The sequence below is a fragment of the Triticum aestivum genome, chromosome 4B (genome assembly GCF_018294505.1).
Source record: "Triticum aestivum cultivar Chinese Spring chromosome 4B, IWGSC CS RefSeq v2.1, whole genome shotgun sequence".
NCBI lineage: Eukaryota > Viridiplantae > Streptophyta > Magnoliopsida > Poales > Poaceae > Triticum > Triticum aestivum.
The window spans coordinates 405456144-405528232 of NC_057804.1; the positions used below are offsets into that span (position 1 = coordinate 405456144).

At 43.9% G+C, this 72089-nt stretch overlaps 1 protein-coding gene, 1 long non-coding RNA gene and 1 pseudogene across 10 annotated transcripts; 2 read left to right on the top strand and 1 right to left on the bottom strand.

The window, feature by feature from the left end:
- The first annotated feature begins 23712 nt into the window (after positions 1-23712).
- Positions 23713-28026, top strand: LOC123090140 (uncharacterized; annotated as a pseudogene).
- Positions 28027-38805: 10779 nt separating this feature from the next.
- LOC123092382 (uncharacterized) lies at positions 38806-43345 on the top strand. Of its 9 annotated transcripts, XR_006444523.1 has the most exons (9): positions 38806-39739; positions 39815-39979; positions 40274-40382; positions 40808-40855; positions 40936-41062; positions 41255-41304; positions 41666-41817; positions 42401-42461; positions 42709-43345. It is a non-coding gene; the product is annotated as an uncharacterized lncRNA (long non-coding RNA). The 9 variants fall into 9 exon arrangements; XR_006444518.1 differs by having other exon boundaries at positions 41666-42772; positions 42981-43345; XR_006444524.1 differs by having other exon boundaries at positions 41666-42772; positions 42992-43345.
- A 15006-nt stretch (positions 43346-58351) lies between these two features.
- Positions 58352-59155, bottom strand: LOC123094894 (uncharacterized). Its single transcript, XM_044516762.1, has one exon. It carries the CDS (start codon positions 59083-59085, stop codon positions 58489-58491), a length of 597 nt encoding a protein of 198 aa, XP_044372697.1. The 5' UTR covers positions 59086-59155; the 3' UTR covers positions 58352-58488.
- Between the last annotated feature and the right edge of the window lie 12934 nt (positions 59156-72089).

Sequence of the window (72089 nt, forward strand, 5' to 3'; positions counted from 1 at the left end):
TTATTTTGGAATGGAGGGGGTACATTTGAATATACATTGTACACGAGTATATATTAAAAAATATGCAACTTACCTCAGTTCATGCATGGTTCCAGATATAATCTCCTTGGTTGCAAAAAAATAGTTAGACATGCGTATGAATATATAGCATGTTCAAACGCACAACAAAGTTTGATGCCCTGGCGTGCCCTGGTGGGTGCTGCTCCCCTCGAGGCACCCCAAGGTGCTTCCTTGGCCCACTGGATGTCTTCTGGCCCAAAAAAATCCTCAAGAAGTTTTGCTGCGTTTGGACTCCGTTTGATATTGATTTCCTGCGATGTAAAAAACATGCAGAAAATAGCAACTGGCACTGGGCACTGTGTAAATAGGTTAGTACTAAAAAATGATATAAAATGACTATAAAATGATTGTAAAACATCGAAGAATCATAATATAACAGCATGGAACAATCAAAAATTATAGATACGTTGGAGACGTATCAGCATCCCAAGCTTAATTCCTGGTCGTCCTCGAGTAGGTAAATGATAAAAACAGAATTTTTGATGTGGAATGCTGCCTAACATGTTCATCACATTTCTTTTCTTTATAGCATGGACATATGGACTTTTATAAGATTCAAAGCAATAGTCTAGTTTTGACATGAAGACTTTAATACTCAAGCATACCAACAAGTAACCATGTCTTTCAAAATATCAACACTAAAGCAAGTTATCCCTAGCCCATTATGCTCAATCATTGATCCATTCATGAAAGACACTCGAATATTAGCTACACCCAATGCTCAAATATGATCATAGTGCCCTTTAGTTGGTGCTTTATAAGAGAAGGTGGAGACTCAAATTCAAAATAAAAATTGCATAAGTAAAAGAAAGGCCCTTCGCGGAGGGAAGTAGGGATTTGTAGAGGTGCCGGATCTCAGAGCTTAAATTGAGAGATAAAAAATATTTTTGATAGGCATACTTTTCCCACTAACGAAAACGACTTAGAGATCTCAACACTTTCCATGCTAGATACATCATAGGCGGTTCCCAAACAGAAAATAAAGTTTATTCCTTTTTCCACCATTACTTTCACTTTCCATGGCTAACCGTATCCACGGGTGCCCTCCATACCAACACTTTCCAAGGAATTTATTATTTGTCAACATAAAGTAAATTCATTTTTCATTTCGGGACTAGGCATCCCTAATACCTTTGCTATACTCTCGCTCAATGACAAGTGAATAAACACTCATCGTGAGAATAACACATCTAGCATGGAAAATATTGGTCACCCTTCACCATCTCGCGAGAAGTAGAGCACACAAAAGAGATTTTTTTTTGAAAATTAGAGATGGCACATGCAAATTTGCTTAGAACGGCATGGAAATATCGCATATAGGTAGGTATAGTGGACTCATAAGGCAAAACTGGTTTAAAGGGTTTTGGATGCACAAGTAGTGATCACACTTAGTGCAAAATGAAGGCTAGCAAAAAGATTGAGAAGCGACCAACCAAAAAGCGAAAAATCTCGTACCCAAGCATTAAGCATAGGTAACACCGAATAAATGCACCATAAGTAGGATATAAATTTCATTGCATAACTATTGACTTTCGTGCTTGCATAGGGAATCACAAACCTTAACATCAATATTCTTACTAAAGCACAATTACTCATCAACATGACTCACATATCATATTGTCATATCTCAAAACCATTACTAAGATTCAAGTTTATTTTTCCAATGATCTTCATCAAAGTTTTTATTATATCCTCCTTGGATATCTATCACTTTGGGACTATTTTCATATGTTGCTTTTGATAAGCTCAAACAAATATAAGTGAAGAACATGAGCATATTTTTTTTCTTTCTCTCGAAACAATCTAAGTGAAGCAAGAGATAATTTCTTAAAATTTTACTAACTCCCAAATAAATCTAAGTGAATCATGAGAGCATTTCTTCAAAAAATAACAAAGCACACCATGCTCAAAAAGATATAAGTGAAGCACTAGAGCAAATCCATAGCTCTAATAATTTAAGTGAAGCATAGGAGCAAGCATAGAATAAGTTTTGGCTCTCTCAAAAGGTGTGTCCAGCAAGGATTCAATACTTAAAACACAAAGCAAAACAAGCAAAGACTCATACCATACAAGACGCTCCAAGCAAAACTCATAGTATGTGACGAATAAAAATATAGCTTCAAGTAAAATACCGATGGTTGTTAGAAGAAAGCGGGGATGCCAATCGGGAGCATCCCCAAGCTTAGTTGCTTGCTACTTCTTTGAATATTATCTTGGGGTGCCTCGGTCATCCCCAATCTTAGCCTTTTGCTAATCCTTATTCCTTCATCCATCGTAAGATCACCCAAAACTTGAAAAGTTCAATCACACAAAACTCAAACAAAACCTTTGTGAGATCCGTTAATATAAGAAAGCAAATCACTACTATAAGTACTGTAGCAAACCTATTCTTATTTTGTTTTTGCAATATATCTATTGTATTCCAACTTTTCTATGGCAAAAACTCATCAAAGAACACCATAGAATCATCAAAACAAGCAAACAACGCAAAGAAAACAGAATCTGTCAAAAACAGAACAGTCCGTAGCAATCTGAATATTTCTAATACTTATGTAACTCCAAAAATTGGGAAATAAATTGGTGGACGTGAGAAATTTGTCTATTAATCTTCTGCAAAAAGAATCAACTCAAAATAACTCCTCTGATAAAAATGACAAATAATCTCGTGACACAAAAGTTTCTTTTTTCAGCAAGATCAAATCAACTTTCACCCAAATCTTCCCAAAGGCCTTGCTTGGCACAAACACTAATTAAAACACAAAAAACTCAATCATAACAGTAGCATAATTGTGCTAAAACACAAGAACAGAAAGCAAAAAGAAAAAATAAATTTCATTCATTGGGTTGCCTCCCAACAAGCGCTATCGTTTTACGCCCCTAGCTAGGCACAACGCGTCGGATCTAAGTTTTGTCACATTCATTTATCCTTGTTTTCCTTGGAGGTATTTGTGTCGGGAGGTTTTTTAAATAAAACATAAAACACATTATCCATGGAAACCTTAGCACTATCAAGTTGCTTTTTATCATAACCCCTTTGATTTCCGGCAGTGATCCAAGAATAGTGTTGATTAACATTGTTAAAAACTTGTTGGATCATATCTAAAATGGGGACTTGCTTTTTAAGATTCTTATCAAAGATTTGGTTATCTCCAAGCAAATGTCTTAAAGCATAATCACTATTATAAAGAATTTCATCAATCACGGGTTTTTCACGATTCATGCCATAAAAATCAAAGATTTCCCTAGCTTCCCGTATTATGTAGTCAAATTCATTCATCAAAACAAGAGTGGCTAACTTTTTAGCTTTAGGATCCTTTATAATGGGCAGCTCATAGAACAATCTTTGCAAGGTAGGATGAGTACGAATAAATCTAGTTTCAAGTTTTAGAACAAGTGCCGAAATAGCTTCCGCATAAGATTTAGTCCTTTTAAGTATAGGAATATCATCGAGACTTAATTTTCCGACACAATTGAAAAATCCTTGGATATGTTATTTTCACATAAAATTTCCTTGCCCCAAGACAAAAGTTTTGGCATCCAGATTACCCGTACGCTCCATTTTAGGAGTTAGGCCATCATCTATTTCTGCCATACCAAAATCACTCATGGTGACGAGTTCAAGCAAATAAGAGATCTGACAAGAAAAACGGCGAACGAAAAAGAGCATGAATAAAATGGCAAAATTTTGTGAAGTGGGGGAGAGGAAAACGAGAGGCAAATGGCAAATAATGTAAATTTTGATGAGATGAGATTTGTGATTAGGAACCTCGTTGATGTTGAAGATCCTCCCGGCAACAGCGCCAGAAACTCCTTTTGATGTCTACTAGAATTACGTTGGTATTTCCCCAAAGAGGAAGGGATGATGTAGTATAGTGACGGTATGTATTTCCCCCAGTGATGAGACCATGGTTATCGAACCAGTAGGAGAACCTACTCACACCACGTAAACAGCACCTGCACAAAAATAACAAATACTCGCAACCCGATGTGTTAAAGGGGTTGTCAATCCCTTTCAGGTACGGCGCCTCAAGATAGGCAAATAACGTGAGGTAAAAGTGGTAGATAGGATGAATAGATCGCAGAACAAATAAATTGCAGCAAGGTATTTTTTCTATTTTTGGTTTAATAGATCTGAAAATAAATGCAAAGGAAAATAGATCGCAAAGGCAAATATGATGAAAAGAGACCCACGGGCCGTAGGTTTCACTAGTGGCTTCTCTCGAGAAAAATAGAAAACGGTGGGAAAACAATTACTGTTGGGCAATTGATAGAACTTCAAATAATCATGATGATATACAGGCAATGATCATTATATAGGCATCACATCCAAGATTAGTAGACCGACTCCTGCCTGCATCTACTACTATTACTCCACACATCAACCGCTATCCAGTATGCATCTAGTGTATTAAGTTCATGGAGAAATGGAGTAATGCAATAAGAACGATGACATGATGTAGACAAGATCCATTTATCTATTTATGTAGATATAGATCCCATCTTGTTATCCTTAGTAGCAACGATAAATACGTGTTGGTTCCCCTTCAGTCACTGGGATCAAGCACTCTAAGATCGAACCCACTACAAAGCACCTCTTCCCATTGCAAGATAAATAGATCAAGTTGGCCAAACAAAACCCAAATATCAGAGAAGAAATACAAGGCTATAAGCAATCATGCATATAAGAGATCAAAGAAGACTCAAATAACTTTCATGGATAAAAACATAGATCTGATCATAAACTCAAAGTTCATCGTATCCCAACAAACACACCGCAAAAAGGCTTATTGATATGTCTCCAAAGTATCTATAATTTGATTGTTCCATGCTATTATATTACCCGTTTTGGATGTTTATGGGCTTTACTTTACAAATTTATATCATTTTTGGGACTAACCTACTAACCAGAGGCCCAGCCCGAATTGTTGTTTATTTTTTGCCTATTTCAGTGTTTCGAAGAAAAGGAATATCAAATGGAGTCCAAACGGAATGAAACCTTCGGGAGTGATCTTTTTGGAACAAACGTTGTTGGGGAACGTAGTAATTTCAAAAAAATTCCTACGCACACGCAAGATCATGGTGATGCATAGCAACGAAGAGGAGAGTGTTGTCCACGTACCCTCGTAGACCATAAGTGGAAGCGTTATGACAACACAGTTGATGTAGTCGTACGTCTTCACGATCCGACCGATCCAAGCACCGAACGTACGGCACCTCCGAGTTCGGCACATGTTCAGCTCGATGACGATCCCCGGGCTCCGATCCAGCAAAGCGTCGGGGATGAGTTCTCTCAGCACGACGGCGTGGTGACGATGATGATGCTCTACCGGCGCAGGGCTTCGCCTAAACTCCGCGACGATATAACCGAGGTGGAATATGGTGGAGGGGGGCACCGCACACGGCTAAGGAACGATCCGTAGATCAACTTGTGTGTCATGGGGTGTCCCCCTGCCCCCGTATATAAAGGAGCAAGGGGAGGGGGCCGGCCAAGGGGAGGAGGCGCGCCCAAGGGGAAGAATCCTACTCCAAGTAGGATTCCCCCCTCTTTCCTAGTCCAAGTAGGAGAGGGGAAGGAAGGGAAGGAGAAGGAGAAGGAAGGAGAGGGAGGAAAAGGAGGAAAGGGGGGCCAGCCCCTAGTCCAATTCGGTTTGGGCTAGGGGGGGTCGCGCGCCCTGCCTCCTCTCTTCCACCACTTGGCCCATGAGGCCCATTGCTTCTTCCTCGTATTCCCGTAACTCCCTAGTACCCCCGAAAATACCCGAATCACTCGGAACCTTTCCGAACTCCGAATATAGTCGTCCAATATATCGATCTTTACGTCTAGACCATTTTGAGACTCCTCGTCATGTCCCCGGTCTCATCCGGGACTCCGAACTCCTTCGGTAAATCAAAACTCATAAACTCATAATATAACTGTCATCGAAACCTTAAGCGTGCGGACCCTACGGGTTCGAGAACTATGCAGACATGACCTAGAACTATTCTCGGTCAATAACCAATAGCGGGACCTTGATGCCCATATTGGCTCCCACGTATTCTACGAAGATCTCTATCGGTCAAACCGCATAACAACATATGTTGTTCCCTTTGTCATCGGTATGTTACTTGCCCGAGATTCGATCGTTGGTATCTCAATACCTAGTTCAATCTCGTTACCGGCAAGTCTCTTTACTCGTTCCGTAATGCATCATCCCGCAACTAACTCATTAGTCACATTGCTTGCAAGGCTTATAATGATGTGCATTACCGAGAGGGCCTAGAGATACCTCTCCGACAATCGGAGTGACAAAACCTAATCTCGAAATACGCCAACCCAACATGTACCTTTGGAGACACCTGTAGTACTCCTTTATAATCACCCAGTTACGTTGTGACGTTTGGTAGCACCCAAAGTGTTCCTCCGGTAAACGGGAGTTGCATAATCTCATAGTTACAGGAACATGTATAAGTCATGAAGAAAGCAATAGCAATATACTAAACGATTAAGTGCTAGGCTAACGGAATGGGTCATGTCAATCACATCATTCTCCTAATGATGTGATCCCGTTAATCAAATGACAACTCTTTTGTCCATGGCTAGGAAACATAACCATCTTTGATAAACGAGCTAGTCAAGTAGAGGCATACTAGTGACACTATGTTTGTCTATGTATTCACACATGTATTATGTTTCCGGTTAATACAATTCTAGCATGAATAATAAACATTTATCATGATATAAGGAAATAAATAATAACTTTATTATTGCCTCTAGGGCATATTTCCTTCAAACGCAACCCAGGAGACTTGGAGTGGACGTCAAGAAGTAGTCGAGGCGGCCACGAGGGTGCCTGGCACGCCCTAGGGGGTGGGCGCGCCCCCCACCCCCGTGGGCCCCTCAAGGCTCCACCGACCTACTTCTTCCTCCTATATATATCCACGTACCCCGAAAACATCCAGGAGCACCACGAAACCCTATTTCCACCACCGCAACCTTCTGTATCCGCGAGCTCGCATCTTAGCGCCTTCGTCGGCGCTCCATCGGAGGGGGAATCGACAATGGAGGACTTTTACATCAACACCATAGCCTCTCCAATGAGTTGTGAGTAGTTTACCACAGACCTTCGGGTCCATAGTTATTAGCTAGATGGCTTCTTCTCTCTCTTTGAATCTCAATACAAAGTTCTCCTTGATCTTCTTGGAGATCTATTCGATGTAACTCTTTTTTGCGGTGTGTTTGCCGAGATCCGATGAATTGTGGGTTTATGATCAAGTTTATCTATGAGAAATATTTGAATCTCCTCTGAATTCTTTTATGTATGATTGGTTATCATTGCAAGTCTCTTTGAATTATCAGTTTGGTTTGGCCTACTAGATTGATCTTTCTTGCAATGGGAGAAGTGCTTAGCTTTGGGTTCAATCTTGCGGTGTCCTTTCCCGGTGACAGCAGGGGCAGCAAGGCACGTATTGTATTGTTTCCATCGAGGATAAAAAGATGGGGTTTATATCATATTGTTTGAGTTTATCCCTCTACATCATGTCATCTTGCCTAATGTGTTATTCTGTTCTTATGAACTTAATACTCTAGATGCATGCTGGATAGCGGTCGATGTGTGGAGTAATAGTAGTAGATGCAGGCAGGAGTCGGTCTAGTTGTTGCGGACGTGATGCCTATATACATCATCATGCCCAGATAATCTCATAACTATGCACTTTTCTATCAATTGCTCGACAGTAATTTGTTCACCCACCGTAATACTTATGCTATCTTGAGAGAAGCCACTAGTGAAACCTATGGCCCCCGGGTCTATCTTTTATCATATAAGTTTCCGATCTACTTTATTTTGCAATCTTTACTTTCCAATCTATATCATAAAAATACCAAAAATATTTATCTTATCTAATTATCTCTACCAAATCTCACTTTTGCAAGTGGCCATGAAGGGATTGACAACCCCTTTATCGCGTTGGTTGCGAGGTTCTTGTTTGTTTGTGTAGGTACGAGGGACTTGTGAGGAGCCTCCTACTAGATTGATACCTTGGTTCTCAAAAACTGAGGGAAATACTTACACTACTTTACTGCATCACCCTTTCCTCTTCAAGGGAAAACCAACGCAGTGCTCAAGAGGTAGCAAGAAGGATTTCTGGCGCCGTTGCTGGGGAGGTCTTCGCTCAAGTCAAGACATCCCAAGTACCCATCACAAATACATCTCCCTCGCATTACATTATTTGTCATTTGCCTCTCGTTTTCCTCTCCCCCACTTCACCCTTGCTGTTTTATTCGCCCTCTTTTTCCGTTCGCCTCTTTTTCATTTGCCTCTTGTGTGCTCGTGTGTTAGTTCGTTTATTTCGTCGTCATGGCTAGTCCTTTATCCGCTCCTTTGTCTCCCGAGTTTGAAGTTATTCACTTCTTGCAAAGACAAGGAGAAAACTTAAAGGATGCTTGGTATAGGATTATAGATCTTATCGTAACTGCACCTTAGAGGTGAATTTCAGGATTTTACGTCGCAATTTTTATGTTGGACTTGATATGTCCCATAGACAACTCTTGGATTGCATTGCCAAAGGTAATTTTATCGAAATTGATCCCAATATTGCGCATGGAATCATAGAGGGAATAGTGGGAACACTTACCCAAAAAGGGGGGGCACATCCTACCCAAGTAGAGACACAAGTTTTCGAAAAGATTTGCAAAGTAACAATTTTTTTTACAAAAGTCTCTTGAACCTCTTAAGAGTATTAGCACACACCTTCACCGCATGAATGTGTTGATTACCCTTTGCAATAAGTGCCCTTTGCAATAAGTGGTTGGTTTCTTTAGATCTAAAAATTTCCGAGTATGAGGGTAAATGTAAAGAACCTCCCAGATTTGAGCATGACTCTGCTAAGAAATTAAAAATCCAAGATGGCAACACTTAGATCTATTCTCGCTTTTATGCCTAGCTAGGGGCGTTAAACGATAGCGCTTGTTGGGAGGCAACCCAATTTTGTGTTTGTTCCTTGCTTTTTGCTTCTATTTAGTAATAAATAATTCATCTAGCCTTTGTTTAGATGTGGTTTTATGTTTTAATTAGTGTTTGTGCCAAGTAGAACCTATAGGATAACCTACGGTGTTAGTTAATTTGATTCTGCTGAAAAACAGAAACTTTTCCGCGCACTAGAATAATTTTATTAGATTACAAAAACGTAATTTTCAGTTGATTATTTTTGTAGTAGATCAATAGACAAATTTACTAGGACTTCCTATTTTGGTAGGATTTTTAGAGTTCCAGAAGTATTCGAAAGTTATAGATTTCTACAGATTGTTTTGTTTTTGACAGATTCTGTTTTTCATGTGTTGTTTGCTTATTTTGATGAATCTATGTCTAGTATCGGGGGGTATGAACCATAGAGAAGTTGTAATACAGTTGGTTTAACACCAATATAAATAGATAATGAGTTCATTACAGTGCCTTAAGTGGTGGTTTTTCTTTCTTGCACTAATGGAGCTTATGAGATTTTCTTTTGAGTTTTGTGTTGTGAAGTTTTCAAGTTTTGGGTAAAGATTTGATGGACTATGGAATAAGGAGTGGCAAGAGCCTAAGCTTGGGGATGCCCATGGCACCCCAATATAATTCAAGGACAACCAAAAGCCTAAGCTTGGGGATGCCCCGGAAGGCATCCCCTCTTTCGTCTTCGTCTATCGGTAACTTTACTTGGAGCTATATTTTTATTCACCACATGATATGTGTTTTGCTTGGAGCGTATTGTATGATATGAGTCTTTGCTTTTTAGTTTACCACAATCATCCTTGCTATACACACCTTTTGGGAGAGACACACATGATTCGGAATTTATTAGAATACTCTATGTGCTTCACTTATATCTTTTGAGCTAGACAATTTTGCTCTAGTACTTCACTTATATCTTTTTAGAGCACGGTGGTGGATTAATTTTGTAGAAATTATTGATCTCTAATGCTTCACTTATATTATTTTGAGAGTCTTTTAGAACAGCATGGTATTTGCTATGGTTATAAAATTGGTCCTAGAATGATGGGCATCCAAGTTGGGTATAATAAAAACTATCATAGAAAGTGAATTGGATGCTATGATCAATTTGATGCTTGAAAATTGTTTTGAGATATGAGGATGGTAATATTAGAGTCATGCTAGTTGGGTAATTGTGAATTTAAGAAATACTTGTGTTAAGGTTTATGATTCCCGTAGCATGCACGTATGGTGAACCGTTATGTGATGAAGTTGGAGCATGATTTATTTATTGATTGTCTTCCTTATGTGTGGAGGTTGGGATCGCGCGATGGTTAACTCCTACCAACCCTTCCCCTAGGAGCATGCGTGTAGTACTTTACTTTGATTACTTGTAGATTTTTGCAATAAGTATATGAGTTCTTTATGACTAATGTTGAGTCCATGGATTATACGCACTCTCACCCTTCCATCATTGCTAGCCTCTCTTGTGCCGCACAACTTTCGCCGGTACCATACACCCACCACATACCTTCCTCAAAACAGCCACCATACCTACCTATTATGGCATTTACATAGCCATTCCGAGATATATTTCCATGCAACTTTCCACCATTCCGTTTATTATGACATGCTCCATCATTGTCATATTACTTTTGCATGATCATGTAGTTGACATTGTATTTGTGGCTAAGCCACCTTGATAATTCTTTAATACATGTCACTTTTGATTCATTGCATATCCCGGTACACCGCCGGATGCATTCATATAGAGTCATATTTTGTTCTAAGTATTGAGTTGTAATTCTTGAGTTGTAAGTAAATAAAAGTGTGATGATCTTCATTATTAGAGCATTGTCCCAAGTGAGGAAAGGATGATGGAGACTATGATTCCCCCACAAGTCGGGATGAGACTCCAGACTTTAAAGAAAAGAGAGAGGCCAAATAAAAAAAAGATAAAGGCCAACAAAAAATGAGAGAAAAAGAGAGAGGGGACAATGTTACTGTCCTTTTACCACACTTGTGCTTCAAAGTAGCACCATGATCTTCATGATAAAGAGTCTCCTATGTTGTCACTTTCATATACTAGTGGGAATTTTTCATTATAGAACTTGGCTTGTATATTCCAATGATGGGCTTCCTCAAAGTGCCCTAGGTCTTCATGAGCAAGCAAGTTGGATGCACACCCACTTAGTTTCTTTTGTTGACCTTTCATACACTTATAGCTCTAAGTGCATCCGTTGCATCGCAATCCCTACTCACTCACATTGATATCTATTAATGGGCTTCTCCATAGCCCGTTGATACGCCTAGTTGATGTGAGACTATCTTCTCCTTTTTGTCTTCTCCACAACCACCATTCTATTCGACATATAGTGCTATGTCCATGGCTCACGCTCATGTATTGCGTGAAGATTGAAAAAGTTTGAAAATACTAAAGTATGAAAGAATTGCTTGGCTAAAACTGGGGTTGTGCATGATTTAAATATTTTGTGTGATGAAGATAGAGCATAGCCAGATTATATGATTTTGTAGGGACAACTTTCTTTGGCCATGTTATTTTGAGAAGACATGATTACTTTGTTAGTATGCTTGAAGTATTATTACTCTTATGTCAATATGAACTTTTATCTTGAATCATTTCGATCTGAACATTCATGCCACAATAAAGAAAATTACATTGAGAAATATGCTAGGTAGCATTCCACATCAAATATTTTGTTTTTATCATTTACCTACTCGAGGACGAGCAAGAATTAAGCTTGGGGATGCTTGATACGTGTCCAACGTATCTATAATTTTTTATTATTCCATGCTATTATATTACCCGTTTTGGATGTTTATGGGCTTTACTTTAAACTTTTATATCATTTTTGGGACTAACCTACTAACCGGAGGCCCAACCCGAATTGCTGTTTTTTGCCTATTTCAGTGTTTCGAAGAAAAGGAATATCAAACGGAGTCCAAACGGAATGAAACCTTCGGCAGAGATCTTTTTGGAACAAACGCAACCCAAGAGACTTGGAGTGGACGTCAAGAAGCAGTCGAGGCATCCACGAGGGTGCCCGGCGCCCCTAGGGGGTGGGCGCGCCCCCCACCCTCGTGGGCCCCTCGAGGCTCCACCGACCTACTTCTTCCTCCTATATATATATATCCACGTACCCCGAAAACATCCAGGAGCACCACAAAACCCTATTTCCACCGCCGCAACCTTCTGTATCCGCGAGATCCCATTTGGAGCCTTCACCGGTGCTCCGCCAAAGGGGGAATCGACCATGGAGGGCTTCTACATCAACACCATAGCCTCTCTGATGAGTTGTGAGTAGTTTACCACAAACCTTTGGGTCCATACTTATTAGCTAGATGGCTTCTTATCTCTCTTTGAATCTCAATACAAAGTTCTCCTTGATCTTCTTGGAGATCTATTCGATGTAACTCTTTTTTGCAGTGTGTTTGTCGAGATCCGATGAATTGTGGGTTTATGATCAAGTTTATCTATGAGAAATATTTGAATCTCCTCTAAATTCTTTTATGTATGATTGGTTGTCTTTGCAAGTCTCTTCGAATTACCAGTTTGGTTTGGCCTACTAGATTGATCTTTCTTGCAATGGGAGAAGTGCTTAGCTTTGGGTTCAATCTTGTGGTGTCCTTTTGCCAGCGACAGCAGGGGCAGCAAGGCACATATTGTATTATTGCCATCGAGGATAAAAAGATGGGGTTTATATCATATTGTTTGAGTTTATCCCTCTACATCATGTCATCTTTCCTAATGTGTTACTCTATTCTTATGAACTTAATACTCTAGATGCATGTTGGATAGCGGTCGATGTGTGGAGTAATAGTAGTAGATGCAGGCAGGAGTCGGTCTACTTGTTGCAGACGTGATACCTATATACATGATCATGCCTAGATAGTCTCATAACTATGCACTTTTCTATCAATTGCTCGACAGTAATTTGCTCACCCACCGTAATACTTATGCTATCTTGAGAGAAGCCACTAGTGAAACCTATGGCCCCTGGGTCTATCTTTTATCATATAAGTTTCCGATCTACTTTATTTTGCAATCTTTACTTTCCAATCTATATCATAAAAATACCAAAAATATTTATCTTATCTTATTATCTCTATCAGATCTCACTTTTGCAAGTGGCCATGAAGGGATTGACAATCCCTTTATCGCATTGGTTGCGAGGTTCTTGTTTGTTTGTGTAGGTACGAGGGACTTGTGAGGAGCCTCCTACTAGATTGATACCTTGGTTCTCAAAAACTGAGGGAAATACTTGCGCTACTTTGCTGCATCACCCTTTCCTCTTCAAGGGAAAACCAACGCAGTGCTCAAGAGGTAGCACTTACATCATATGGATCTCCAAGAGGGCACTGTATTGATAATCAAGAGAGAGAGAGATAGGAAGCCATCTAGTTACTCACTACAGACCCGTAGGTCTACAAAGAACTACTCACACATCATCGGAGAGGCACCAATGGAAGTGGTGAACCCCTCCGTGGCGGTGTCTAGATTGGACCTGGTGGTTCTGGACTGCGGTGGCTGGAATTGATTTTCGTCGACTCCCCTAGGGTTTCTGTAATATTGGAGTATTTATAGAGCAAAGAGGCGGTTCAGGGGGCACACGAGGTGGCACAACCCACCAGGGCACGCCTGGGCCTCTTGGCGCGCCCTGGTGGGTGCTGCTCCCCACGAGGCACCCCTCAGGTGCTTCCTTGGCCCACTGGATGTCTTCTGGCCCAAAAAAATCCTCAAGAAGTTTTGATGCGTTGGGACTCCATTTGATATTGATTTCCAATGATGTAAAAAACATGCAGAAAACAACAACTGGCACTGGGCACTATGTCAATAGGTTAGTACCAAAAAATGATATAAAATGACTACAAAATAATTGTAAAACATCCAAGAATGATAATATAACAGCATGGAACAATCAAAAATTATAGATACGTTGGAGACGTATCACCTCCATGATCGAATCTCACTCCAGCAGGATGCCGAAAAAGGACCCAAGATGGGATCTCACGGGAACAGAAGGTTGCGATGGTGGAAAAGTGTTTTCGTGGATGCTTTTGAGGGTTTGGGAATATATGTGAACATATAGGAGGTCACCGAGGGGCCCACAAGGTAGGGGGCGCGTCCTCCACCCTTGCCGCCACCTTGGGGCTCTTGTGAGTTGAACTACAAGTCTCCTAGGTGTCTTCTGGTCCAAGACAAATCATCGTGAAGTTTTATTCCATTTGGACTCCGTTTAGTATTCCTTTTCTGCGAAGCTCAAAAACAAGGAAAAAACAGAAACTGGCACTGGACTCTAGGTTAATAGGCTAGTACCAATAATAATATAAAATAGCATATTCATGCATATAAAGCATCCAAAATGAATAATATAATAGCATGGAACAATAAAAAATTATAGATACGTTGGAGATGTATCAAGCATCCCCAAGCTTAATTCCTGCTCGTCCTCGAGTAGGTAAATGACAAAAACAAAATTTTTGATGTGGAATGCTACCTAACATACTTATCCATGCAATTTTCTTCATTGTGGCATGAATCTTCAGATCCATAAGGTTTAAAACAAAAGTTTAATATTGACATGAAAACAATAATACTTCAAGCATACTAATAAAGCGATCATGTCTTCTCAAAATACTATGGCTAAAGGAAGCTATCCCTACAAAATCATATAGTCTGGCTATGCTCCATCTTCACCACACAAAGTATTCAAATCATGCACAACCCGGTTTTAGCCAAGCAATTGTTTCAAACTTTTGTATTCTCAAACCTTTTCAACTTTCACGCAATACATGAGCGTGAGCCATGGACATAGCACTATAGGTGGAATAGAATATGGTGGTTATGGAGAAGACAAAAATAAGGATATAGTCTCACATCAACTAGGCATATCAATGGGCTATGGAGATGCCCATCAATAGATATCAATGTGAGTGAGTAGGGATTGCCATGCAACTGATGCACTAGAGCTATAAGTTTATGAAATCTCAAAAAGAAACTAAGTGAGTGTGCATCCAACTTGCTTGCCCATGAAGACCTAGGGCATTTTGAGGAAGCCCATCGTTGGAATATACAATCCAAGTTCTATAATGAAAAATTCCCACTAGTATATGACAGTGACAAAATAGGAGACTCTCTATCATGAAGATCATGGTACTACTTTGAAGCACAAGTGTGGAAAAAGGATAGTAGCATTGCCTCTTCTCTCTTTTCTCTCATATTTTTTTATTGGCTTCTTGACCTCTTTTTTTATTTGGGCTTCTTTGGCCTCTCTTTTTTATTTGGGCTTCTTTGGCCTCTTTTATTTTGATTTCCTCACATGTGACAATGCTCTAATAATGAAGATCATCACACTTTTATTTACTTACAACTCAAGAATTACAACTCGATACTAGAACAAAATATGAATCTATATGAATGCCTCTGGCCGTGTACCGGGATGTGAAATGATTCAAGAGTGACATGTATGAAAATTATGAACGGTGGCTTCGCCACAAATACTATGTGAACTACATGATCATGCAAAGCAATATGACAATGATGAAGCGTGTCATAATAAACAGAATGGTGGAAAGTTGCATGGCAATATATCTTGGAATGGCTATGGAAATGCCATAATAGGTAGGTATGGTGGGTGTATGGCACCGGCGAAAGTTGCATGGTACTAGAGAGGCTAGCAATGGTGGAAGGGAGAGAGTGCGTATAATCCATGGACTCAACATTAGTCATAAAGAACTCACATACTTATTGCAAAAATCTATTAGTCATCGAAACAAAGTACTACGCGCATGCTCCTAGGGGAAGGCTTGGTAGGAGTTAACCATCGTGTGATCTGGACCTCCACACAAAGGATGACAATCAATAAATAAATCATGCTCCGACTTCATTACATAACGATTCACCTACGTGCATGCTACGGGAATCACAAACTTTAACACAAGTATTCTTACCAATCCACAATTACTCATTAGCATGACTCTAATATCACCATCCTCATATCTCAAAACAATCAAAAGGAATCAAACTTCTCATAGTATTCAATGCACTTTATATGAAAGTTTTTATTATATCCCTCATGGATGCCTATCATATTAGGACTAAATTCATAACCTAAGAAAATTACTATGCTGTTTAGAGAGACTCTCAAATAATATAAATGAAGCATGAGAGTTCAACAATTTCTATAAAAGAAAGCCACCGCCGTGCTCTAAAAAGATATAAGTGAAGCACTAGAGGAAAATTGCCTAGCTCAAAAGATATAAGTGAAGCACATAGAGTATTCTAATAAATCACGATTCATTCATGTCCCTCTCAAAAGGTCTATACAGCAAGGATGATTGTGGCAAACTAAAAAGCAAAGACTCACATCATACAAGATGCTCCAAGAAAAACGCGTATCATGTGGTGAATGAAAATATAGCCTCAAGTAAAGTTACCGATAGACTAAGATGAAAGTGGGGATGCCTTCCCGGGCATCCCCAAGCTTAGGCTCTTGGCTTGAATATTACCTTGGGGTGCCTTGGGCATCCCCAAACTTAGGCTCTTGCCACTCCTTATTCCATAGTCCATCAAATCTTTACCCAAAACTTGAAAACTTCACAACACAAAACTCAACAGAAAATCTTATGAGATCTGTTAGTATAAGAAAAGCAAATCACCACTTTATGGTACTATTGTGAACTCATTCTTTATTTATATTGGTGTAATATCTACTGTATTCCAACTTCTCCATGGTTCATACCCCCCCCCCCCGATACTACCCATAGATTCATCAAAATAAGCAAACAACACAAAGAAACAGAATATGTCAAAAACAGAACAGTCTGTAGTAATCAGAGAACGTCGTATACGTTTGTAACTTCAAAACTTCTGAAGAATTAGGACAACCTGGGACATTTGTATATCAATCTTGTGTTAAAAAATTAGATCAAAATCACGCTTCTATGAATTATGAAAATTATTTTTCGGGGCGCAAAAGTTTCTGTTTTTGAGCAAGATCAAATCAACCATCACAGTAAGCCATCCCAAAGGTCTTACTTGGCACAAACACTAATTAAAACACAAAAACACATCTAACCAGAGGCTAGATGAATTATTTATTGAAAAATAGAACCAACAAAAAGAACAAAAATAAAATTGGGTTGCTTCCCAACAAGCGCTATTGTTTAATGCCCTTAGCTAGGCATAAAACATAGATCTATGTATTGTCATGCAATTCCTCGATTGCACACTTATAATCCTTAGGAGATTCTTTCGTTTTATCAATGATCAAACTTCTAGGCAAGAAATCAAGATATCCGCTTGTGTCAATTGGTTCCTTAATAATATCGAAAAGGTTAGAGTGAACACTTATTATTTTGAGATCTTGGTTACCTTTACTACAAGATTCACACATATTCTTAGGAACATAAACAAACTTCGAAGCCTTAGTGGAAGGAAAATCTTGAGTCATTTTAACGGAGGAAAAGGCGGAACCCAATTTGGTAATAATATCTTCTAGTTTGCCAATTCTAGTAGAACCTAGATCTATCTTTTCATTAACCATGGGTTCCTTTTCCCTAAGATTCTTTAAAGTAACTCCTACCTTAGACCCATATTGAGTAATTTGATTACGAATCTTTTTATCCAAATTTTCAATCAACTCTACGGTAGCAATTTTATTCTCAATAATATCAAGCCTTTGCATCGCATGTTCCAAGGTTAAAACAGTTCCATTTATCATAAGAGGTGGTGGGCCTAACAAATCTATCCTAGCATTATAAGAATCAAAAGTATGGCTCCCCAAGAAATTCCCCGCGGTAATGGTATCTAGAACATATCTATTTCAAGGAGTAATGCCCGCATAAAAATTGCGAAGGAGAATGGCAGTAGATTGCTTTCGAGTAGATCTATTCTAAGCATTGCAAATTCTATACCAAGCATCCTTTAAATTTTCTCCCTCCCTTTGCTTAAAATTAAGGACCTCATTATTGGGAGTGCTAATAGTGATGGGCGGACTAGCCATGAAAGCAAGACAAGCAATCTAACACATGCACAAACAAAAGGCAAATGAGGAGACGAACGGAAGAAGGGCAAAAAGAGGCAAATCTTTTTGAAAATCATTTTAGAAGTGCGGGAGAGGAAAACGAGAGGCAAATGGCGAATAATATAATGCAAGAGATGAAAGTTTTATGATGGGTACTTGGTAGGCTTCATGTAGATCTTGACTTGGCGTAGATCTCCCCGCAACGGCGCCAGAAATTCTTCCTGCTACTTCTTGAGCTTGTGTTGGTTTTCCTTGAAGAGGAAAGGGTGATGCAGCCCAGCAGAGATAAGTATTTCCCTCAGTTAAGAACCAAGGTATAAATCCACTAGGAGAAGAACGTGCAAATCACTAATACCTGCACAAACAATCAACAAACACTTGCACACAACGCGATAAAGGGGTTGTCAATCCCCTCACGGTCACTTGCAAAGGTGAGATCTGATAGAGATAGATAAAACTAAACAAAAGATAAAATATTTTTGGGTTTTTTGGTTTCTAGATATGAAAATAAAAGATTGCAAAATAGTAGATCGGAAACTAATATGATGGAAAATAGACCCGGGGGCCATAGGTTTCACTAGAGGCTTCTCTAATGAAGGCAAATAATACGGTGGGTGAACAAATTACTGTCTAGCAATTGATAGAAAAGCACAAAGTTATGACGATATCCAAGGCAATGATTATGCAATATAGGCATCACGTCTGTGTCAAGTAGACCGAAATGATTCTGCATTTACTACTATTACTCCACACATCGACCGACTCCTGCCTGCATCTAGAGTCTTAAGTTCATAAGAACATAGTAACGCATTAAGTAAGATGACATGATGTAGAGGAATTAACTCAAGCAATATGATGAAAACCCCATGTTTTATCCTTGATGGCAACCATGCAATACGTGTCTCGCTAACCCTACTTTGTCACTGGGTGAAATCACGCAAGATTGAACCCAAAGCTAAGCACCTCTCTCATTGCAAGAAATACCAATCTAGTTGGCCAAACCAAACTGATAATTCAAAGAGAAATATAACGATACCAAATCATGCATATAAGAATTCAGAGAAGATTCAAATAATATTTATAGATAAGCTGATCATAGATCCACAATTCATCGGATCTCGACAAACACATCGCAAAAGAAGATTACATCGGATAGATCTCCAAGAATATCGAGGAGAACATGGTATTGAGAACGAGAGAGAGAGAGAGAGAGAGAGAGAGAAGAAGAAGAAGCCATCTAGCTACTAGCTATGGACCCGTAGGTCTGAGGTGGACTACTCACGCTTCATCGGAAGGGCAATAGAGTTGATGTAGATGCCCTCCGTGATCGAATCCCCCTCCGGCAGGATGCCGGAAAAGGCCCCAAGATGGGATCTCACGGGAACAGAAGGTTGCGGTGGTGGAAAAGTGTTTTTGTGGATGCTTCTGAGGGTTTGGGAATATATGTGAATATATAGGAGGAAGATCTAGGTCAGGGGGTCACCGAGGGGCCCACAAGGTAGGGGCACGCTCTACCCCCCCTGGGTGCACCCTCAACCCTTGCCGCCGCCTCATGGCTCTTCTGACTTGAACTCCAAGTCTCCTGGGTGTCTTCTGGTCCAAGAAAACTCATTGTGAAGTTTTATTTTGTTTGGACTCCATTTAGTATTCCTATTCTGCAAAGCTCAAAAACAAGGAAAAATAGAAAGTGGCACTGGGCTCTAGGTTAATAGGTTAGTCCCAAAAATAATATTAAATAGCATATTAATGCATATAAAACATCCAAAACAGATAATATAATAGCATGGAACAATAAAAAATTATAGATACATTGGAGATGTATCATGGGTTTATGATCAGACTATTCATTAAAACAAATTGAGTCTTTTCGAAACTTTATTATGCATGATTTTATAGCTTTGTGTTTGTCTTCAATCTATCCATTAGGTTTGGCCGACTAGATTGATTTATCTTCAGTGGGGGGCAGGCTTTGTAATGGGTTCAATCTTGCGGTGCTCTATATCCAAGTGACATAGTAGGGGACAAGACACATATGTGTATTGCTGCCATTAAGGGTAAAACGATGGGGTTTATTCATATTGATTAGGCTTACTTTGTCTACATCATGTCATCTTGATTAAGGCGTTATTCCGTTTGTGATGAACTTAATACCATAGATGCACATTGGATAGGGTCGATTAGTGGAGTAATAGTAGTAGATGCAGGCAGGAGTCGGTCTACTTGGCTTGGACATGATGCTTATATACATGATCATTATTGTGAATAATGTCATAACTATGCACTTTTCTATGAATTGCCCAACATTAATTTGTTCTCCCACTGTATGCTATGTATTCGAGAGAGAAGCCTCTAATTAAAACTATGGCCCCCGGGTCTACTTTAATCATATTATAAATTCCAAAAATACTTTGCTGCAATTTATTTACTTTTATTTTACTTTGCAATTTAACCATCTACCTATACAAGATTTAATCCTTGCAAGTAACAAGTTCAAGGGGATTGATGACCCTCTTGCCCATGTTGGGTGCAAGTATTTGCTTTTGTGTGTGCAGGTGTTGAAGACAGGAATTTGCTTGGTTCTCCTATTGGTTTGATAACCTTGGTTCTCACTGATGGAAATACCTATCTCTATTGTACTGCATCTCCCCTCATCTTCCCAATGCAGTTTACAAATAGCAGCGGCGGTCGACCCCGTGCCGGCTAGAGACGCCGAAGCGACGAAAAACCCGAAGTCCCTGTTGGTGAGGGTGAGGACGCCGCTCGGGAGGCCGCTGCGGTGGACCGCTAAGAGCGTCTCGGCCCCGGAGGCCCACATTCTTGATGTCAAGGGAGGATGTGGGATCCTAGGTGGTGACCTGACGGAGTATGGTGGTGTGGTCGATGGTACTTGATACATCTCCAACATATCTATAATTTTTGATTGTCCCATGCTATTATAGTATCAATCTTGAATGTTTTATATGAAATTACATATCATTTTTTTGGACTAACCTATTAACCTAGTGCCTAGTGCTAGTTGCTGTTTTTTGCTTGTTTTTGGCTTTTCAGAAAACCAGTACCAAATGGACTCCAAATGCTACAAAACTTTTTGATGATTTCTTCTAGACCAGAAGGGACCCTAGAAGGCTCGGGAGAAGACCTGAAGAGTCACGAGGGAGCTTCTTGTAGCACCTCTTGACATAATTCCACCTCTACAAATTTCCAAATATTCCCAATACATCAGAGAGCCACCCAACATACTTTTTCTGCCGTCGCCAGTTTCCATTCTTTAGAAATCCCATCTGGAGGTCTTTTCCGATACTCTGCCGAAGGGGGATTTCATCATGGAGGGCCTCTACATCAACCTTGCCGCCCTTCCGATGATATGTGAGTAGTTTACCACAAACCTAGCAATACCCTAGTTTTGCTTACGCCGATAGACTTTGCCACGTGGTGACTAAGTCAGTACCTGCATTATAGGATACGGTGGTCTACTTCTGGTGGGCGGCCCCTCACATAATATTATCCCTCAAGACACGTTATGTTGAGATAGTTAAATTATCCTACTTGTCCCATATGTGGGGCGGCTAGCTTAAAGATATTTAGGTCACGAGGACCAGACGAAGGAATAAGTTGCATGGATAACCGTGACTCCTAGATCAATTGTGTTCCCCTTAAGATGTCTGCACCTGTTATGTCACAGGTCTATCGGTTTCCATGATCATTTATCTACTTCATGTGTGTCCTAGGGGGTTGTATGTCTCCAACTACGCTAATGAAAAGGACATCTTCAATCACTAAATTACCAAAGGTAAATAAGGAACATGAAGCAACACACATAATTAGACAACACATATCAAATAACCACTTCCTAGTCGACCGACCCATAGCCAACAATTACTCAATTAACATCACACAAAAGGGGGTTAAAGAGTTGTTACAACCCATCATGGAGAGCATGATGGAGGAGGAAGAAGGGATGATGATGGCGGTGGCGCAGCGGATGATGGTGATGGTGGCGTGGCTATGGTGGTCCTTTGGCAGCGGTTCCCTTTTGGTCTACTTCATGGTTGCAACTATGGTGTGTGTTCTTGATGGTGGCGGTGGCTAGATGTTGAGATGAATGATAAATGAGGCTTATGGCAGCGGCTAGGGTTGAAGGTGTATATAATATATATCTTGTAGCCTCCTCCATTGATGTAGCCTCCTCAAAAAAATGACCTTTTCCCTCTTTGAAATGGCTAAGTCTAGTGTCCTCGATGTCCACCGTTTGAACTGCTTTCATCGTGCTAAGTGCATGCGAAGTCCACAACACCTACAAGACACACAAAGACAAGGAAAACTAATAGAACCAACTAAGAATAAGGTTTACGCAATGCTCGCGGTGAAAGGGATAAAATTGGAAATCATGCATATGGACATATAATTGGCTCAAAGGGACATGATATAATTGAATGTACGGAGATAATGCGTAACTACAGAGCTCTAGAGATGCTAAAATATGGAGCCATAGTGATGATGGTGAAGCCCCATTGATTCAGAGTTGGGGCGGCGTATTCCTTGGATTGATTCCCCCTTTGGATGCCTTGCGAAGGCTAGGGTTCTGTAGATGTGTTTCTGGAGACTATGGGCGTCTGATGCCCGATCCGACTCCACAAAGGGTGAAGTAGCCGACCCAGAGGTGGCGATGGAAGGTCATACGACCACGTGCGCTCATATGGTTGCTTGTCTTGCGCTCTGGATGGGCCGTGCACGCTCCAAATGCCACCAATCTTTTTATTATTTTATGGTAGGTGATAATCACATTTATTGAGATGATTCCCTCGTAATTTCCTGGGATTTCTTCCATGGTGTTCCCTTCGTCTCAAAGGACAATTAACCGACAAAAAGTAGTGCGCGAACATGGTAAAATTCCACAAAGCCTACCATGTAGGAAAAAAATAAAGGGTACAAACTTCACATATTTGGGAGTCATTAGGGCCCACCTGGTGATCGAGCAAATGTTCCTCCTGTATCTCAACCATAATCTAATATGATGCTTACAAATAGTCATTGTCCCCTTCCGTTATTCACCCACCACGTCCATGTCATGGCGTGCATCACCTACCTTCATGTGGGCCCTATAGGTGACCTACCCCATGCCTGACGATGCCTTTCACATATTTTAAAGATCATGTGGGGCCCAACATATAATTTGAAACACCGTTTCCCCCATGTTTTGCTATCTTTTATTGATCAACTTGCTCAAAATAAATACCTTGTATTTAATGATTTCCAAGATTTGATTTTAGTAATATTTATTTACTCCCTTTGTACTACTATTTGTGAGTTGTGCTTCTCACATACGAGCCCTACCTTCAGATCTGCCTGGAGGCCCTAACCCTAAGGATTCCTCCCCATTGGTACAATCCGTTCAAGTAGATTTTGGTGAGTTTTTTGTTTGGGAATACCCATTTTTCCATGGTTGAGTAATTTTCTAAATAAGATATATGCATGTCTATGGCAAGCAATTCTTAAGTTCTTTTTAGATTCATGAGCATGTCTAGGCTAATCTTTACTAGGCCATATTTTTTGGAACTATTCTTGCTAGGAGCGTAGCACATAAGATCCAAAAGAGAGGGTCCGGTGTTTGCTTGAGGTGGGAGAAAGGATTTGAAGAGGTAGGGTCAGTGATAGGAATGAGGACTAAGAAAGGTGGAACCGAGGTTGGCGGCGGTGGAGGCCGATTGTTTCACATGTTCAGCTACAGGGGAAAATCCCTAAAGATGTTATTCTCTAGATCTCTGGGTAGGTGTTTGTAAGAAAACATTATCCATCCTATTAATTCCCTGACTAAGGTCATGTTTCCCCAATGATAATCCTTTATTACCATTTTTCTTATGATATGTTTGCAGATGATGTTATGCTTCTCAAGAGAAGCAACAAAACCATACAATCTAGCCGCCTCCATTTGGTGAGTGATTGATTCAGTAGCCTAGCTACTTGAAATGATTTGTGTGTTTGTTGTTGCTTGTTGATATGATCATTATCTTCATGTATGTTTTGCTGATTGTGTGTGTAGAACGACAAAGTTGAGGAGACTGGTGTGTCAAGCATACAAGAGAGAAACACTTATATTTGTGCATCCTCGCCCAATGAGGATAGGCGTGTGATGACGACACCAGGAGTAGTGGCTAAGCTTATGGGTTTGGATGCCATCCCATGTCCAGGTGTCACAAAATCTATTAACACCCCATCCCATGATAGCTACGACATCAATAGGATCCCAGAGTACTCTAACGACAACATGCTCAAGCCATTGGATTCAAGAGTTAAAAGCATGCCAAGAGGCCATGTTAAAAGATTGCAGATAGAATCATTGCCATCAAGTTCCATCAAGAACCTTTCAATGCCCCATCACTGGTTCTTGTCTCCGATTAATTATTGAGGATCCAGTTCAATGGGAAACATAACTCAAATCATGGAGGTGGCTCCCAAGATTCTAGAGCCCAAGCCACAAGTGAATTCTATAGAGAAAACCATTTCTTCAGGGATCCCTTTCAAGGCTTCTAAGTCAAGGAGGATTGTTGCAACTTCTCAAAGGATGCTACCTCAACAACCACAATCATCCAAGATCAAGGTCAAGCTAACAGAAGGGAGACTATTTAGAGAGCAACACATGAACCAGCATTCGAACTGCAATGAGGACATTGTGACACCTTCAATTGATTTTTGTGAGACTAAGAAACCAAGTTGTTCTAGGAGCAATAAAAGGAAGTCTGCTTATGTGGTACCCCATGCAGAGTTCACCATGCAAAAGAGGGAAGGTATGGGTGCTTCTAGAAGGAATTCAGGACGACATAAACATTATAGATCTCAACAATATAATGTGTCTAGATCAAACCAACATTTGATGATTCAGTCCAAACACAAGACAAACAAACAACAAACAAAGTCATCATCATATGGTACTATTACCTCTGTTCTTCAGAAGAACAACCAGAAACAAAATTCTTTGGTGGGCAAGGGAAAGTTAGTACCAAACAAAAAAATCTCAACCCAACAAGCTATAAAGGTGATTGAAGGTGATTCCTCTTATAGGACAATGGGGAATGGAAGAAAGGTCATTGTGGAAAGATTAAGTGGTAATTGGAAAGAACCAACATCAAAGAGGAACTCCACATATGAAAAGGTACCATTCATGAGCAAAAAAGCAATAGACACACTCCAAAAGCAGGTTCAGCCTAATGTTGCTATGGATGAGAACATAAAGTGGAACAATCATGGTAAAGACACTGTAGATGTTGTGTTGTGCACCAACACCTCATCCTTGGTTAAACCATTAGCAAATAATTCAGATACAAGAGCTGATTTTTCTTTCAATGACATAACAGAGAAGAGTTATTGGAAGAAAAATGTGGAAGGGTCGTCAGTAGGGCTAAACTATGTTAGTGGTGATTCATTAGGCATTTTGTTAGAAAGTAAAATGAAGGAGATAACATTGAATGACAATCCGTCCATCGATTACACAAGGGGTGACTACTTTGTGAAGACTCCTTTTACCTTGGACGAAGAACAAGTGTCCCCTTTTAGCAGTTGGGATGTGGAAAGTGAAGTATTCGAATTTAGCCCTTGTACAATAAAACCTTCACTATATGTTGACGACTGCCAGTCGGTCCAATCTTCAACGAAAGGACAACTTCTCCAATGGAGTAAACCACAGGTAAATAATTTTTTGCTTTTGTTCGTAGTGCAAAAATATATGCTCGTACAAATAACAAACATTATCTAGGTTGTATTGTTTTCTGATGGCACTCTCCTCCTTTCTTTTTCCTCTTGTGCGTGTTTTATTTTTTTTTCTTTTGATTTGTTGGTCATTTATCTAGGTTGTACTGTTTTCTCCTATCTTCTTAGTATAATATGTTTACATAGCACTGGTGTTATACATTACTATTTGTTCTTTTTTGTGTATTGTATTTACATAGCACTTGTATGATACATTACTATTTCATAGACACATTTTTTGTGTATGGTTTTTTACATAACACTTGTGTTATGCATTACTATTTCTTCTTTTTCTATAACGGATTTTACAAGGCTTTAACTGTTATCGGAGAACGGAGTAGCATGATGTGCATGTTCACAAAATACTTTTATGCCTTTATGGACCAATACTATCATTTAAAGTATTTTTTTCAATTACATTTCTTGGATCACTTTTAATTATGTGTGCATCACATAATGCGGAGTCTGGGTTATCCCCTTTACAAAAAAGAACATTTCTAGGATCACACTAGTGACCACTTTGAGATTTAGGACTTCATTATCTCTAGTATATGTTTGATAGAATCATGACAGCGCACCAACTATGCATATGCGTATTGAACCATATGGTTTCCTGTACGTCTGTGATAGTGGGGAAATATTAGTGGTGTGGGAAAGCCATGTCATAGTTGATTTATGCCTTGGATTGTGGTTTTTTTTACACTCCAATGTGCATGACCTTGACATTATTCAGGTAAAAAAATGCTCCAAAAAAAAGGATCACACAAGTGAGAAACGAGACGAGAAAAATGAAATTGGTGGAAAGATATACTTATATTTAGATTGGACATTCTTAAGGCCTCGTTTGTTTTAGCTTCAAGGACCAGATTCAGCTTTACAAAAAGTTGAATCTCAAACAAACAACTATTTCAAATCAGCTTCGCTAGTGAAGCTAGAATCATATTCATGCCATTTTTGGTGTACTTTCCTAAATCACATCCTGGCGTACTTCAATGGCAAAACCAATTATGCTTTGCTAGTGAAGCGAATCCACAACTGATTCAGCAGAACTTGAAGCTGAAACAAACATGGCCTAAGATTTCTAGCCAACATAAGGCTTATATTTTCTTGCATGCTCTTCTGTCAGGTTTATCAACGTTGATCAGGGAGTTGGTTTCTTTTGCATCTTGAGAGTAATTATAGTTTTTACAAATTTCATTTTCATATAGGTGTAGGAACCAGAAAACTGCATCAGTCCAAACAATGGAAGGAAAGATGGGGATGGTGAAGATCTAAATCCCCTCTCTGTATTCCACCCACCATTTATGAGTGAGAGTTGTTCGTCTTCCCAGTGCCCAAGTAGCAGTAATGGTAAGTTTACAACACTTCAAATACTGCAATTTCTACCTTCCCCTTTGACATTTTGCATTCTAGCGATTAACATTGTTGTATTGCCAGGCAGTATAATAGAGCGATCTTCTTCTGAAGTGAATTACATCCCAATGAATATCCTCACCAAATATGTTGAACCGGTTGACATGGATGTAAAAATGATGGATTTGACATCTTTTAAATCAATAGATAGTCTAGACATCTTTGATTTCAACAAAGTTTCAAAAAAATTAGAAGGCACGAACAAGGATTACATTGAATATATCCTAAATAGTGCCAACCTTACCAAACATGAACTAGAGAAACTATTGTGCAAACAGGAGGGGTCAGCTTTGGATCATCTACTCTTTAACAAATTGGAGGAAATGAATATACATACAGAATGGAAGAAACCTCTGGACGACTGCGTGTATAGACGGTTGTTGTTTGACTGCGTGAACGAATGCTTCGAGATGAGGCGTCTCACTTACTCTTCGGAAGGGTATGTAGCATGGAGCAAAGGGATGACAGCAGCGAGCAGATGCCTAGAAACTGTAGTCTACAGTGAGATCAATGTCTGGAAGAGTATGGGAGAGAGAACGCATGGTGAGCTTGTGGAGAAGGACATCACCACTGGCTTGAGCAAAAAGGAGCTTGTGGAGGGCATTGTGCATCACAATGATGCAGAGACCATGAGTTTCAACCTCTCTCTTGACAAATATTTAAATTGGCTTGTGGAGAACAACATGAGCAGTGAACTGGGCAAGTGGAATGATTTCTGCGCGGAGGGGTTAGAGGTCGGCGAGGAGGTGGAGAGGGACATACTTAGCTCGCTGATGGACGAGGTGATTGATGACATCTGCGCGGGATGGCATTAGAGGCGTTAGTTTTCAATTTTTGTCCTTGTTTGCTCATTTTTTTTCATTTAGTCATATCCATCTCAATTGAATGGGCCTATTAAGACATGTTGTTCACAACTAGATAATTATATATTTCGTTCCAAAACCGAATGTTATTTATGGTCCCATGGTTGCAAATGAGTTTCGATTGTGCTTGTAACTCTGAAGCCTAGAAGTACTGCAAAACTCAGTAACTATATTTATTTATTTTGGCGATTTCTACTTGTGCTTGTTCTTTTTTATTTGGGATTTCTACTTGTGTTAGTTTTTTTACCAAGGATTTCTACTTGTGCTAGTTCAAAGCCAAACTCGCATATATATGGTGCATCCATATTTACCAGGGAGTCAATTTTGTGCCTCGCACATTGCTGCATAATGGACCTGTAATGTAACTGTAAGCATCAAAATATTGTGGATATCATAAATCCCAATGTTGCATTGCAATACGACACAATCAGATCCTTTGAGGGTGTGCTAACATGTCAAGCTAGATTCATGATATGCTAGAAGCCAAACAAGGGTTGTATAACTGACTACATTATTTGTTAGACTCGTTCGTTCAAATCATGATATCAACAAGATCCAAGGCCTTGCTATGGGGCCATTCTCTACATTTATGATTCCCTAGAAAAAAACATGTACATGTATGACTATTCTTTTATCGCGAGAATGAATTTATTCTTTCAGGTATGATATTTAAGAAAATCTCTAGGCTTCAGTCCAAGCGTTAAAATAGGCATGGAGTAGGTGCAGAAAAGAACCATGGCATGTTTTAGATTCAATCCATTCGCATAATCGAAAACATTACGTGTGAAAAAGTGAGTAAAAAATGTGACGGTTTTTCCTTTCATTGCAGTTTCCCCACTAAGAGGTCAACCGTGGTGCAGTACTGAGTTCATAACATTATATTTGAGCTAAGACCTCACCAACATTTAGGCCCACTCAGTAACTTTTTGTCGAAAAGATGACTTACTTCTTGTTTCTCAAAAACAAAGACGACACTGTTCGGTGATCCTATTTGGCGTGTAGGTCGGGGAATAGCGAGGTATCACAGTGCTTCCTGTTTGACGCTTATAGCGTTGGTCGGCCCATGTAAGGCATGAGAAGGAAGCTCCCTTTCCTGGTTTTGGGAAGGTCCCACAAGCTTCATCGGCTAGTTTTGGGAAGTTTCTGTAACCATCTAGTCGGGTTCTTTTGTTTATGGTTTTTTGGACCGACTTTTGTTCGGTTTTATTTTTCCATTTTATTCCCTTTTCCTTTTTCTTTCAAATGCATGAATTTTCCTCAAATTTGATTTTTTAAATTCATGAATCTTTTTTCAAAACACGTGAACCTTTTTCAAATCCATATTCTTTTTGAATCTGTGAACCTTTTTTATATGCATGAATATATTCAAATCCACAAACTTTATTCAAATTTACAATTTGTTTTCAAAACCCGTGGACTTTTCTCTAAATGCGTATTTTTTGAAAATTCATGAACTTTTTCCAACTTCATGAACGTTTTCAAAAATGAAAAAAAAATCATATTTGTGAACTTTTTTGTAAATCTAAGAACTTTTTTCAAGTCCATGATTTTCTCCCCGTTTTTTGATTATTAAGTACTTTCATATTTACTTTTCTATAGAAGTCAAAAGGTCCATGGTTGACTGGTCAACCGTCGACCAAGCGAAGTGAACGCAGGAGACCTATCTCCCAAGCGACCAGGTTCCATCGCTTTTGTGGGCGAGGGACAGGTGAGCGAGCGCATGAGCGAGCGCAGAAAAGCGGCGCTAGAGGAGACATATTTTCTTTTAGAATATAGAGGAGACATATATGAGCTCTCAGGTATCATGTACTCTCATGATGCCTCTATGTACAGTTAGGACGGCCTGACTACCTCACCTTTCCGGAATGTTCTAGAACCTTCCTAGGTTTTTCGTGTGTTTTTACTTTCATTTTTCTACTTTTTTATTTTTGTTTATTCTTTCCTTTTTCTTTTTTATTTATGCTCAAATTGACTAATATTTTGTAGGATCTGTGAACTATTTTCAAATTGGTGAACTTTTATGACATTCGGCATATTTTTTCAAATCATGACCATTTTTTAAAATTGTGCACATTTCTTGAAATCCGTATTTTTGTTCAAAATTCACTAACAAGTTTTAAAACCTGGAACATTTCTCAAAATCACAAAGATTTTTTGAAATTCATGACCAATTTCCAAAATCTGGGATTTTTTTCAAATTTACAAACAATTTTTTAAATTTGAAAGATTTTCAAATTCACTACTTCATCAGATCCATAATAAGTGTCATGGTGTTAGTTCAAATTTGAATTAAAACCACAACATTTATTATCGGTCGGAGGGAGTCATATTTTATGAAACCCAAGTACATTTTTTCAAATTCAATAACAGTTTTTGGATCCTGGGAAATTTCTCAAAATCATGAACATTTGTAAAATTCTTTAAAATTTTCAAATTCATGAACTATTTTTGAAATCTGGGACCATTTTTCAAATTCACAAACACTATTGGAAATACAAGAGCATTTCTTTCAACTACATGAATGATATTTGAAATTCAAAGAATTTCTTTATATCAACAATTTTTTGAATTCATGAGAAAATTTTAACATTTCACAAAATCATGATCTTTTTCCAGAATTCGGATATTTTTTCTAAATTCATGAATAAATATTGAAAAGTGTAACTTTTTTAGAGTTCGCCAACTTTTTCCGGAATTCGTTAACATTTTTCAAAAGTCCGAACGTTTTTTTCAAATATACAAACAATTATCAAATTCATGAATACTTCTGGAAGTTCAGGAACATTTATATAATTTCGAACTTTTTAAAATTCATTTTTTTGGAAATTACGAACATTTTTTGAAGAAGCAAAAAAAATACAGAATAACCCAAACTAAAAGAACAGGGGAGCCCCGCCGCGCATATGGGCTGGCCCAAAAATAGCATGGCCGAAGGGGTTCTGAGCGTTTCCTGAATAGTTGGTTCGAGCTTTGTTCTCTTGATCGTATCACGGTGATACAAAGACAAGAGGTCCTAATTGGCGCCTTATGTGCCAGTTGTTGGAGAAAAAAATAAGAACAAGGGCTCACGTGTCGCTCGCCTGTGGGCCGACCCAACAAATGGGGCGAGCAACTTGATAGTTGCCTAGTTCGACCGGTCCGCAGTTGACCGGTCGATTGTTCATCGGTCCACATCGACTTTGAGAAAAAAAACTGAAGAAAAAACCCATAAAGTATGGAAAACATTACACCAATGTTTTAAATATTGTGAATTTGGAAAAGTTCATCAAACTAGAAAATTTTCATATATTTGGAAAGAGTTTATAAATTTAGACAAAAAACACAAATTTGAGAAAAACATAAAATTCAAAATAAAAATCTCGAATGGACATCATGTATTTGTAAAAACTTCAGGATTTAAAAAAAATAAGAATTAAAAAACTAAAAAAATTACGAATTCAAAAACATTCACAAACTTTAAAAAGTTTGAAATTTGCAAAAAGTTCACGAATTTGAGAAATATACTATTTTTTAAAAAAATGGTAATAAAGAAACAAAAACGAAAAACAAAAAATGAGTGAAATAACCTTAAAAGGAAATAATAACAAAAACAAGTAGAAAATAGCAAAGAAAAAAACTCTAGTCCAGAAGCTTTCAAAAGCTTCTCAAAACCGGGCTAGAATATTTGGAAGCTTCCAAAACCAGGATAGACTCCCGCTAGAATCCGCTTAAATTGGTCGGCCCATCAAAAACGTGCGTGTGCTTCGTGTATGAGTAGGCCTTTAACGAGCACGGCCCGAATAGGAAATGCTTACAAAGACACACAAGAAAAATGTCAAATTATAAATTTCAGGTCTTTTTTATTAATTAAGTTTAACAAATTTAGATAATTTTCTTATGGACTTAAGAGGCATGGCCAAGGGTCCATATATAATAAATATCATGGTTGGTAGATGGCCTATTTTAGGGATTTTGCTAAAGTTGTTCGGCAAGTATTTGAACTTGTGTGAGCTTAGGTTGCTTTTTCTGGATGGCGTGATAACACATTTTTCTATAAAGTACTAAAACCAACGGACAAATTGGGCCCACTCAATCTGCTCGGCCCATCTCCCCTTTAGCTCCACTTCTCTATGAGTTGGCCACGACCCATGTAGTATGTGTAAAATCACCATCTCCCATCACCTCTGACTAACATGCGGGGTCGTCCCATGTTTATCCGACTTGCGAGTCCACATGTCATGCCCATCATTTGGACCCGCCGCTGCTACCTGCTACGTCGTACTCGTATATAACCTGTCTCGTCTACCCTCTTATCTTTTCCCATGCCATCGCATGTGTCCAATAGCTAGCCATGCCAGCATCGCAACCAGAGCTCTCGCGCCCCCTCGATAATTTTTCCGATGACACCGCTAACCCGTCATCGCTTCCACAGTTAATTTTGTCGCCCCACTGAGGTAGACTTGTTTGGATGATTCTTGGACTCAAGCGTTCATCTCTTCGAGGCCTACCCATATATGCAATTTCTTAGAACTTCTATTTTGTTCTTGTTGCCATGTATGGAAATTAATTGTGATCTTGTCATTGATACTACGAGGTATTAGGGTCATCTTTGGTAACTTAGTCACAATGATGTCTAGAAGGGTGGGTGTTCTACGACCTCACAATGTCACAGACAAACAATTTTGTCACTTCAATGTCTTTTAGTAGGTTCATTCAAATCGATGGTGTGTAGTAAGGCATGGAAGTGTTAAGGAACGTAGTAATTTCAAAAAAATTCCTACGCACACGCAAGATCATGGTGATGACATAGCAACGAGAGGAGAGAGTGTTGTCCATGTACCCTCGTAGACCGTAAGCGAAAGCGTTATGACAACGCGGTTGATGTAGTCGTACGTCTTCACGATCCGACCGATCCAAACACCGAACGTACGGCACCTCCGAGTTCAGCACACGTTCAGCTCGATGACGATCCCCGGGCTCCGATCCAGCAAAGCTTCGGGGATGAGTTCCGTCAACACGACGGCGTGGTGACGATGATGATGTTCTACCGGCGCAGGGCTTCGCCTAAACTCCGCGACGATATGACCGAGGTGGAATATGGTGGAGAGGGGCACCACACACGGCTAAGGAACGATCCGTAGATCAACTTGTGTGTCCTAGGGTGCCCCCCTGCCCCCGTATATAAAGGAGCCAAGGGGGAGGGGGCGGCCGGCCAAGGAGGGCGCGCCAAGGGGGAGTCCTACTCCCACCGGGAGTAGGACTCCCTTCTTTCCTAGTTGGAATAGGAGAAGGGGGAAGGAAAGGGGGGGCGCCGCCCCCCTCTCCTTGTCCTATTCGGACTAGGGAGGGGAGGGGGCGCAGCCCACCTCTTGCCTCCTCTCCTCTTCTCCCTTAGGGCCCATGAAGGCCCAATAACCCCCGGGAGGGTTCCGGTAACCCCCCAGTACTCCGGTAAAATGCCGATTTCACCCGGAACACTTCCGATGTCCAAACATAGGCTTCCAATATATCAATCTTTATGTCTCGACCATTTCGAGACTCCTCATCATGTCCGTGATCACATCCGGGACTCCGAACAAACTTCGGTACATCAAAACTTATAAACTCATAATAAAACTGTCATTGTAACCTTAAGCGTGCGGACCCTACGGGTTCGAGAACTATGTAGACATGACCTAGAACTATTCTCGGCCAATAACCAATAGCAAAACCTGGATGCCCATATTGGTTCCTACATATTCTACAAAGATCTTTATCAGTCAAACCGCATAACAACATACGTTGTTTCCTTTGTCATCGGTATGTTACTTGCCCGAGATTCGATCGTCGTTATCCAATACCTAGTTCAATCTCGTTACCGGCAAGTCTCTTTACTCGTTATGTAATGCATCATCCCGTAACTAACTCATTAGCTACATTGCTTGCAAGGCTTATAGTGATGTGCATTACCGAGAGGGACCAAAGATACCTCTCCGACAATCGGAGTGACAAAACCTAATCTCGAAATACGCCAACCCAACATGTACCTTTGGAGACACCTGTAGTACTCCTTTATAATCACCCAGTTACGTTGTGACGTTTGGTAGTACCCAAAGTGTTCCTCCGGTAAACGGGAGTTGCATAATCTCATAGTTACAGTAACATGTATAAGTCATGAAGAAAGCAATAGCAATATACTAAACGATCAAGTGCTAGGCTAACGGAATGGGTCATGTCAATCACATCATTCTCCTAATGATGTGATCCCATTAATCAAATGACAACACATGTCTATGGTTAGGAAACATAACCATCTTTGATTAATGAGCTAGTCTCGTAGAGGCATACTAGTGACTATATGTTTGTCTATGTATTCACACACGTATCATGTTTTCGGTTAATACATGAATAATAAACATTTATCATGATATGAGGAAATAAATAATAACTTTATTATTGCCTCTAGGGCATATTTCCTTCAGTCTCTCACTTGCACTAGAGTCAATAATCTAGATTACATAGTAATGATTCTAACACCCATGGAGTCTTGGTGTTGATCATGTTTTGCTCGTGAGAGAGGCTTAGTCAATGGGTTTGCAACATTCAAATCCGTATGTATCTTGCAAATCTCTATATCTCCCACTTGGACTTGGTCCCGGATGGAATTGAAGCGTCTCTTGATGTGCTTGGTCCTCTTGTGAAATCTGGATTCCTTTGCAAAGGCAATTGCACCAGTACTGTCACAGAAGATTTTCATTGGTCCCGATGCACTAGGTATGACACCTAGATCGGAAATGAACTGCTTCATCCAGACTCCTTCATTTGCTGCTTCCGAAGCAGGTATGTACTCCGCTTCACATGTAGATCCCGCCACGACGCTTTGTTTAGAACTGCACCAACTTACAGCTCCACCGTTTAATAAAAACACGTATCCGGTTTGCGATTTAGAATCGTCCGGATCAGTGTCAAAGCTTGCATCGACGTAACCATTTACGACTAGCTCTTTTTCACCTCCATATACGAGAAACATATCCTTATCCTTTTCAGGTATTTCAGGATGTTCTTGACCGCTGTCCAATGATCCACTCCTGGATTACGTTGGTACCTTCCTGCCAAGCTTATTGCTAAGCATACGACAGGTCTGGTACACAGCATTGCATACATGATAGAGCCTATGGCTGAAGCATAGGGAACATCTTTCATTTTCTCTCTATCTTCTGTTGTGGTCGGGCATTGAGTCTGACTCAACTTCACACCTTTTAGCACGAGCAAGAACCCTTTCTTTGCCTGATCCATTTTGAACTTTTTCAAAATTTTATCAAGGTATGTGCTTTGTGAAAGTCCTATTAAGCGTCTTGATCTATCTCTATAAATCTTGATGCCCAATATGTAAGCAGCTTCACCGAGGTCTTTCATTGAAAAACTTTTATTCAAGTATCCTTTTATGCTATCCAGAAATTCTATATCATTTCTAATTAATAATATGTCATCTACATATAATATCAGAAATGCTACAGAGCTCCCACTCACTTTCTTGTAAATACAGGCTTCTCCAAAAGTCTATATAAAACTATATGCTTTGATCACACTGTCAAAGCATTTATTCCAACTCCGAGATGCTTGCACCAGTCCATAAATGGATCGCTGGAGCTTGCACACTTTGTTAGCACTTTTTGGATCAACAAAACCTTCTGGCTGCATCATATACAACTCTTCTTCCAGAAATCCATTCAAGAATGCAGTTTTTACATCCATTTGTCAAATTTCATAATCATGAAATGCAGTAATAGCTAACATGATTCGGACAGACTTAAGCATCGCTACGGGTGAGAAAGTCTCATCGTAGTCAACCCCTTGAACTTGTCGAAAACCTTTCGCAACAAGTCGAGCTTTATAGACAGTTACATTACCATCAGCGTCAGTCTTCTTCTTAAAGATCCATTTATTCTCAATGGCTTGCCGATCATCGGGCAAGTCAACCAAAGTCCATACTTTGTTCTCATACATGGATCCCATCTCAGATTTCATGGCCTCTAGCCATTTTACGGAATCTGGGCTCATCATCGCTTCCTCATAGTTCGTAGGTTCATCATGGTCAAGTAACATGACTTCCAGAATAGGATTACCGTACCACTCTGGTGCGGATCTTACTCTGGTGGACCTACGAGGTTCAGTAGAAACTTGATCTGAAGCTTCATGATCAATATCATTAGCTTCCTCACTAATTGGTGTAGGTGTCACAGGAACCGATTTCTGTGATGAACTACTTTCCAATAAGGGAGTAAATACAGTTATCTCATCAAGTTCTACTTTCCTCCCACTCACTTCTTTCGAGAGAAACTCTTTCTCTAGAAAGGATCCATCAAGCTCTACCGCTATGATGCTCTTAGCTCTTGGCGTAACGTACGATATGTCGATGCTCAACTTTCAGCCCAATGCTTCCCTTCCTCCTTATATAGAGTGCGCTAGGATGAAGGCCATAACGGACTGGTATTAATGTTATTCATGGCCTAATATGTGGCCGACTGTTCTCGCTATTATTGTTAGTAATTGTCGTTTTTAACTAAATTATATCACAGTTGGGTAACTGAAGTCATTAAGCATTGGCATGGTATCGTAGGTTGTAATCGACTATAAGCACTTTTCATTTGAGGTCATCTTAAAAACATTTTTTCTATGTCAAAATCTGATGTCAACACATGTCTTATCTAGCACGAACTCCTATGCATCAGCTTGTTGTACTACAGTTGTGAGATCTGTCGCCTCATCATGCAGAAATTTCAAGTAACCTTTTGTAGACGTAAATAACTCCAAAATATTACCCCCAAAGTGATACTTTTTGTTAGGTCCCACAAATGATAGTTTTTGGCCATTTACTACACGAGGATAATTAACACGCTTTGTCTAGCAAGGTTCACTCCTTCTAATACTTGGCTTGATTTGGCCCCGATGACTATAATTCCTAGGGTTTGACTATCTCACATCTAACATAACTTCATCCCATCTGTTTGTGATTATCAAAAAAAAGGACGACGATAACTGCCACACGTGTGGGCGTTAAAGGGTCTAGTCACACGTTTTGTGTGGTGTCTAAGAGGACCAGCCCACACGCCTACATGTGGACAAAACAACTAGCGCTCACACGCCCTTTTTTTTCCTTGCGGTCCCTCTTACATGCCTACGTGTAGGCAAAATGGATAACTGCCACACGACCTCTCTCAGCCACCTACCTCACGGTCCCGCACGCCTCGCATGACAGTCAACACGCGTCCCCGCAGTTGCCATGGTCCGGACCCTCTTTAATGTCCGTTTAACTGCAGTTGCCATGTCGCTGAACTACATTTGCCATGTCGGACAACTACAGTTGTCATGGTTGCTCAACTACAGTTGCCATCTCAGGTCAAGTGTGAGATGCCATTTTGGACAACTGCAGCTGTTGCCATGTATGGTCTGGTTTACTATAGTTGCCATGATTTGAAAACTTTAGAGGTTGCCACCTACTAACGCTAAGCAGTTGCCATGTATGGTCTGGTTTACAACAGTTGCCATGATTTGAAAACCTTAGGAGTTGCCACGTACTAACACTAGACAGTTGCCGTGTAGCACTACAAAAAGACATGATAAAACAACATGTTCGGGTAAAGAGAGAGTTGCCATCTACTTGCAAGTACACTAGGGCAGTTGTCGTGTACCCTACAAAACATATGGCAACTGACATGTTCGGGTGAAAAAAAGAGAGTTGCCATCTGCTTACAAGCACACTAGGGCAGTTGCCATGTACACTGCAAAACACATGGCAACTGGCAGCTTGGGTGTGAGAGAGGAGACGGGCGTGTGGGCGAGATGGCAAATGCCCACACACCAGCCCTTGTGCGTGAGTGAAAACTGGCGTGTGGGCGAACTGCTAAACGCCCACACACCGGCCCCTCCGTGTGGTGAAAACGGACGTGTGGACGATCGAGTGAATGCCCACACACCACCCGGTCCTACGTGGCACCACAAACATGCCAAGATTCGTGCACGCACAAACAGACGCGGATCCACGCGTGTGGGCGAGATGCAGAAGCCCACACGTGTAGGTGTTAGTGTTTCCAAAAAAAAGGTTGTGGCTCCCCTGCTGTTTCTTTTTTTTGGCTCTCCTGCTGTTTCGCACACAACTCACCACGGTCACGACCCAAGACCAAAAAGCCAAAAAAAACTACATCGTACCTAACATGAATTGAACTGCTGGTCAACCCATCCTTTCAACCACTTACGCACATAGGCATTCATGGCAAATAATCAAGGCATGTCTTTAAGGACTTACTGCAGCGTCGGGTTTGAATCTTTTTTGAACAATTATTGAAAAATTGTGAACAATTTTAGAACATTGATTTTTTTTTTAAAACACAAAGAATTTTTGGAACTCCAGGCTTGATTTGGCCCCGATGACTATCTCTACTCCTAATGGAGCAGTTGGTAGTCTCGCTTCCAGGCTTTTTTTCGTCCCACCTTTCATGGTTTTTTTTGGTACCTCCTCCCACCTTCGCTGGTTTTTTTTCGTAGATTTTTTTCGTCCCCTCCCCCCACTTCATCGGTTCATTTTTGCGTCACCCTCTCACACAACGAAAGAAATCTGAACATATCAGAACTTTCCATACTGGCGCAAGTTATTTAGTAATGTAGAATCAATTACGAACAATCTCTAAAAATTAAATCTAAATTAATTAACCTTACCTTAAATCACTCAATCACATTAATTAAAAAACAAATATCCTCGAAATAAAAATCCAATCCCCGAACACCTCGTCCCTCCATGCCCCGAACCCTCGACCTACCTATCCCAGGCTCTCAGCCTCCCTCCCTGCGCCGCCGCTAGCACCTCCATCCCTAGCTGGCCGCCATCACACCCCCAGCAGCCATGTACAGCGGGGCGGCCCAAGGAAAGGAGCTCCCCTCCCCGACCCGATCTGATGGAGAGAACGCCAGGCCTTGCCACTCCGGTTGTCGCTGTGGCCAGATCCGATCGTGGGAGCCGCCGTAGAGCCTCCATGTCGGCGGAGCAGAGCAGTCCGACAGTGGTGGGTGCCCGATCTCGTCCAGCAAGTCGCCGTTGGTTGCCACGACCACCTCATTCCCTGTCGCCCCTCTCCTTCAACCATGGTGGCGCTCCTCCCCGCATTGTCGTCGTTGGTGGAGCTCGCCTCACCCTCCTCACCCCGTCAGCTGCAACCGCTCCTTACCTCCACGGTGCTCCTCTTCTACATCCAACGCAGGCCAGTGAACGGCGACGACTAGGAGGCCTCTACCTCGACTCTACCGGCCGTGGTCGCCCCGCGTCTCCGCGCCCCCGCCCCTTAGCATCGCGTCGACGCGTCGCATCCCTCTCAACGAAGAGAGGAAGAGGTGTACGAGAGTGGGGAGAACGCTGTTCGCGGGGCCTCCAAGCACAAAGACACAAGAGGAGAAGCGGATGTGACGGAAATCTCACAATCGCATCTCCCGTCTCTCTCATGTCAAGTCAGGTGACGAAGACCGGCGACTGCGACCACGCTCTACCATCGTGCATGTCTCTCCGCCTATCTTCCCGCCCCTCTTCGCTTGTCTATCCTTGAATTCAGAATTTCGCTATCATTGGTGACCACTGCATCATCATCATCGATGGAGATGCTATTGATGTCGATGAACATGGCTGTGTAAAAGGTGCAAGTCATCATCGATAAATGGGGTACACTCAATGATGCTACTACTACTGCTTTGGAAGATCAACTGAATGAGGCTGAACAATGCATCTGTGTTGCAGGCAAGGACATGGATGGTATTCATGTGAGGGGAACATGCTGGAGCAAAGGATCTGCGTCACGGTCTTATTTCATTGCTGAAAATCACAAGGATGTAGTGGGGTGTGTCTTCCATGAACGAGGTGCACCTGGGTATGATCTTGCCATGAACATGACAGCTTATCAAGGTACCAGAGAAATTTGTCTTCTGCGGCGTTCTCAGCCTTGCTCTGTAATCCTGCTATTCTATCTGAACCTTTGCTTCTCTTCTTTTGTTTTAGTTCTTAGTAGTGTCGATCATTTTTGTTTACTTTAATTGTGCCTGTAGTTTACTTCCTTTTACTTACTGAATCTGGTTCTCATTGTTTGAACAATGTGTTAATTCGGTTATGATTGAAAAATGCAAAAATATTAGTGTCCTCTGTATTGTGTTTCTGCCTAAACTTGTTCTGAACCTTACCTGCTGATGCTTTACTTTGCAGTTTCGTCAGAGTTATGTTTTGGTTGGCTGATAGCTTGCAAGATCTTCATCTTCTTCTATCCGCTTCCTTCGGTTTGTGTAGTCTACATAGTAGGCCATCATCCAGAAAGGTAAGCATTTGAGGCATGTCTGGTTTCATGTAGCTTTTAAGGAAAAGTGGATAAAGTTGTAGCGAAGACCAGTTAAGTAGAGCAACGAAAATCACATGGATTTTAGAAATTAATCATTGTGGAGCTCAATCGAAAGGTGAGATTGATGATTTCATCCGTCTATATTCAGTCAAATCATACTATCATAGGATTATTGATCCGGCTAATTAGATTTTTTATTTTGGCATGAATTTCTCCCTCAAAATTAGCTGTCCTACTGGTCCTTGCCAAATCCTTATATATTATAGGCAGGGACTAATGATATGTAGTTGAACACAGAGCTAGATCCTCTTATTGTTTATTGTCCATAAAGTGTCGTATTCAAGTACCCTATTAATTCCATTGTTACTATTAAACTACCCTATTAATTCCATTGTTACTTGCAGGAAGCGATGGATTAAAACTTGTGGGTTTATGGCTCTTTCCTCGTGAAGGTAAGCTTCTCCGGTTGATCCATTTATATACCTGTAATATCTTAATTCGGTTACTATGTTTACTTTTCATTGCTTTACAGAGTATTCCAGGAAGTACGAGCTCAACTTTCAGGTTCATCGGCTTAGGTGTCGTGCCTGCTCGGAAAGGATGTGATGGAGATGGTGCACACGAACTGATATTTCTTATAAGAAAGAGAAATCAACAAGGTATTTTTCTTTGATGCCTAATTTATATGTACCGGTTATGTTTTCTTCAGATATATAGCTATATCCATGTATAAATAACTATTTTTCACGAAGATATATTTATAATAATATTGCCAAAGTACCTCTTATTATTTGATTACCAGTAACAGTTTGAGCTGCTCATATTGTTTCCACCCATGTGAAAAATAACAGGTGCTTGGAATCGGAATGTTTTCATTCTTTGAGTTTTGGTCATTTTAAAGGTATGCATGCCACTACTCATTTTTTTGCCTCTGTAGCCAAGTGTTTAAATAGTGTATGGACTAAATCTGGAATTATATGAGCTAAATTATAGTATCAGAGTATGCTGCTGGTCTTCAGTCTTCCGCTTCATGGTTTATCATAAAATAATATAATCATTTCCTCCATGTGAGAGGTAGCATAGCAATATATTTAGTGTTATCCAGCAAGTTTTTTGAGGCATGTGTGTTCCTCAAAGAAAAAGGTGTGTCAGTCTCGGTGATAGCCTTTGAGTTTTTGAACAATTGCCACTGCTAAGGTGATTGGAAATTGCTTTGTACACATTCTACTAGGCTCATTTTCTGTTAATCCCTACAATTTCAGGAATGAAGGGAAGGGAAGACGTGAGGAGAAAGCTCTACCTGCACAGGACACAAGATCCTTGCCGGGAATTCGGTTGTGCTTGTATGTTACTGTAGAGCGACCATTTCAGGGTGGATGTTGATGGTCTCAGATTGATTCGATGCTGCAGCGAGGTAAAGTTGCTATTTACTTCTCAAGTTCAGACTTGCATATCAAACAAACATAACTTGGCAGCAAGGTTAACATCTAGGAAAAAATATGTGTGTGTGTGCGCGCGTGCGCGTGCATCTTGCATGCGTCAGTGTCGATACATTCACATGTTGATAAGTATACGAGCATGTAGGCAAATGATGTCAAGACAATTCAAGACACACAATATATACTTTGGTAGAGAAAACCTTGTATATGTTTCAATACATAATCTAATGTGACTTTCATGCATTTCAATATCTACAAGAGGGTTAACACAAGAACCATACAGTACCATCTTGGATCTTCCTGCCATCAGATCAATGTTTTAATACATCATTAGTGCAAGCCCATACTAGCTGAAAACACAAACATGGAATTAGTTTCTAGGGGACGATGCTTTGTTTGGATACCAAAAAGAAAAATAGTACACATAGAGAGACTTTCTTCGTTGCAGAGTCACAACATATAAGGGTGCATCTTTTGACCATTTAATGAATCAGAGTTTTAAGTAAGACTAACTCATAACTGGAGCGTGAGATACTAATTGCTTTCTTTGTAGTGAAGATGGCCTCTTTTGGGGTGAGGCACAACTATAGTTGCACAGCTAAAGTTCCTATGTTCAAAGGTTATAACTCCTTTTCCTTTGTAGTTTGGATTTTGGAATAATTATCCTGGATAGATGCTAGAATGGGAGAAATACCCAACAAAACACAAATTTAGCAATGGACATGCATGTCTTTTAATCACTTCGGCTTGCTTCTATTGTTTGTGTTTTCATCTGGTATGGGCTTTGAAGCATGCCGTCGTCAGAAAGAATCCATCATTTTGTCAAAATATTGGATGTATAACTAATTCCATGTTTGTGTTTTCAGCTGGTATGGGCTTGCACTAATGATGTATTAAAACATTGATCTGATGGCAGGAAGATCCAAGATGGTACTGTATGGTTCTTGTGTTAACCCTCTTGTAGATATTGAAATGCATGAAAGTCACATTAGATTATGTATTGAAACATATACAAGGTTTTCTCTACCAAAGTATATATTGTGTTTCTATTGTTTGCCTGAGTAATCTGAATTCACCTTATATTGTTGAAGTTATTGGTCTATCAATTATTTATCTGTATTTCATTTTGCCAAAAAAGCAAACAAACAGAAGAGCCAAACATTGCATGCTTCGACAGACGAAACCTGCCCACGGAGGTGGTGGCGCCGGTGGTAGGCGGCAATGAGGCAACAACGCTTCATGAGGCGGTCAAGTCTGTGGTCGTGAGCCGATGCATCCACCAACGCCGCAATCGAGTCAACTTCAGGACTCCATTAGTGATAGTTGGCTGTGTTAAAGGAAAAAATTATTAGGATAATAGAAACTGTTGGGATAATTTCTTTCTATAGTGGATGAAGTTATTTCAAGTAACATATCTTGGTTTCTCCCTGTAGTCGTGTACTTAAGAAAAGCTCCAACACAATGAAATGGCAGCAAAGAAGCCCGTATTATGTTAGCACAAAATACATTTGGTATTTGGCCTTCTTTTTTTTATGTTAGCATGTAATTAGTCATGTACTCCTATACTACAGCTAAATCAAGTAGATAGTCTAAAGCTTGGTCAGTTAAAATAATGATTGAGTCTTTCTTATTATCTTTTGCCATTTTGTGTACTTTTGGTTTATCTTCAAACTATTTTCTTCCAGCCCTTGGTTTCTCCCATAACAACCTAAAGAAGTTGATCCAATGACAACATAAATAAGTTGCTTGGCATGGTAGTTTCTCCATCCCATTATTTGAGGATTAGAGCTTGAAATAATTCTCTAGCAAAGGTAATATAGCTAGGAAGTCAGAATTTCACAAAGTAGGAACAATTTTTCAAGTGTGCTTCTTTGGTCCTGAAATATGTCTTCGCACGGTTTCTGTTCTAAAAAGCAAAATGCTTCAGGTTTCGGCAGTTAGGGCAAACAATCAGGAAGGGAAGTATATATATTGAAAAGAGAGCCCAGACATGGTGTCGAGAATGAAGGAGAATGGAAAGTAAGGGTATGATTTCTTTTTTTTTTGTCTTCTAAAAATAAATAGAGCGAGGTTAAGGAGACACAGAAAATGGAAATGAGGGGTAGGATTTTTTTGGTCTTCTAAAAATAAATAGAGCGAGGTTAAGGAGACACAACAATTATTGATAGAGAAAAAGAGTTGGAGAATTAGTTTTTGTGGTATCAATGGGCGGTATAAGCCATCATGTTTGACATATTATTTTCTAAATTAGAACAATTTTTGATCATTTATTGTTATTGCATGGCAATGCGTGAATATTTATTGTAAAGTATATGTCGGACAAGATTGATGTTGAACCACTAGAGTACATGCCCGTTGTCGTAGTATATATACCATTTCATATATCATGGCCGACTATGATGGTGTGCATTCTTTGGCACTGGAAATTGGCCCGGGACACCATAGAGGGGAAAGGATGGGGAGGGCGACGCCATGGAAGGAAGGGGAGACTACGCTGAGAGAAAGATGTCGGTTGAACGTCGTGGTTGGGAGAGATGGCAATGGCATCAGCGAGGAAAGCAGTGCGGGGGAATGAGATGTGGGTATGAGCGTTGTGCCATGTAGTGAGAGAATGAGAGAGTGATTTGCTTTTTTTTCATAAGAAAAACAAGAAGGTGCGGCTGTTTGCTTTTTTTAGGAAAAGCGGTTGTTTGCTATGAGAGAAATGCCACATACTCTTATGTAGTGACAAATATCAGATACCTTAACAAAGACATTTCTAGATTTTTTTTACCAACAAGTGATTTACATGTGAACTTATACTTTATTAAAATTAGAATCTGACCCACTTTAGTAAAAAGTATGATGCCACTCACTCCGACTAAAAACGTAACCTACTCTCATTTAGCATCTGACCAATGAATATATGTTGTATATAAGCTTATATTTTTTTTAAATACTGTTTATATGTTCACTTTTGTATATCAGAGATAAAAACCGGTGGCTTCCGAGGATGCTTTGGTAAATGTCGATTGACAAAGTTTTATGATGGTTCTGACTGAAAAATCATTGAGTTTTACACAATCCGGAAAGATGCATACAAATGATTATTCTTTATATATTTGTTGCACATCATAATACAAAAGGTTTGTTTCTATATATCTTTATTTTTGTAGATTATGGGAGAGATGGAAATGGATTATGTCGACTTTAAAAAAATCCATCCACAAAGGTGTCGAGGCGATGTTGTTAGAAGGGACAAAAAATTCACCGAGTTTTATACAACGAAAAGCCCGTAGCAACGCACGGGCATTCTATTAGTAATTTCTAGAGTTTGACTATCTCACGTCTAACATAACTTCACCCCATCTGTTTGTGATTATCAAAAAAAAGTGTTGTGGCTCTCCTGCTGTGTCGGTTTTTTTGGCTCTCCTGCTGTTTCGCACACAACTCACCACGGACCACGGTCACGACCCAGGACCAAAAAGCCTATAAAAACTACAGCATACCTAACAGGAATCGAACTGCTCGTCAACCCATCCTTTCAACCACTTACACACATAGGCATTCATGGCAAATAATCAAGGCATGTCTTTTAAGGACTTACTGCAGCGTCCGGTTTAATACTTTTTTGAACAATTATTGAAAAATTGTGAACAATTTTAGAACATCGTATTTTTATTAAAACACAAAGAATTTTTGGAACTCCAGACTTTTTTGAAAAGTCTGAACAATATTTGTAATTCTGTAATTCCATATTTTTTTTAAAAGACGAACTATTTTTGAAAACCTTGAACAGTTTTTTAAGTGCGATTTAAGAAAATCCTAACATTTTTTGGAAAACATGAAACCTTCCCCAAAATCGCTAATTTTGGAAACAGGAGTATTTTTGGAAACTCCCAAAGATTGTTTAAAAACGTCAATTAGTTTTAATGAAAACAAGATTTTTTTTGAATTTCTAACCAATTTTTCAAAATTGGTACATGTTTTGAACACTCAAAACATTTTTTGAAAAAAATATGATCATTTTATGAAAATGCATACATTTTTTGCATTTGCAAATAATTTAGAAAAAGGGAACATTGTTTAAAACATTCGAATTTATTTCGAAAAGCATGAATATTTTTTGAACTTGCAGGATTTTTTTTGAAAAATACGAACCTATTTTGATATTGTCAAACTTTTTTGGAAAACCCAAACAAATTTTGAAATACCAAAGTATTTTTCAAATCCCATACACTTTTTGAAAAAAAATGAACATTTTGGAAAACAAGAGGTCAAACTCAGTTGTGTGTCAATGGTGGACTTGCAACTGGAAAAGAAATGGTCAGGCCCAGTTGTGTGTCGAGAGTGGACTTACAAATAGGAGAGAAAAGGGTCAAATCCAGTTGCATGTCGAGGGTGGACTTACAACTGAGAGAAAAAAAGGTCGTGCCGTAGTTGCGAGTTGAGAACGGACTTGCAACTGGGACAAAATGAAGGTCGGGCCCTAGTTGCAAGTCGAGGTGAGATTGCAACTGAGACAAAAAAGGTTGGGCCTGCGAGTCAAGTGTGGACTGGCAACTGAAGAAAAGGTCAGGCCCTAGTTGCGAGTCGTGGGTAGACTTACAACTGGGACAAAAAAAAGATCGGGATCTAGTTGAGAGTCAAGGGTGAACTTGCAACTGGGACAAAAACAGTTGCGCCCCAGTTGCGAGTTAAGGGTGGATTTGCGGGTAGGACAAAACCGACGGATCTCGGGTAGGGGGTCCCGAACTGTGCGTCTAGGCGGATGGTAACAGGAGACAAGGGACACGATGTTTTTACCCAGGTTCGGGCCCTCTCGATGGAGGTAAAACCCTACTCCTGCTTGATTAATATTGATGATATGGGTAGTACAAGAGTAGATCTACCACGAGATCAAGGAGGCTAAACCCTAGAAGCTAGCCTATGGTATGATTGTTGTTCGTCCTACGGACTAAACCCCTCCGGTTTATATAGACACCGGGGAGGGCTAGGGTTACACAGAGTCGGTTACAATGGTAGGAGATCTACATATCCGTATCGCCAAGCTTGCCTTCCACGCCAAGGAAAGTCCCATCCGGACACGGGACGAAGTCTTCAATCTTGTATCTTCATAGTCTTGGAGTCCGGCCAATGATGATAGTTCGGCTATCCGAAAAACCCCTAGTCCAGGACTCCCTCAGTAGCCCCTGAACCAGGCTTCAATGATGACGAGTCCGACGCGCATATTGTCTTCGGCATTGCAAGGCGGCTTCCTCTTCCGAATAATTCATAGAAGATTGTGAACACCAGGATAGTGTCCGGCTCTGCAAAATAAATTCCACATTCCACCGTAAGAATAATATTCACACAAGTTCGATCTGCTGACGTATTTCATGATATGACATCACACCATGGCCAAGCCTTTACTCGAATCGTTTTTATTGTTCCACCTCAGCACGTTTAGCGAAGCGGTTTCCTTGGCACGTCTTATCAAAGCAGAGATCGTGTCCCCTTATTCCGGGATTCTCACCAATACGGACGTGGGTAACCCAACCGCGCCCGTTGGCTCGCCCCCTCCATTGAAGGCGAGTCCCAAACGGTTATGGGGACGGCTCTTGGTATTCAACCCCTTTATAACGAGACCAAGGCATGTTCCTTTTCTTCAATCCTCAATCGAATCCGCCCCTCACCCCGAGTTCCGACACCTAAGGCTCCATATTCAGGCGCTTTGGACCTTCGACAATGTCCGGATCCGACCTTCAGGGCCGGTGGATGCCCTCTTCCGTCACGGAAGAAGATGTGCTAAAGCTGAGAGACGCCAGGTATCTAACCGACGAAATTTCGCATAGGCTGCCCACCCCAGGGCAAATTATTCCCACTCCCGAGCCTGGTGAGAGCGTGGTGTTTGTGTCTCACTTCCGTCGGGGTTTAGGCTTCCCGATGGACCCCTTCGTGAGGGGGCTCATGTTTTATTACGGGTTGGAATTCCATGACTTGGATCCGGAGTCCATCCTCCACATCTCATCGTTCATTATTGTATGCGAAGCCTTCCTCCACACCACTCCTCACTTCGGATTGTGGCTCAAGACCTTCAACGTGGAGCCGAAGATGATCGAGGAGCGGCAGGAAGAGTGCAGAGGGGCAGTTATAAGCAAGGGAGCTGACGCTCCGTGGCCCGATGGCTGTTTTCAAAAGGAGCTCGGTTTGTGGCAACAGGAGTGGTTCTACATCACCGCTCCCAGGGGCACCAGATGGGTGGCGCCGCCTGCCTTTCGCTCGGGCCCCCCACAACGGCTGTCGTCGTGGGTCAACAAAGGGCTTGACTGGGGGCCGTCCAAGGACGTGCCATTGTTGCAGGGCCGTATTCGAGACCTCCAAGAGAGAGATCAATCTGGTTGTAGTGGCGCAGGTCATGCTGATTCGGCGCCTTCTGCCCTGCAAATGTTGCCCCCTCCGCCTGTGGGAATTCAATCCGGAGGGACCGCGAGCTCTCCAACACTTCATGGGCGCGACGCCCGTGGAGATGTATAAACCGTTCTTCGGATCACAAGAGATGTGTCCGGACTTGACCCAGGACGCAGGCTTGAGCTGCAATCGCCAGGATACTCAACTAAATAGTCCTGTGCCTGGACACGATGTCCACATATTTACCATAAACTTGCCCTTTAACCAGCTATCCCTTGAATAGGAGTGGATAGCAAAAGCAAAGCTGATACGGTGTCCGGCCCCCCTCCCTGAGACCACGCCGGATCCTGTGTTAATCAAGATGCTGGAGGCTGCGCCTTTAGAAAAGGGCGAAGGGGAAAACAGGAAAACCACCGCCTCCGCTAAGGAGGCTCTTAAGAAAGGGGGGATCGAGAATCCCTCCCTCCAGGGGGATAAGAGGGCCGCTTTTGAAGATCCGGAGGCCAAGGCCTCAAAGCGGGGGAAGAAGTCTTCAGGAGAGGGCCCTGAGCCAGGAGAAACCCCGGCCGCACTATTTCCCCAAGGGAATCAGCCCTCCAGCAAGCCGTAAGTAGAAAGGGGAGTTTTATAATAAGGGACATCCCTGTTTTTATTTCTGAGGATAACCGAAGTTTTTACCTTGTAGTTCGGATCTCAGCCCTTCTCAGCAGAGCTCATCTTCGGGGGATCTTCGTCCGAAGATGATGGAGAGCGAAACGCCTCCATCTGCCGCACCATCAGGCAGGGCGGACGACCCTGAGGTGTCGTCGCGGAGGGTCTCCCCGGGTCCGGCGGGGCCGGATAGTGCGGCACCAACTGGTGTACGGCCGGAGGAGCTGAAGGATCTGCTCGGGCGGGCGTCTATCTCAGAAGATCACCGTATGTTGATGAGTATGGTGATTGAAAGGATTTCATCCGCTGAGAGCGGGTTGCATGAGGCCGTCAGAAGTTTACTGACGGGGTTTGAGGTGCGTGAAAATGACATACCTTTTGACAGTTTTGCACATAGAATGCGCCCTGTATAGATAGTAGCCCCTGAGACTCGGTATGTTGTCGAAAACGATAGCGCGCTGAGGATCATAATCTCAGTTATAAGATGTCGCCCTTCCCATACAAGTGGCGGAGAATTCGGTGGCCAGCGGGACTGATGGAGTTGCCAAACTGAAGCGGCAACTTGACGTTGCGGATGCGGACATCGCACTGGTCAATAAACGACTTGACGAGTCACAAGGTATGTGGCTTCTCCGCGGTCACCTGGTAAGGGAGCTGGATGCCCGTGCCTTACAACATGTATGCTTTAATGCAGATGGCGCCGCTGCTATGGAGGACCTTCGGGCGGAACTTGCCTGAGCCAAGGAGCAAGCCAGAAAAAGTAATGCGGCTGCCTTGAAGGCGGCCGAAGAGTTAAAAGCCGAGCAGGCTGCTCACTGCCGAAGCAGGGAGGAAATGGCCGAAATGGCCGTGAAGCTGAAGGATGCTACCGACCGCTATTAGTTTCTTGAAAGAGAATGTCGAGTGGAGCAAGAGGACCTGAAGAAGGCCACCGCCGAAGCCAAGGATGCCCGCTCTGCGATGAGGGCTATAAAGGAGGAGCTGCGTCGGGCCGGGGATATTGCGGCTGGAAAGCCCTTTCTGCTGCGTAGGAAGTTCACGGATCCGAAGTATGCTCAGTTGGGCCAGTTGTGGGGTGCGGAGGATGCTTATCTGAATTTGGCAGCGAGTGCAGCGGACACAGTCGCACACTTCCGATGTCAAAAGGATCACGGAATGGAAGAGCTTTTTTGGTCTCAATTCCAGAATCCGGAGCGTCCACTTCCGTTAACCGATCGGTTGGCTGAGTGGGCTGAGGTGAACAGGTTGTCCGGACTTGCCATGAAGAATGTCATGGCTCATCTGTGGCCGAAAAGGCCCGAGCCGAAGAGTTATTTTGGCTTGGTGCAGCAGTTCCTTGATGCGGTGCCGCATATCAAGGCGATGAAGCGGTCGACATGCATAGAGGGTGCACGGATGGCTCTCGCCCGTGTCAAAACATACTGGGCAGAGATGGAGGCCACCGACGTTGCATCCCGGGATTCGGACGGAAGCCGATTACCCGCCGAGCACTATTTTGAGGAAGTCCTGCAGGGCGCTCGCTTAATAGAGTCGCGGTGCTCAAAAAATGTTATGTTCAAATGACATGTATGATTTGTGAAACCGTGTTTCAAATATAATATAAGGGCTTTTTATACTTGTGCGTTCAAGTATTGAAATACCTCATGTGCGGCCGTTAATGTATATGTGTATATAACCTGAAAGATGGCAGTCTTCGGCTTCAGCCCCCACGCACATAGTGCGGGGGTGTTTGCAAAAAAGCACATTTTTACACTTAATCCAACGTCTTGGTCATGTGAAGGAGGTGATAGCATAGCAAACTAGGCAACCGGACTATACTGCTTTATCACTTCCACTTAGCCATAGGAGTTCGATGGTGGGGCTACTATATAGCCCCTAGGGGCACCGCGCTCTCCGAATTCGGGGCACGTATGTGCCTGACCGGGAAACGGTCCTTCGTCAAAGCGGAGGAATTCTAAACATTCCAGTGGTCGATCGAGTGGTTGACCAGTCTCTCGCTATATCATGACAGTCAGTTTTCGGCTTTCTCTACTGAGGTGCTCACCAGGCCGAACTGGGGCACAATCGCAGTAGTTCTCCTGGTGCCGCGTTAGCCGATAGAACGAAACGTAAGGCAGCAAAACACAGGAGCCGGGCAAACCCAACATTTGACCAAAGACATGATTCGGAGCTGATGCATATAAGGCCTAACTCGAGACGCCGAACACTCCCTAAGGTATTCGGTCTTTATGAAAACGGGCAGAACGATGCCCTAAGCCCCTAGTGTCCAGGTATGCGCGAAAACTTCTGACGCGGCCGATGCCAAAACGCCAGCCTCCTCCTCGGTTATGGTAAGAAATCGGGGGATGTGTATCAACAAGAGACAGTAAAAAAGGTTTACGCAGGGTCTTAATCTGAAAAGAATCCTTGCAACGGGTCCCTACTGCACGTCTGCGCCTGTGTCTCCGTTGTGCCGTATCCTGGACGGGTGTAGCACGTTGTTCATCTGTAAAAGAGAAGAACTTAGTTTGAAAAAAAAGATCATGCGAAAAATGTATTTAAAATAAACAGAGTATGATTCAAAAAATGAATAAAATTGAGCTTTATTGGCTCTCATTGTACATGCGTGCAGCCCCTTGTAAAGGGGTACGCGGCTAGTAAGCCCCTTGTTTATTTATACCGGACTCGCCTAACCGTGTCCGGGGTCTGAATGACCTGTTTTAGGGGCTTTGATCAGCAAAGCCGGATTAGTATGTGGTTGTCAAGGCAGTCTCACGTTCTTCCACGACCGAGGAACACTCGAAGTTACCCTTTAATGAGATGATGCCGTGTGGACCGGGCATTTTTAGTGTAAGAGACGCGTAATGCGGTATTGCGTTAAAGCGGGCGAAAGCTTCGCGTCCCAATAGTGCTTGATGGCTACTTTTAAATGGGGCGATATGGAAGATTAACTTTTCGCGACGGAAGTTGTCGGGTGAACCGAACACAACTTCTAGTAGTAGAGAGCCCGTACAATTGGCATATGGGCCTGGCGTCACTCCTTTAAAGGAAGTGTTGTTATGGCGAATTTTGGTTGGGTCTATCTCCATTCTGCGGATTGTGTCCTGGTATAGCAGGTTTAGATCACTGCCGCTGTCCATTAGGACTTGTGTAAATTGTAGTCCGTCGATTATAGGATCCAATATCAAAGCAGTCAATCCTGCGTTTCGAATACTTCCGGAGTAATCCTGATGGTTGAAAGTTATTGGTTTTGACATCCAGTTTCGGGACTCCGCTGGGGTGGACCGTGCGGCGCGTACTTTAGTGGGCGCCGCTCTATTTTTCCTTGTTATCACTTGAAGTGAATTCACTGTTTTGACCTCTTGTGAGAAATTCTTTTGTTTTCCGGCGCTCTGCTTGTGGGGTTCGTCATCGTCCTCACTTGGTGTGTCGAGCCCGTTGTGTTCGGCGTAAGTCGGCCGGACTGCTTGAAGACCCAACAATCTCTGTGGGTATGGTTTGCAGGCTTCCCAGGGGTACTATGGATTTGACATATCCTGTCCAAGATTTTGTTTAGGTTAGATAGCTCGTCGCTATTGTCCTTGAGAGGCAGTGTTTTGTTGTTCTGCCAAGAGCTTTTGAATCCGGCGTTGACTTTCGTGCTCTTTGGGTCATTTCCCTTAGTCCGGCGCTGGTCCTTTCTGCGTCGTGGTTTCCCATTTCCATCCCTGACCTCGGATGTACTTGGGTCACTGGTGCTGCATCTTGCCAGCCAGCTATCCTCTCCCGCACAAAAGGGGGTCATGAGGCTTGTTAGTGCGGCCATTGTTCTTGGCTTTTCCTGGCCGAGGTGTCTGGCGAGCCATTCGTCTCGGACGTTATATTTGAAGGCTGCTAAGGCTTCGGCGTCCGGACAGTCGACTATTTGGTTCTTTTTGGTGAGGAACCTGTTCCAGAATTTGCGGGCTGACTCTCCGGGCTGTTAAGTTATGTGACTTAAATCGTCTGCATCCGGAGGGCGGACATAAGTCCCCTGAAAATTTGCCCGAAACGCATCCTCGAGCTCTTCCCAACTTCCAATGGTATTTTCTGGGAGGCTTTTGAGCCAATGCCGGGCTGGCCCTTTGAGCTTGAGGGGTAAGTATTTTATGGCATGGAGGTCATCTCCTCTAGCCATATGTATGTGTAGGATGTAATCCTCAATCCAGACTCCGAGGTCTGTTGTTCCGTCATATGCCTCTATGTTTACGGGCTTGAATCCCGCTAGAAATTCATGATCCAGTACCTCATCGGTGAAACATAGGGGTGTGCGGCGCCCCTGTATTTGGGTGTGTCGTTATTTTCGAATACTCGACGTGTTGTGTTGCTTTCTGGAGCTTTCTTTCTTGGCCCATAGATGGACCTGACCGGGCCATCCTTTTTGCGAGGATCCTTATGTGGATCGCGTGCCGGCTTGTGTGCGGTGCCGCTTGCCGCTCTTTGTTTGTCATGTGGTCGTCTATCCGACCGGGCGGCCTCTTTGTTTTTGTTAGGTTTCGTAGTAATTTCAAAATTTTCCTACGCACACGCAGGATCATGTGATGCATAGCAACGAGGGGAAGAGTATTGTCTACGTACCCTACGCAGACCGACTGCGGAAGCGATGACACGATGTGGAGGAAGTAGTCGTACGTCTTCACGATCCAACCGATCAAGCACCGAAACTACGGCACCTCCGAGTTCGAGCACACGTTCAGCTCGATGACGATCCCCGGACTCCGATCCAGCAAAGTGTCGGGGAAGAGTTCCGTCAGCACGACGGCGTGGTGACGATCTTGATGAACTACAGCAGCAGGGCTTCGCCTAAACTCCGCTACAGTATTATCGAGGAATATGGTGGCAGGGGGCACCGCACACGGCTAAGGAATCGATCACGTGGATCAACTTGTGTCAACTTGTGTGTTTAGAGGTGCCCCTGCCTCCGTATATAAAGGAGTAGAGGGGGGGAGGCTGGCCGGCCATAGAGGGAGGCGCAGGAGAGTCCTACTCCCTCTGGGAGTAGGATTCCTCCCCCCAATCCTAGTCCAACTAGGATTCCTCGGAGGGGAAGGGAGAGAGGGGGGCCGGCCACCTTCTCCTAGTCCTAATAGGACTAGGGGAGGGGGAAGAGGCGCAGCCACCTTGGGCTGCCCCTTTCTCCTTTCCACTAAGGCCCATGAAGGCCCATATGGCTCCCGGGGGGTTCCGGTAACCCTCCCGGTAACCCGGTAAAATCCCGATTTCACCCGGAACACTTCCGATGTCCAAACATAGGCTTCCAATATATCAATCTTTACGTCTCGACCATTTTGAGACTCCTCGTCATGTCCGTGATCACATCCGGGACTCCGAACAACCTTCGGTACATCAAAATGCATAAACTCATAATATTACTGTCATCGTTACCTTAAGCGTGCGGACCCTACGGGTTCGAGAACAATGTAGACATGACCGAGACACGTCTCTGGTTAATAACCAATAGCGGGACCTGGATGCCCATATTGGCTCCTACATATTCTACGAAGATCTTTATCGGTCAGACCGCATAACAACATACGTTGTTCCCTTTGTCATCGGTATGTTACTTGCCCGAGATTCGATCGTCGGTATCCAATACCTAGTTCAATCTCGTTATCGGCAAGTCTCTTTACTCGTTCTGTAATACATCATCTCACAACTAACATATTAGTTGTAATGCTTGCAAGGCTTATGTGATGTGTATTACCGAGAGGGCCCAGAGATACCTCTCCATCAATCGGAGTGACAAATCCTAATCTCGAAATACGCCAACCCAACATCGACCATTGGAGACACCTGTAGTACTCCTTTATAATCACCCAGTTACGTTGTGACGTTTGGTAGTACCCAAAGTATTCCTCCGGTAAACGGGAGTTGCATAATCTCATAGTCATAGGAACATGTATAAGTCATGAAGAAAGCAATAGCAACATACTAAACGATCGGGTGCTAAGCTAATGGAATGGGTCATGTCAATCAGATCATTCTACTAATGATGTGACCTCGTTAATCAAATAACAACTCATTGTTCATGGTTAGGAAACATAACCATCTTTGATTAACGAGCTAGTTAAGTAGAGGCATACTAGTGACACTCTGTTTGTCTATGTATTCACACATGTATTATGTTTCCGGTAAATACAATTCTAGCATGAATAATAAACATTTATCATGATTATAAGGAAATAAATAATAACTTTATTATTGCCTCTAGGGCATATTTCCTTCAGTTTTTTGATTGTGGGGGCTCTACGGCCTCCTCGTCAAATTCGGGCAATAGTTTGCGCTTTGGGTAGCTCTTTGCTTGGCGGCTATCGCCGTATTTGTCTGCGGTCTTTAGTACTTTGCTCCATCTCATTCTGAGTATGTCTTCCGCTGTTTTGAGCTTCCGCTTCTACTTCTTCAGACTTCGTGCAGTGGTGACGAGCCTTTTGTGAAGGTTCTTCTGCTCCAATGATGTGTTCGGCGTGAGATCATCCGGACTGTTGTTTTCGCCGGGGATGGGTTGTTTATCCAACTCATCCTGTTCGGATGGTTGCTTGGTGGCATGTTCGTCATCCACTGGTTCGCCCTGCTCTACGGCTGGGTCTGTGTGGGTGCTGTCGTTGTCGAGGCGGGACTTTGGGCGGCGCTTGCGGCGCCGTTTCGGCTGTTTTTCGGGGGAATTATCCTTCGCAGCGTCCCGTTGTTCCTCGTTATCGCTTCCTTTTGGTGTATCCACCATATATACATCATGAGTTGAGGTGGCTTTCCAGTGCCCTGTGGGTGCTGGTTCTTGGTCGTCTCCGACATCGTCGTCCATACCGTCGATATCTTCGGAGTCGAAATCTAGCATATCGGTTAAGTCATCGACAGTGGCTACAAAGTGGGTGGTGGGTGGGCTTTGAATTTCTTCGTCGTCCGCATCCCAACCGTCCTGGCCATAATCCGACCAAGGCTCTCCTGATAAAGAGAGGCACTTTAGCGAATTCAGGATGTCGCCAAAAGGCGAGTGCTGAAAGATGTCCGTAGCGGTGGACTCCATGATCGGCGTCCAATCGGATTTGATTGGCAGGAGCGCGGAAGGTTCGGGATCCGGAGAAGAGTCCGGCACCTTGGAGTCACAAGCTTTACAAGGGACATGGTCGGTATTCGGCTCCATCGTCGTAGCAGCCCCCGAGGCGGTGTCTAGCCACCCATCCTCGATTGGCGCAGTCGGCTCCGAGTTAAGGGTTGGAGCGGACTCTTGTGCGGCTTCCAGGGCACTGTCCGGCAGCAGAGCTAAATCATGCCCATCGTGACAGTGCGGCGCGCTTGGCTGCGGCTCGAATCCGTCGAAGATCAAGTCTCCACGGATGTCGGCCGTATAGTTCAAACTTCTAAATCTGACCTGATGGCCAGGGGCGTAGCTTTCGATCTGCTCCAGATGGCCAAGCGAATTGGCCCGCAGTGCAAAGTCACCGAATACGAAGATCTGTCCGGGGAGAAAAGTCTCACCCTGGACTGTGTCGCTGTTGATGATCGAAGGAGCCATCGGGCCTATGAGCGACGACACAGAGGAACTCTCAATGAAAGCATCAATGTCGGTGTCAAAACCGGCGGATCTCGGGTAGGGGGTCCCGAACTGTGCGTCTAGGCGGATGGTAACAGGAGACAAGGGACACGATGTTTTTACCCAGGTTCGGGCCCTCTCGATGGAGGTAAAACCCTACTCCTGCTTGATTAATATTGATGATATGGGTAGTACAAGAGTAGATCTACCACGAGATCAAGGAGGCTAAACCCTAGAAGCTAGCCTATGGTATGATTGTTGTTCGTCCTACGGACTAAAACCCTCCGGTTTATATAGACACCGGGGAAGGCTAGGGTTACACAGAGTCGGTTACAATGGTAGGAGATCTACATATCCGTATCGCCAAGCTTGCCTTCCACGCCAAGGAAAGTCCCATCCGGACACGGGACGAAGTCTTCAATCTTGTATCTTCATAGTCTTGGAGTCCGGCCAATGATGATAGTTCGGCTATCCGGACACCCCCTAGTCCAGGACTCCCTCAGTCAGGCCCTAGTTGCGAGTCATGGGTAGACTTACAACTGGGACAAAAAAAGATCGGGATCTAGTTGCGAGTCAAGGGTGAACTTGCAACTGGGACAAAAACAGTTGCGCCCCAGTTGCGAGTTAAGGGTGGATTTGCGGGTAGGACAAAAAAAAGTGTTGGCACCAGTTGCGAGTCGAGGGGGTACTTAAGGCTGAGGGAGAAAATGTCGGCCTGAGTTGCGAGTTGAGGGTGGAGTTGAAAGTAGGGCAAAAAAAGATCGAGCTCCAGTTGCGAATCAAGGATGGACTTGCAACTGAGAAATAAAAGGTCGGACCCTAGTTGCGAGTTGATTCTAGACTCGTAACTGGGACAAAAAAAGGTCAGGACCCAGTTGTGAGTTGAGGATGGACTCGTAATTGGAGAAAAAATGGTGGGCCAAGTTGCGAGTCGACGATAGACTTGTAACTGGAAACAAAAGTTGACCCTAGTTGTGAGTCGAGGTTGGACTATCAACCGAAAAAAGGCCGACCTCGTTTGTAAGTCGATGGGTGAACTTGTAACTAGGATAAAAAAAGGCAGGCTCCACTTGCGAGTCGACGGTGGACTTGCAATTGGGACTAAAAAAGGTCGGGTTCCGTTGCGAGTCGAGAGTGAACTTGCAACTGGGACACAAAAGGTTGCCTTAGTTGAGAATCGAGAGTAGACTTGCAATTGAAAAAAAAAGAGTTCGGGCCTAATTGCGAGTCGAGGTAGACTTGTGACTGAGACAAAAAAAAGGTCGTTGTTCAGTTGCGAGTCGAGGATGGGATTGTAACTCGGACGAAAGAAGATTGAGCATCAGATGCAAGTTGATGATGTACTTGCAACTAGAACAAGAAAAAAAAAATAGGTCTCTGTGTTTGTGGTGGACAGTAAACTAACAACTATGAAAAAGAATCCTGAATTCAAAAATATGGAAAAGAAAGATAAATAAATATAAAAGATCTTAAATTTAAAAAGGTTACGAACTTGAAACAAAAAATGAAAAAAGAGGATAAAGGAAAAAAGAAACAAAAAAGAAAATAAAAAATCCCTTGTGGCTGTGACCACGCTGAGGCAACTCAAACGCAACAACTGGACCCCTCGCGTGAATGATGCGTACAATACCGACGCCAAGCGATGCGAACCAACCTTTGGTTGGATGGTTAGAGAGACTGTGGTATTCTCAACCCATCAGGGTTCAAATCCTGGTGCTCGCATTTATTTCTGGATTTATTTTAGGTTTTCCGGCGATGCGCATTCAGTGGGAGGAGACGTTCCCGTCTATGACGAGGTGCCTACGGTGACTTCGTAAATTTCAAGATGATATGCCGGCTCAGTCTTTCAGAGGTGCTCATAAGGGTAGGGTGTGCGTGTGTGCGTTTATAGGGGTGAGTGTATGCGCGTGTATATGAGCGCTTGTGTCTGTACTGATGTTTAAGAAAAACGCCAAGCGACAAAATAAACAAAAAATATTAATCTTGATGACTATATCATACGGTTCATCTAGATGTGAAATAGTAAATTTGTAATTTCCTATGCTTGTATAAATGAATAAAGGATGTTTGAAGTGTCAAAAAGAAAAAAAACACGCCTTGTCTAGCAGATGCTCCTATGCATCATCTCGTTGTACTGCAGCAAGGAGATCTGCCGCTGCATCCTCATCTGCAAGTAGAAGTTGGCGATGAACTCCTCAGCCTTCACGTCCACCCCGGCGTCCTCGCCGTCCTCTTGTTCCGCGGCGCCGAAGTTCGCGCAGCTCGCTCCCATCACCGCCCGCTGGAGCAGCTGCTCCTCCGCGCAATCGTCGAGGTTCTCGACGCCGTACTCGCTCGGCCCGGCACCGTGGCCGTCCCCGACGCTGCCCGCGTCCTTCTCGCGCGGGTCACAGAAGAAGTAGCGGTCGCCACTGTAGTCGTCGGGGGTGTCCGGGACGGCGGGGGCGATGCAGGGGATGAAGCGGAGCACGCGCGCGGAGGGGGCGCGGAACCGGAACGCCGGCGTCTCGTCGATGGAGAACTCGCGCTCACCGTAGCGCAGCCGGTCGCTGCGCCCGCTGCGCCCCAGGGTCTTGAGCAGGCGGAGGCCGTGCACCACGACTCCCTTCCGCGCCCGGAGCACCGCCAGCCGCAGCAGCCGCCACGCCCGCCCTCGGATCGACGCCCTCCTCATCGCCTTAGGCGTCGTCGTCGCCATTGTAGTGCTGTCCACCAGAATAGCAGCCGCCTCTGTTGCTTGCTGCAATGCTGCTCTGCTGTTTCGCCTCTACTATGCAAAGTTAGTGATGAGATGAGCGGGGCAGGGAGTGCGGCATAAATAGGGAGCTGGCAGCTGGCTTTGCTTGTGCTGTGTGTCGTGTGGCGGGAGCCGGAGCGCGATGGGAGAGAAGCGAAGCGAGCGCGTTTGTTTGGCTGCTCGCTTCGGGGTTGGCACAGAGCTGGAGGCTAGAGCGGCGGGGTGACTAGAGTCGTGTCGTGTGGACGGCGTCCGCCAGGGAAGGGTGGACGCATAGTGCGCGCCGGATCGACCAGACGGACGGCGGGAAAGAAGCGATGCGTTTCTGGACATGCAGACGTTTCGTGGGTTCAGTTTCCAGCTCCTCGTTTTCCGAACACGGTTTTGTTTTGCCTGCAGAGGCGTCGACCGGTAGGGTACTACTGCTACGAGTTTCTCTGCCGAGTACCGACAGGCAACTGTGAAGAGCGAAGACTGGGACCTGCTGGATTTACGTGCTTCTTTTGGCGGGGGATTTAGGGCATGTACAATGGTTGATAAGATAATCTTATCTTAAGTCTTGCATGTAATCTAGAGATGACAAAAAACAGAGTCTACAATGGGTCATCTCTTAGCCTTATCTTCAATAACTAGCAATTCCTAAAAACGTGTTGAGACATATTGTGCTAAGAGATCATCTCTTGTCTTCTCTTAAATAAGATAAGACAAGCCTTTTCTTATAAGTTCTTTCTCCTCCACCTCATCATTTATCCTACGTGGCACTCCTAAGATAGAACCATTGTACATGCCCTTACGTGCTTTCCATGGTGCTTCGTGCTACGTTTTGTTGCATACATGGCCTCAACTGTAGTTTTCTTGGCGCAGACAAAGCTTTGCCGTGGGTTTTGCTCCCAGTCCCGTCTCAGTTTTAGTAGTGAGATAGTGTCAAAAGGTCGATTTGTAGTCAGGAACATGTAAAAAAATAAAGTTAGTATCTTAGGGCATCTCCAACCTGACACTCAGATCCAACACCGTATCCGTTCGCGGACCGGTGTGCAAAGTTTAATAAAGTAAACAAATTTTATTAAACAAGACCGATTTCAACTTAGTTCAGACATAATTCACATAAAACAAACGATATTTTAACCGTTTGACTAAAAACTAGAAAAAGCTAGCATGCTAACTTGTAGCGGAAGACAACCTCGTACCCATGGCCGCCCTGGCCGGCTGCACCACCGTCGCCGTCATCCTTCCAGCGGCGGAATGGCGCTGGGCCACGACAGCCTTGCCCGGTCGCCGCTTGGCACTCCCGGAGGAGCCGTTTCGCTTCCTCCTGCGCAGTGTGGAGGCCCGTCGCGGCCAATGCTGCCCCGGCAGATGAAGCCATGTACCTAGAGTAGGGTCATGGACCTGTCAAGATACCCTCCTCAAGGACATCTCTAGAAGAAGCTACCTTTCAGTCGACCTGGAAGGATTCCACTCGACGAACTCGAAGACACTCGACCATGAAGCCATTCACTCGACCACCAGGAGATCTAGAGTCACTCTGCACCCAAACGGTCGGTCATTAAGTAGTCTTTATGATCATCATAGCACTTTATGTATGGCGTTACCAGTAACGCCAGGTCTTAATGTACCTTAAACCCTGCATAACTGAGGGCCGGAGGGGTCTGGCGGACTCTATATAAGCCACCCCCTCCTCAGTGTAAAGGGTTCACACCCCTGTAACTCATACGCACATAATCCAGTCGACCGCCTCCGGGCTCCGAGACGTAGGGCTATTACTTCCTCCGAGAAGGGCCTGAACTCGTAAACATCTTGCGTATACAACTACTCCATAGCTAGGATCTTGCCTCTCCATTCCTACCCCCCTATTCTACTGTCAGACTTAGAACCACGACAGTTGGCGCCCACCGTGGGGCAGGTGTCTTAGCGACCTATTGGAGAAGTTGCGATTGTTCCGATCTCCTTCGTCATGGTTTCAGGCGGAGTTTTGGTTGAGGGCCGCGAGATCCGTCTCGGCGCGCTCACGTTCATTGCCGACGACTCCGCTTGGCTTCAAGAGGCTCCACTCAACATCGACGCGCTCCCCGTCCGCGGGGCGACGCACTTCCGTGTGTGCGTCCGCGGCGTCCTCCTGCGGCAACCGTCAACCCCATATCCGTCTACTCATGTGTCATCCTCCTCCCTGTCTCCTGCTGGCGCAAGCGCTCCGGTCGGTCAAGGCTTCAGCGGTGGGTGAGGCACGCGGTAGCTTGCCAGTCGGCCACTCCCCAAGTCGCGGCGATCGAGCCCGACGAATCTCTCTACGGCTTGTTCGACCGGCTCCGTAGAGACTGCATCCGAGTGCGACAGCAGTGATCCGGCGGCGGAGGTTCTGATGGTCAATGGACCACGCAGTCCTCCCGGTTTTCCCCGCACCGACGGAGTCGACGGCAGAGGCGATCCGGCGCACGCCCACGAAGAATATCAGCCCGAGCCCCTCACGTCGCTACAAAGGGAAGATCTTCGCCGCCGGAACATGGATGCGATGCATACTCCTATCGTTGGAGAAACCCCCGAGGCTCGTGCCTTAGAGGACGCGCTTTGGCCAACTTGGCTGAGCGCACTCGACTGGAGAACCTCCAGCGAGCACTCGACGAGCGTGCACGGCAACGGGTCCCAGACTCCAGTTGACGACAACTCTTTCCACCACCGACTCAGGTATATCGAACTCCGATTCAGAATTTAGCAGCTGCAGCCCGTATAGCAGAGTCGATTCAGCCCTCTCAGTCAGAGGCTGGCAGAGGCTTGATGCAGATCAGAGATTTACTCCGGGCAGCAGGAGATCAAAATTCAGCTGTATCGTAGTCGCGAAACAAGATTCACAGCAGATCCGTCGCTGCGAATTCAGTCCAGTCCGCCCATAGCCCAAGATCGCCCCCGAGGCGTGAGGGACGTGGAGGCCGGCGTGATCAGTATGACGACCGATTCGATCGCGATGATCGACGTAGAGTGCCCACTCCTCCCCCAAGGGGTGGGTCATACGCTCCTCGACAGCAAGATGACAGACGCCAGCACAGTGTTGGGCGAAGGGTTCCAGTCGACCCCGGAGAACCAGGCTTTGGTGCGAGATCCATTATCGTTCAAGGTTTGGTCGACCGGAACAGAGCTCACCGAGAAGGCCATGACAGAGATGTGCCCACCAGCAGCAGAGTTCATGTCTCAGGACCAGAGTGTTTTAGCAGAGCCATCAGGGTCGCGGTGATTCCTCCCAACTTCAGGTTGGCGACTGGAGTCAGTAAGTTTGGTGAGTCCAAGCCCGATACTTGGCTTGAGGACTACCAAGTGGCTGTTCAGATTGGCGGCAGCAATGATGAGGTGGCCATGAAACACCTACCTCTTATGTTGGAGGGCTCGGCCAGAGCATGGCTGAATCAGTTGGCACCTAGCATCATTTACACTTGGGAAGATCTTGCCCGAGTGTTTGTCAGAACATTTGAAGGAACTTGCAAACGACCAGCAGGGTTGACAGAGCTGCAGGTTTGTGTGCAGAAGTCAAATGAGACTATGAGGGATTACATCCAGAGGTGGATCACATTGCATCACACGGTGGAGAATGTATCTGACCACCAGGCAGTCTGTGCCTTCAAGGAAGGCGTTAAGAACAGAGAGCTAAGTTTGAAATTCGGTCGGACCGGAGACATGACCCTGAGTCGAATGATGGAGATTGCCACCAAGCATGCGAATGGTAAAGAAGAGGATCAGCTTCGGAGTGGCAAGTACAAGCCAACCGCTCATGAAACCGGGGGAGGTAACTCCAGTTGGAAGCAGAAGCGGAAAGCCGAGCCGGCTGCTCCGGGTGAAGCCTTGGCCGTGACTCAAGGAAAGTTCAAAGAGAAACCCAAAGGGTCTTGGAACCCTAAGAAGGTGAAGGACAAGGAAGGAAATGACGTGATGGATTTGCCGTGCCAAATCCACACGAAGAAAGATGAGGATGGTAAATTCATTTACCCGAAACATACCACTTGACAGTGTCAACTCTTGATCCAGCAATTTTAGGGGAAACAACCCAAAGATAAGGAAAAGGAGTCGGAAAAAGTTAAAGACAAAGAAGAAAGTGATGATGGATATCCCCAGGTCAATTCCACCTTGATGATTTTTGCTGATGTTAAAAGCAAAAGTCGATTGAAAGTTATCAACCGTGAAGTGAATATGGTTGCTCCGGCAACTCCCAGTTACCTGAAATGGTCTCAGACTGCCATCACATTCGACCAGTCCGATCATCCAACACACATTACCACCCCTGGGAGGCAAGCTTTGGTGGTCGACCCAGTCATCGAAGGCACTCGACTGACCAAAGTCTTGATGGATGGTGGCAGTGGCCTGAACATATTGTATGCGGAGACGCTAAAAGGGATGGGCATTCCGATGTCCAGACTCAGTACCAGCAACATGAGTTTCCATGGAGTCATTCCTGGGAAGAAGGCTGAGTCACTCGGCCAAATTGCTCTTGATGTGGTTTTCGGTGATTCAAAGCATTACCGCAAAGAAAAGTTGACGTTTGAAGTCGTGGATTTCCAGAGTGCTTATCACGCTATTTTAGGCAGGCCAGCTTATGCACGCTTCATGTCTCGACCATGTTATGTGTACCTCAAATTGAAGATGCCTGGTCCCAAGGGTGTGATCACCATTACTGGCAATCAGAAAAAGGCAGAAGAGTGCTTTCAGAAGGGCTCAAAGATCGCTGATGCTCAGATGGCAGTGGTAGAGCTACAAATACCAGAAAACTACAGATCCGAGTGATTTGTTGTGAGCTAAGAAGCCCGCTACAGAGTCAGTGTTCCAGTCGTCCGGTGAGACAAAGCCCGTTCACATTCACCCGACCGACCCCAGTGCTGCTCTGACTCATATCTCCACAACACTCGACTCTAAATAGGAAGAAGCGCTCATCCAGTTCCTCCGTGAGAACTGGGACATCTTCGCATGGAAGCCTGCTGACATGCCGGGTGTTCCCAGGGGGCTGGCTGAGCATCGTCTACGAGTCGACTCAAAAATGAAACCTGTCAAGGTACATCTTTGACGGTCCGCCGTCCAGAAGAGAAAGGCCATTGGCGAAGAGGTGGCTCGGCTCCTAGCAGCAGAGTTTATCCGAGAGATTTACCACTCCGAGTGGCTCGCTAATGTTGTCATGGTCCCCAAGAAGGACAAGTCACTTCGCATGTGCATTGACTTTAAACATATCAATCGGGCCTGCCCGAAAGATCATTTTCCTCTCCCCCGCATCGACCAAATAGTCGACTCGACCGCGGGATGTGAGCGCCTGTCTTTTTTAGACGCCTATTCCAGTTACCATCAGATCCGTCTGTATGGACCCGACAAGATTAAAACAGCTTTCATCACTCCATTCGGGTGCTTCTGCTATGTCACCATGCCATTCGGCCTTACAAATGCCGGAGCCACGTTCATGAGGATGATTCAGAAGTGTTTGCTCACTCAAATCAGTCGGAATGTGGAAGCATACATGGATGATATTGTGGTCAAATCGCGGAAGGGTTCCGACCTGTTGACTGACTTCGCTGAAACATTTGCCAATCTCAGGAGGTATGATATCAAGATTAATCCATCAAAGTGCACATTCGGAGTTCCTGGCGAAAAGTTACTCGGTTTTCTTGTTTCCGAACGAGGAATCGACGCCAACCCAAAAAAAGTTGGTACTATACTCCGAATGAAACGCCCTGTGTGTGTGCATGATGTCCAGAAGCTTACTGGATGCTTGGCCGCTTTAAGTCGATTCATCTCTCATCTCAGTGAAAAGGCATTGCCTCTTTACCGACTGATGAATAAGTCAGACAAGTTCGAGTGGACTCCAGAAGCTGATGCAGCGTTTGCAGAGCTAAAAGCTGTGCTCTCCACCCAGCCGGTGCTTGCTGCCCCAGTCAGCAAAGAGCCTTTGTTGCTTTACATTGCAGCCACAGGACAAGTCGTCAGTATAATACTTACGGTCGAGCGGGAAGAAGAAGGAAAAGTCTTCAAAGTTCAGCGCCCAGTATATTATCTTTCCGAAGTGTTGACCCCATCGAAGCAAAGATACCCTCATTATCAGAAGCTTGTATATGGGATTTATATGACCACAAAGAAGGTTGCTCATTATTTCTCTGATCATTCCATTACAGTCGTCAGCGACGCCCCATTATCAGAGATTCTGCACAACAGAGATGCGACTGGTCGAGTGGCAAAATGGGCGATTGAACTCCTTCCCCTTGATATCAAGTTTGAGGCAAAGAAAGCCATTAAGTCCCAAGCAGTAGCTGATTTCATCGCCGAGTGGATTGAACAACAACTGCCGACTCAGATTCACTCGAAGCACTGGACCATGTTCTTTGATGGTTCTAAGATGCTGAATGGTTCCGATGCTGGGGTAGTGTTGGTTTCCCCCGAGGAGATAAGCTCAGATATGTGCTCCAGATCCACTTTGATTCCTCCAACAATGAAGCAGAATACGAAGCACTTTTGTATGGGTTGCGTATGGCCATTTCACTCGGCGTCCGTCGCCTCATGGTCTATGGCGACTCACATTTGGTGTTTAATCAGGTGATGAAGGAGTGGGACGTCAGAAGTCCAGCCATGACTGGTTACTGCAATGCAGTGAGAAAGCTAGAGAAGAAAATTGAGGGGTTAGAGCTTCATCATATACCCCGACTGAAAAATCAAGCGGCTGAATTTGGCAAAGATAGGTTCCAAGAGAGAAGTCATTCCCAGTAATGTGTTTTTGGAACACATCCATACCCCATCAGTTCAAGAGGATCCTTTCACCGAAGAAGCTCCACAGCCAAAAAGTGTCACAGATCCGACTGAAGTTGAAGTTCTAGCTGTGGTCGACCTGATCATGGAAGTTTTGGTCATCACTCCCGACTGGACAGAGCCGTACATCGCGTATATCCTAAGGAAAGAGCTCCCGGAAAATGAAGAAGAGGCTCGATAGATCGTCCGTCGATCCAAAGCCTTTACCATGATAAAGGGATAGTTGTACAGAGAAAGCGCGACTGGAGTCGGTCAGAAATGTATAACGCTAGAAGAAGGTCGGATAATCCTTGACGATATCCACTCGGGGACCTGTGGTCATCATGCGTCCTCTCGGACCATTGTGGCTAAAGCATACCGAGCGGGATTTATTGTCCAAGAGCAAATGAAATGGCAAAGGAGATAGTAGACAAGTGTGAAGGATGTCAGTTTTATTCCAATCTATCGCACAAACCCGCCTCAGCCTTGAAGACCATTCCACTCGTCTGGCCCTTCGCTGTTTGGGGGTTAGATATGGTTGGACCACCGAGAACTGGCAGGAGCGGCTTCACTCACTTGCTAGTAGCAGTCGACAAGTTTACCAAATGGATTGAAGCTAAGCCCATCAAGAATCTGGATACTGGCACTGCTATCAGCTTCATCAGAGAGTTGGTGTTCAGATATGGAGTTCCGCACAGCATCATCACTGATAATGGGTCAAACTTCGATTTTGATGAATTCAGAGCCTTTTGCGCATCTCAAGGCACATGAGTCGACTATGCTTCAGTCGCTCACCCCCAGTCGAATGGACAAGAAGAACGAGCAAATGGTCTAATTCTCAAAGGACTGAAACCCCGACTGATGCGCAATCTCAAACACGCAGCAGGCGCATGGGTCGACGAACTTCCGTCAATTCTTCGGGATTAAGGACCACTCCTAATCGGTCGACTAGGAGAACTCCGTTCTTCCTGGTCTATGGAGCTGAAGCGGTCCTGCCGAGTGACCTGCTTCACAATGCACCCCGAGTCGAACTCTACACTGAAGATGAAGCAGAGCAAGCCTGGCAGGACGCAGTCGACCTTCTAGAAGAAGAAAGAGAGATGGCCATGATCCGATCGACTATCTAGCTGCAGGACTTGCGTCGATTCCATGCCAGAAATGTGAAGAGTCGACCTTCCAAGAAGGAGATTTGGTTCTCCGAGTGGATCAGCAGAAGCCACACAAGCTTGCTCCTACTTGGGAAGGTCCCTTCATCATCACCAAAGTCCTCCACAATGGAGTGTACCGTCTTTACAATGTCGATCGCCAGATTGACGAGCCAAGAACTTGGAACGCGGAGCTGCTCTGCCCCTTTTATACTTAAGTATTCACTCGGATGAGATGTAATAAAAGTACTTCTGTAGTTTGTTTTTCAAAGACAAGAATGTTATAATTTTCCCAGAGATTGTTGTTACTTTTGTTTACGTAAAAAATCCCCTAGTGGGTGGCTTAGTTGTGAATCCGTTTCGCCTAAGTTTGTAAAAAAAATCCCTGCCGAGTGGTGAGCCAGCCTCCCACTCGGGGGCTCAGCTGCGAATCTGTTTCGCCTAAGTTTAAGGAAAAATCCTACCGAGTGGTGAGCCAGCCTCCCACTCAGAGGCTTAGCTGCAGTCCAAGTACTCGCCTAAGTGTTTAAAATCCTACCGAGTGGTGAGCCAGCCTACCACTCGGGGGCTTAGCTGCAGTCCAAGTACTCGCCTAAGTGTTTAAAATCCTACCGAGTGGTGAGCCAGCCTCCCACTCGGGGGCTTAGCTGTAGTCCAAGTACTCGCCTAAGTGTTTAAAATCCTACCGAGTGGTGAGCCAGCCTCCCACTCGGAGGCTTAGCTGCAGTCCAAGTACTCACCTAAGTGTTTAAAATCCTACCGAGTGGTGAGCCAGCCTCCCACTCAGAGGCTTAGCTGCAGTCCAAGTACTCGCCTAAGTATTTAATACAATGTGCGCTCTGCAAGGAGGACGAGGTGCAGGTCGACTGTTACCTTCTCCTTCCGAGCTACGCCACAAATACAATGTGCACTCTGCAAGGACGACGAGGTGCGGGTCGACTGCTACCTTCTCCTTCCGAGCTACACCACAAATACAATATGCGCTCTGCAAGGAGGACGAGGTGCAGGTCGACTGTTACCTTCTCCTTCCGAGCTACGCCACAAATACAATGTGTGCTCTGCAAGGACGACGAGGTGTGGGTCGACTGCTACCTTCTCCTTCCGAGCTACGCCACAAATACAATGTGCGCTCTGCAAGGACGACGAGGTGCAGGTCGACTGCTACCTTCTCCTTCCGAGCTATGCCACAAATACAACGTGCGCTCTGCAAGGACGACGAGGTGCGGGTCGACTGTTACCTTCTCCTTCGGAGCTACACCACCAAAAATCCTACCAAGTGGAGAGCAAACCTCCCACTCGGGGGCTTAGCTGCAGTCCAGTACTTGCCTAAGTATCCGAAAATCCTACCGAGTCGAGAGCAAACCTTCCACTCGGGGGCTTAGCTGCAGTCCAATACTCGCCTAAGTATCTGGGAATCCTACCGAGTGGAGAGCAAACCTCTCACTCGGAGGCTTAGCTGTAGCCCAGTGCTCGCCTAAGTATCTGAAAATCCCACCGAGTAGAGAGCAATCCTCTCACTCGGGGGCTTAGCTGCAGCCTAGTGCTCTCCTAAGTATCTGAAAATCCCACCGAGTAGAGAGCAATCCTCCCACTCAGGGGCTTAGCTGCAGCCCAGTGCTCGCCTAAGTACTTAATCTATTCCGCTCTACAAGGATGACGAGGCGTAGGTCGACTGCTACCTTCTCCCTTCGAGCTACGCCACAAATACAATGTGCACTCCAGCTGTGCTTCGTCCCTACCTGCAAAAAGCGGTGAAGTGCAGGTCAAGTATATTCCGAGCGAAGAAGAAAATTCGCTCGAAGGCAAATGCAAGCATATTCAACGATAAGCAAAGTTCAGATAACGGATTCAAAAGTGCTCAGGCGTCAAGCCTGTAGAAGTTTATCGGTTACAAAACCACTCGGCATCCCGAGGCAAATTTAAGGTGAAGCATAGAAGTTTTTTACTCAAGTGGAGGACTGGAGGGCGCGACAAACTAGTCCAGGTCGATTCCATCAGCAATCTGAGTGGCAGCAGCAATGAAGGTCTCCATGAAAGATTGGAAGTCATGCTTCTTGGTGTTGGCCACTGAGGGAGTCCTGGACTAGGGGGTGTCCGGATAGCCGAACTATCATCATCGGCCGGACTCCAAGACTATGAAGATACAAGATTGAAGACTTCGTCCCGTGTCCGGATGGGACTTTCCTTGGCATGGAAGGCAAGCTTAGCGATACGGATATGTAGATCTCCTACCATTGTAACCGACTCTGTGTAACCCTAGCCCTCTCCGGTGTCTATATAAACCGGAAGGTTTTAGTCCATAGGACAGAACAACAATCATACCATAGGCTAGCTTCTAGGGTTTAGCCTCCTTGATCTCGTGGTAGATCCACTCTTGTACTACCCATATCATCAATATCAATCAAGCAGGAGTAGGGTTTTACCTTCATCGAGAGGGCCCGAACCTGGGTAAAAACATTGTGTCCCTTGTCTCCTATTACCATCCGCCTAGACGCACAGTTCGGGACCCCCTACCCGAGATCCGCCGGTTTTGACACCGACATTGGTGCTTTCATTGAGAGTTCCTCTATGTCGTCACCGATAGGCTTGATGGCTCCTTCGATCATCAACAACAACGACGCTGTCTAGGGTGAGACTTTTCTCCCCGGACAGATCTTCGTATTTCGGCGGCTTTGCACTGCGGGCCAATTCGCTTGGCCATCTCGAGCAGATCGAAAGCTACACCCCTGGCCATCAGGTCAGATTTGGAAGTCTGAACTTCACGGCTGACATCCACGGAGACTTGATCTTCGATGGATTCGAGCCACAGCCGAGCGCGCCGCACTGTCATGATGGGCATGATCTAGCTCTGCTGCCGGACAGTGCCCTGGAGGCCGCACATGAGTCCGCTCCGACCCTTAATTCGGAGCCGGCTGCGCAGATCGAGGACGGGTGGCTAGACACCGCCTCAGGGGCTGCAACCTCTACGGTGATGGAGCCGAATACTGACCTTGTCCCTTGTGAAGCTCATGACTCCGAGGTGCCGGACTCCGAACCTCCCGCGCCCCCTCCAATCGAATCCAATTGGGCGCCGATCATGGAGTTCATCGCTGCGGACATCTTTCAACACTCACCTTTCGGCGACATCCCGAATTCGCTAAAGTACCTCTCGTTATCAGGAGAGCCCTGGCCACACTACGGTCAAGACGGTTGGGATGCGGACGACGAAGAAATTCAAAGCCCACCCACCACCCACTTAGTAGCCACTGTCGATGATCTAACCGACATGCTAGACTTCGACTCCGAAGACATCGACGGTATGGACGACGATGCCGGAGACAACCAAGAACCAGCGCCTACTGGGCACTGGAAAGCCACCTCGTCATATGACATATACATGGTGGATATCCCAAAGGATGGGAATGGCGAGGGAACAAGGGAGGAAGACCCCTCCAAGAAACAGCCCAAGCGCCGGCGTCAGCGGCGCCGCTCTAAATCCCGCCACAGCAAGAATGGAGATTCCGACACCAGAGATAATAATACCCCAGACAGTGCCAAAGACAACCCCCTCCAGCAAGATCCAGCACAGGAGGACGGAGAAGCCAGCCCTCATGAGAGAGCGGCAGACGAAGAGGTAGAGGATGATAATTACATGCCTCCCTCCGGAGACGAGGCAAGCCTCGACGACGACGAATTCGTCGTGCCTGAGGATCCCGTCGAACAAGAGCGTTTTAAACGCAGGCTTATGGCCACGGCAAATAGCCTCAAGAAAAAGCAGCAACAACTTAGAGCTGGTCAAGATCTGCTAGCCGACAGATGGACCGAAGTCCTTGCGGCCGAAGAGCATGAACTCGAACGCCCCTCCAAAAGCTACCCCAAACACAAGCTGCTCCCCCGATTAGAGGAGGAGGCATATAAACCTGCATCACCAGTGCACAATACGGCTAACCGACCACCCCGTGGCCGAGACAGAGAGGCCTCCAGGCCCTCCACCAGAACCGTACCCCGGCATCGCTCGAAAAGCACAAAGCCACATGGGAACGCTCTAGACTTGTGAGATATATTGGAGGATAAGGCAAGACAATCAAGATCGATCTATGGATCACGTGGGCGCCCCATGATACGCGACGACAACCGTCGCGCCGGACACAGCAAGTCCGGCCGGGCCGAACACAATAGACAAAGCTCGTTTGAGCTACGTCGTGATATAGCCCAATACAGAGGCGCCGCACACCCACTATGCTTCACAGATAAAGTAATGGATCATCAAATCCCCGAAGGGTTTAAACCCGTGAATATTGAATCCTATGATGGCACAACAGACCCCGCGGTTTGGATTGAAGACTATCTCCTCCATATCCACATGGCCCGCGACGATGATCTTCACGCCATCAAATACCTCCCACTGAAGCTTAAAGGCCCAGCTCGGCATTGGCTTAACAGCTTGCCAGCATAATCAATTGGGTGCTGGGAGGACCTGGAAGCTGCATTCCTTGATAACTTCCAGGGCACATACGTGCGACCACCACACGCCGATGACCTAAGCCACATAATTCAGCAGCCAGACGAATCGGTCAGACAATTCTGGACACGATTCTTAACAAAGAAAAATCAAATCGTCGACTGTCCGGATGCAGAGGCTCTCGCAGCCTTCAAACATAACATCTCCGATGAGTGGCTTGCCCGGCACCTAGGACAGGAAAAGCCGAAATCCATGGTAGCCCTCACATCACTCATGACCCGCTTCTGCACGGGAGAGGACAGCTGGCTAGCCCGCAGTAACAACCTCAGCAAAAATTCTGGCAGTTCGGATACTAAGGACAGCAATGGCAGGTCGTGTCGCAACAAGAACAAACGCCGCGTTAACGGCGGTAATACTGAGGATAAGGCAGTCAATGCCGGATTCAGAGGCTCCAAACCCGGTCAGCGGAAAAAGCCATTCAAAAAAACTACTCTGGGTCCGTCCAATTTGGACTGAATACTCGACCGCTCGTGCCAGATACACGGCACCCCCGAAAAGCCAGCTAATCACACCAACAGGGACTGTTGGGTATTCAAGCAGGCACGCAAGCTAATTGCCGGAAACAATGACAAGGGGCT

Bases quoted from the DNA above. Each gene is read 5' to 3' on its own strand.
- LOC123094894 (XM_044516762.1), bottom strand. From the start codon at position 59,085: ATGGCGACGACGACGCCTAAGGCGATGAGGAGGGCGTCGATCCGAGGG.